Source organism: Podarcis vaucheri (assembly GCF_965113315.1).
Source record: "Podarcis vaucheri genome assembly, chromosome: Z".
Classification (NCBI taxonomy): domain Eukaryota; kingdom Metazoa; phylum Chordata; class Lepidosauria; order Squamata; family Lacertidae; genus Podarcis; species Podarcis vaucheri.
The window spans coordinates 52,391,767-52,462,353 of NC_138758.1; the positions used below are offsets into that span (position 1 = coordinate 52,391,767).

At 46.7% G+C, this 70,587-nt stretch overlaps 1 protein-coding gene and 1 long non-coding RNA gene across 6 annotated transcripts; one reads left to right on the plus strand and one right to left on the minus strand.

Moving 5' to 3' along the window:
• Positions 1-10,621: 10,621 nt before the first annotated feature.
• LOC309524277 (zinc finger protein 618-like) lies at positions 10,622-52,193 on the plus strand (the record flags this gene model as incomplete). The annotated part of the gene is made up of 12 exons (XM_082208734.1): positions 10,622-10,721; positions 16,418-16,653; positions 20,137-20,214; positions 21,511-21,549; positions 22,671-22,760; positions 23,325-23,402; positions 27,041-27,130; positions 31,135-31,308; positions 34,373-34,453; positions 36,810-36,887; positions 39,501-39,605; positions 50,182-52,193. The coding sequence occupies exons 2-12, from the start codon at positions 16,443-16,445 to the stop codon at positions 52,191-52,193; spliced, it is 3,036 nt and encodes a 1,011-aa protein (XP_082064860.1). The 5' UTR covers positions 10,622-10,721; positions 16,418-16,442.
• A 6,500-nt stretch (positions 52,194-58,693) lies between these two features.
• Positions 58,694-60,351, minus strand: LOC309523840. 5 transcript variants are annotated; one of them, XR_014215660.1, is made up of 6 exons: positions 60,104-60,351; positions 59,863-60,022; positions 59,643-59,678; positions 59,543-59,561; positions 59,132-59,370; positions 58,694-58,795 (listed from the first exon to the last, which is right to left on the minus strand). It is a non-coding gene; the product is annotated as an uncharacterized lncRNA (long non-coding RNA). The 5 variants fall into 5 exon arrangements; XR_014215656.1 differs by lacking the exon at positions 59,543-59,561 and having other exon boundaries at positions 59,132-59,395; positions 59,863-59,992; XR_014215657.1 differs by lacking the exon at positions 59,543-59,561 and having other exon boundaries at positions 59,132-59,395; positions 59,643-59,757; positions 59,968-60,022.
• Positions 60,352-70,587: the final 10,236 nt, after the last annotated feature.

Here is a 70,587-nt window from a genome sequence, read left to right on the forward strand (position 1 = left end):
GGCCCCCCTCTTTCCGCCAGACCCCTCCCTCATTTTGGGGGTGACCCCCAAGTCGTTCCAGCGACCCCCAAGTTCCCCACTGCCCCCCTTCCTCCAAGCAGCACCCCATAGATGCTTTCTGTGGGGCTGGTTGGGGGGCACAGGCTTCCCAGGGCTGGTTTTGGGGGGCCGGGCTTCCTGCCCCCCTTTGCAGACTCCGCCCTCTTTTGGGGGGTCATTGCAGCGACCCCCAAGTTTCCCACTGCCCCACACCTAAAGCAGCGCCCCGATTCTCCCCATAGATGCTTTCTATGGGGCTGGGTTGGGGGTTTCCCCTTCCTGGCCCCCCTCTTTCTGCCACCCCCCTCTCAGACCCCTAACCCCGGCGACCCCCAAGTTTCTCCCCCTCCCTTGAAGCAGCACCCCATAGATTCTCCCCACAGCTGCTTTCTATGGGGCAGGTTTTGGGGGATTCCCGCCCCCCAAATCCCCCTTGAAAAAGGGGGCAGGCCGCTTCTCCCCATAGCAGCCTCCCCCCGTCTCTCACCCCCTTTTGGGGGGCTGCCCCTCTTTTGAGACCCCCATATCTCCCTATGCGACCCCTAACTCCCTATAGCGCCTCAAATCTCCCTATGGGACCCCAATGTTCCCTATAGCACCCCATATCTCCCTATGCGACCCATATCTCCCTATAGCACCTCAAATCTCCCCATAGAACCCCATATTTCCCTATGGGACCCCTAACTTTCCCTATAGCACCCCAGATCTCCCTATGGGACCCCTAACTCTCCCTATGGAACCCCCAATCTCCCCATAGAACCCCAACTTTCCCTATAGCACCCCATATCTCCCTATGCGACCCCTAACTTTCCCTATAGCACCCCGTATCTCCCTATGCGACCCCTAATTTTCCCTATAGCACCCCAGATCTCCCTATGCGACCCCTAACTTTCCCTATAGCACCCTAAAATCTCCCCATAGAACCCCATATTTCCCTATGGGACCCCATATTTCCCTATGCGACCCCTAACTCTCCCTATGGGGCCGCCAGCCATTTTGGGGGTTCCCCCTATCTCCCGCTATGGGGATCCTGTTATTTTTAGGGGTCTTTTTCCTCCCCTCTCCCTTCTGGTTCTGCCCCACTTTTGACACCCCAAATCTCCCTATGCAACCCCTAATTCACCCCATAGCTCCCTATAGCACCCCAAATCTCCCCATAGCACCCCAAATCTCCCTATAGCACCTCAAATCTCCCTATGGGACCCCAACTTTCCCTATAGCACCCCAGATCTCCCTACGCGACCCCTAACTCTCCGTATGTGACCCCAAATCTCCCTTTGTGACCCCTAACTCTCCCCATGGGACCCCAAATTTCCCTATAGCACCCCATAGCTCCCTATAGCACCCCAAATCTCCCCATAGCACCTCAAATCTCCCTATAGCACCCCCTATCTCCCTATGGCACCCCACATCTCCCTCTGCGACCCCTAACTCTCCCTATAGGACCCAAATTTTCCCTAGGCGACCCCTAACTCTCCCTACTGCCCCCCAACCTTCCCTAGGCGACCCCTAACTCTCCCTACTGCCCCCCAACTTTCCCTAGGCGACCCCTAACTCTCCCTACTGCCCCCCAACTTTCCCTAGGCGACCCCTAACTCTCCCTACTGCCCCCCAACTTTCCCTAGGCGACCCCTAACTCTCCCTACTGCCCCCCAACTTTCCCAATGCGACCCCTAACTCTCTCTACGCGACCCCTAACTCTCCGTATGGCACCCACACCTCCCTCTGCGACCCCTAACTCGCCCGACGGAACCCCAGCCTCCCCTTTGCGACCCCTAATTCTCCCTATAGGACCCCAATTTTCCCTAGGCGACCCCTAACTCTCCCCCAACTTTCCCTAGACGACCCCCAACTCTCCGTATGGCACCGCACACCTCCCTCTGCGACCCCTAACTCTCCGTATGGCACCCCACACCTCCCTCTGCGACCCCTAACTCGCCCGACGGAACCCCAACCTCCCCTTTGCGACCCCTAACTCTCCCCATAGGACCCCCTAACTCTCCCTCTGCGACCCCTAACTCACCCGACGGAACCCCAACCTCCCCTTTGCGACCCCACATCTCCCCATGCGACCCCTAACTCTCCGTATGTGACCCCAAATCTCCCTCTGCGACCCCTAACTCACCCGATGGAACCCCAACCTCCCCTTTGCGACCCCTAACTCTCCTTATAGGACCCCGATTTTCCCTAGGCGACCCCTCACTCTCCCTATGGCACCCCACACCTCCCTCTGCGACCCCTAACTCGCCCGGCGGCACCCCAGCCTCCCCTCTGCGACCCCTAACTCTCCCCACGGGACCCCGATTTTCCCTCGGCGACCCCTAACTCGCCCTCGGCGACCCACAGCCGTTTTGGGGGGCTCCCCTCTCTCTTCTTTTAAAAGCCCCCCCCACTATAGGGCAGCTCCCCTCCCTGCCCCTCTTTTTCTGTGGGGCGCCCCACGGCTCGCTATGGGGCGCCCCACGGCTCGCTATGGGGCGCCCCACTTTTTCACCCCCCAAAAATGGGGGTTCCCGCCTTGTCTGCCCCCCAACTCCCCCCCCTTTCCTCCTTTCATTTAAATTTTAATTTAATTTTAATTTTAATTTCATTTTAATTGCCTTTATTTGCATTTGAATTCGCCATTGAAATTCCCATTGAAATTCCCGTTGCCATTGGATTGCATTGTATTTGGCGCCCCTAGCGGCCACTATTTTAATTTTTCTTCCATTTTCTTGCCTTTTCACCCCAAAAATTAGGAATTAAAACGCGGGGAACGGGGCAGGAAAATAAAGGGAATATTTATGAATATTTTTCCCCTCCTCTCCAACTTATCCCCCCGCTTTTTCCCCGTTTCCTACGATTTTTAATCAATTTATTTCTGCAAAAAAAACCTCCATTTTTGCAAACTGCCATCTCCGGATGGGGGAAAAAAGCTGATTTTTTTGGCTTCCGGAAAGGGAGGAAAAATCGCAGATGGAGGAAGACGAACCGGTGAATTTTCTGCCGCAATTTTGGGTTTGCTGGGAAAGATTTTAATTGCAAAAAAATGGGAGGTTTTGGGTTTTGGGGGGAGAAATGGAAATTGCAAGAAGGAGGTGGAATTTGCAGAAATTAGCATTGCAAAAAAGAGGTTTTTGCAGAAAATGCACAGGGCCAGAAATGGATTTTATTTTTATTTTTTGCAGAAAATAAAACTTAATAATATATTCAATTTTTGCAGAAAAGGCACAGGGCCTGAAATGGATTTTATTTTTATTTTTGGGCAGAAAGGGGTTAATAATATATTCAGTTTTTGCAGAAAATTCACATGGCCATAAATGCATTTTAATTTTATTTTTTGCAGAAAGGGGTTAATAATATATTCGGTTTCTGCAGAAAATTAACATGGCAATAAATGCATTTTATTTTTATTTTTTGCAGAAAATAAAAATAATATATTACATTTTTGCAGAAAAGGCACAGGGCCAGAAATGGATTTTATTTTTATTTTTTGCAGAAAATAAAAATAATATATTCGGTTTTTGCAGAAAATTCACAGGGCAATAAATGCATTTTAATTATTTTTTTTTTGCAGAAAGGGGTTAATAATATATTCGTTTTTTGCAGAAAATTCACAGGGCAAGAAATGCATTTTAATTATTTTTTTTTTTGCAGAAAGGGGTTAATAATATATTCGTTTTTTGCAGAAAATTCACAGGGCAAGAAATGCATTTTAATTTTTTTTTTATTTTGCAGAAAGGGGTTAATAATATATTCGGTTTTTGCAGAAAATTCACAGGGCAAGAAATGGGTTGTTTTTTTTGCAGAAATTAACATTTAAAAAGGAGGTGTTTGGGTTTTTTTGGGCAGAAATTAGCATTGCAAGAAATTTATTTTTTGGCAGAAATTAGCATTGCAAAAAAAAAGAGTTTTGCAGAAATGAAGATGGGAAGAAATGGATTTATTTTATTTTTTTTTTTGCAGAAATGAACATTGCTAGAGAGAGGCTATTTTTGGGCAGAAATTCACCTTTTTTGCAGAAATTAGCATTGCTAGAAAGAGTTAATTTTTTTTGCAGAAATTGACATTGCAAGAAATAGATATTTTTTGCAGAAATTCACATTGCAAGAAAGAGGTTTTTGCATTGCTAGGGAGGTTATTTTGGGCAGAAATTCACATTTTTTTGCAGAAATTCACATTGCAAGAAGGAGGCTTTGGCAGTAATTAAAATGGCCAGAAATATATCTATTTTTTGCAGAAATTCACATTGCTAGAGAGGTTATTTGGGGCAGAAATTCACATTTTTTGCAGAAATTAGCACTGCTAGAAAGAGTTAAATTTTTTGCAGAAATTAACATTGCATGAAGGAGTTTTTTTTGCAGAAATTCACATTGCAAGAAATAGATATTTTTGGCAGAAATTCACATTGCATGAAGTTTTTTTGCAGAAATTAGCATTGCAAGAAATAGATTTTTTTTTGCAAAAAATTACATTGCAAGAATGAGGTTTTTGCAGAAATAAACAGGTTTTTTTTGCAGAAATTAACATTGCAAGAAATATATATGTATTTTTTTGCAGAAATTAACATTGCAAGAAATATATATATATATATTGCAGAAATTAACATTGCAAGAAATATATATATATATATATATATTTGCAGAAATTAACATTGCAAGAAAGAGGTTTTTGCAGAGAATTACGTTGCATTTTTGCAGAAATAAACAGTTTTTTTGCAGATATTAACATTGCAAGAAGGTGGGTTTTTTGCAGAAATAAACAGGATTTTTGGGGTGTGGTTTTGGTTTTTTTTGCAGAAATTAACATTGCAAAAGAGGTTTTTTGGGGGCAGAAATTACCATTCTAAGAAGGAATGTAAGATTGCAAGAAAGAGGTTTTTGCAGAAATAAATATAGCAAAAAAATGAGGTTTTTGCAGAAATAAATATAGCAAAAAAAGAGGTTTTTGCAGAAATAAATATAGCAAAAAATGAGGTTTTTGCAGAAATTAACATTGCAAAAAATGAGGTTTTTGCAGAAATAAACAGAGCAAAAAAGAGGTTTTTGCAGAAATGAGCATTGCAAAAAAAGAGGTTTTTGCAGAAATAAATATAGCAAAAAAGAGGGTTTTCTGGCAGAAATGAACATTGCAAGAAATGGATTTTTTTTGCAGAATTAACATTGCAATAAAGAGCTTTTTTGCAGAATTAAAATTGCAAGGAGGGTTTTTTTTTTTGCAGAAATTACCTTGGCACGAAGGAGGGTTTTTTTTTTGCCGAAATTCACATTAAAATAAAGAGCTTTTTGCAGAATTAAAAGGGCTCATTTGCAGAAATTGCAGGTGCAAGAGAGAGGTTTTTTTTGCAGAAATAAACAGCTTTCTTTGCAGAAATAAACAGCTTTTTTGCAGAAATAAACATTGCAAAAAAGGAGGGTTTTTTGCAGAAATAATCAGCTTTTTTGCAGAAATAAATAGCTTTTTTTGCAGAAACAAACATTGCAAAAAAGGAGGGTTTTTTGCAGAAGTAAGCAGCTTTTTTGCAGAAACAAACAGCTTTTTTTGCAGAAATAAACCGCTTTTTTGCAGAAATAAACAGCTTTTTTTTTTTGCAGAAATGGCCTTTGCAGTAGAATTTGGTTTTTTTTTTTTTTGCAGGAATTCGAGGGTGGTTTGGCTGCTGCAGAAATCCAAATTAAAGCAATATATCTCTCGTTTTTTGGAGGGCAAAAATGCCTTTGGCACCAATCTAAAGAAATCTTGATTTGCAAGAAGGAATTAAAATAAAAATAAAAAATGCCATTTGCAAGAGGGAGGCTTTTTGCATAGAATTCAAATTAAAATGCCGTTTGCAAGAGGGAGGCTTTTTGCAAAATAAAATAAAAATCCAGTTTTTTGGGGGGGCAGGAATTAAATTTGCAAAATGAAAAAGGCCTTTTCTTCGGTTCTTTCCCCTTATTTCCCATTATTTTGACGGTTTTCGAGCCTCAAATCTGATTTTGCAGCCGGAAATCCTCCCATTTATTGGGATTATTCCTATTTTTTTCATTCCAATTCTTCCCTTGCAAACCTTCCCAATGCAGCCTTTTATTCCTATTTTTTCATTGCAATTCTTTCTGTTTTTTCATTGCAATTATATGCAGGCCAAAGCGATTTTATTCTGCTTTAATTCCGTTTTATTTTATGCAAAAAAGCCTTTCTCTTCCGTGCAAATGGGATTTTATTCGATTTTATTCTATTTTAATTCTGTTTTATTTTATGCAAAATCAAGCCTTTCTCTTCCATGCAAACAGGATTTTATTCTATTTTATTCCATTTTATTTTTGCAAAATCAAGGCCTTGCCAAACCTTCCATGCAAACAGGATTTTATTCTATTTTATTCCATTTTATTTTTGCAAAATCAAGGCCTTGCAAAACCTCCTTTCTCTTCAATGCAAACAGGATTTTATTCTGTTTTATTCCATTTTATTTTTGCAAAATCAAGGCCTTGCCAAACCTTCCATGCAAACAGGATTTTATTCGATTTTATTCCATTTTTTTTGCAAAAGAAAGCTCATTAAAAAAAAAAAACCCTTCTCCTTTTATCTTCAATGCAAACGAGATTTTATTCTATTTTATTCTAATTTTTTGCAAAAGAAAGCTCACGAAAAATCCCCTTCTCCTTGAATTTCAATGCAAACGAGGTTTTATTCTATTTTATTCCCTTTTTTGCAAAAGAAATCTCATTTTTTAAAAAAACCTCCTTTTATCTTCAATGCAAAATTCTATTTTATTCCATTTTTTTGCAAAAGAAAGCTCATTAAAAAATCCCCTTCTCCCTTAATTTCAATGCAAACGAGGTTTTATTCTATTTTATTCCATTTTTTGCAAAAGAAAGCTCAGGAAAAATCCCCTTTCTCCCTTAATTTCAATGCAAACGAGGTTTTATTCTATTTTATTCCATTTTATTTTTGCAAAAGAAATCTCCTTAAAAACCCCCCTTTCTCTTCCATGCAAACAGGATTTTATTCCATTTTATTCCATTTTTTTTGCAAAATAAATCTCATTAAAAACCCCCCTTTCTCTTCCATGCAAACAGGATTTTATTCCATTTTATTTCCCTTTTTTGCAAAATAAATCTCATTAAAAATCCTCCTTTCTCTTCCATGCAAAGGGGATTTAATTTTATTTTTTGCAAAAAAAAAAGCTCGTTAAAAAATCCCTTTCTCTTCAATGCAAACGAGATTTTATTTTATTTTATTTCCCTTTTTTTGCAAAATAAAGCTCATTAAAAAGCCCCTTTCTCCCTTCATTTCAATGCAAAATAGGCCATTTTGCATGCGAAAAAATTCCTTTTTTCCCTCCTCCTCCCTCCTCCCTTTTCCCTCCCCCTCCTTTCCCCCTTTTGCATTCCTTCCTTTCTTAATTGACGTAAAAAATTAAAAATAAAAAGAGAGAGATTGGAGAGAAGGGGGGAAATCAATGCAATGCAATGCGATTCAATGCAATAAATTGAATTTTTATTTTCATTTGATTTTATTTTTTTTGCAGGGAGGGGAGAAAAAATGAAATAAATAAAAAAAATTCTTGCATTTGAAACCGGATTTCCAAGATGGCCGACTGACGAACTTCGGCAGCCGGAACGAGCTTTGCCAAAAATCGGGGAAATTAGCCCGAAATTAGCTAAAAATAAAGTGAATTTTTTGGATTAGCAGGAAATGCAAGGATGAATAATCATCAGAATTAAATAAGGGGAAATTCCAGGAAATTCTCTGCCCTGGAATTTGGTTTAAATTAATTTCCTCTCCCCTAATTGGCTAATTTGAAATTTTCCTGATTTTTTTTCTCCTGGCTTCCGGAAATCGAATATTCATATTTTGATCTCGAATATTCAATATATTGAATATATAGATTTTCTAGCGCATCTTTTCTCTCCAAACCTCACAGGGGGAGAAAAAATTCGATATTATTATTATTCTTCTTTTGGAAATTGTAGGTGATTAAGACTTGTTATTAGCGATTAATAGCGATTATTAGTGTTAATAGGTTGACTTTTAGGTGATTGTTTTTGGATTTTCACTATGATCACTATTATTTTGGGAATTATTATTTATTATTATTATTATTGTTATTCTTATTTTGGAAATTGTAGGTGGTTAATACTTATTATTAGCGATTAATAGCGATTATTAGTGTTAATACGTTGACTTTTGGATGATTTTTTTTTGGATTATCACTATGATCACTATTATTTTGGGAATTATCCTTTTTATTTATTATTCTTATTCTTATTCTTATTCTTATTATTTTGGAAATTGTAGGTGATTGATACTTATTATTAGGGATTAATAGCGATTATTAGTGTTAATACGTTGAATTTTAGATGTTTTTTTGGATTATCACTATGATTTTGGGAATTCTTATTATTATTTTGGAAGTGGTATATTATTAATAGTTATCATAAATATTATTAATAGTTATCTTTAGTTATTAATAGCAATTATTAGTGTTAATACGTTGACTTTTAGATTATTATTTTTGGATTATCACTATGATCACTATTATTTTGGGAATTATCCTTTTTGTTTATTATTATTATTATTGTTATTATTGTTATTATTATTGTTATTATTTTGGAAATGGTAGGTGATAAATACGTATTATTAGCGATTAATAGCGATTATTCGTGTTAATAGGTTGACTTTTAGATGATTGTTTTTGGATTATCACTATGATCACTATTATTTTGGGAATTATTCTTTATTCTTATTATTCTTTTGGAAGTGGTATATTATTAATAGTTATCATAAATATTATTATTAATAGTTATCATTAGTTATTAATAGCGATTATTAGTGTTAATACGTTGACTTTTAGATTATTATTTTTGGATTATCACTATGATCACTATTATTTTGGGAATTATTCTTAATTATTATTATTATTATTTTGGAAATTGTAGGTGGTTAATACTTATTATTAGTTATTAATAGCGATTATTAGTGTTAATAGGTTGACTTTTAGATGATTATTTTTGGATTATCACTATGATCACTTATTTTGGGAATCATTCTTTATTATTATTATTATTCTTTATTATTGTTGTTGTTACTATTCTTATTTTGGAAATGGTACATTATTAATAGTTATCATTAGTTAGTAGTGATTATTAGTGTTAATATGTTGACTTTTAGATTATTGTTTTTGGATTATCACTATGATCACTATTATTTTGGGAATTATTCTTCTTATTATTCTTTTGGAAATTGTAGGTGATTGATACTTATTATTAGTTATTAATAGTGATTATTAGTGCTAATATGTTGACTTTTAGATTATTGTTTTTGGATTATCACTATGATCACTATTATTTTGGGAATTATTCTTCATTATTATTATTTTGGAAGTGGTATATTATTAATAGTTATCATTAGTTATTAATAGCGATTAATAATAAGAATAAGAATAATGGCAATATTTCTGAGTTTCTAACCCTGGTTTCAAATATTATTATTATTATTATTATTGGCAATAGATCTCAGTTTCTAACCCTGGTTTCAAATATTATTAGTATTATTATTATTAATGGCAAGAGATCTGAGTTTCTCACCCTGGTTTCAAATATTATTATTATTATTATTATTATTGGCAATAGATCTGAGCTACTAACCCTGGTTTCAATTATTATTATTATTATTATTATTATTAGCAATAGATCTGAGCTACTAACCCTGGTTTCAAATATTATTATTATTATTATTATTATTATTGGCAATAGATCTCAGTTTCTAACCCTGGTTTCAATTATTATTATTATTATTATTATTAGCAATAGATCTGAGCTACTAACCCTGGTTTCAAATATTATTATTATTATTATTATTATTATTATTATTGGCAATAGATCTGAGCTACTAACCCTGGTTTCAAATATTATTATTATTATTATTATTATTATTATTATTATTATTATTGGCAATAGATCTGAGCTACTAACCCTGGTTTCAAATATTATTATTATTATTATTATTGGCAATAGATCTCAGTTTCTAACCCTGGTTTCAATTATTATTATTATTATTATTATTAGCAATAGATCTGAGCTACTAACCCTGGTTTCAATTATTATTATTATTATTATTGGCAATAGATCTCAGTTTCTAACCCTGGTTTCAATTATTATTATTATTATTATTAGCAATAGATCTGAGCTACTAACCCTGGTTTCAATTATTATTATTATTATTATTATTGGCAATAGATCTCAGTTTCTAACCCTGGTTTCAATTATTATTATTATTATTATTATTATTGGCAATAGATCTCAGTTTCTAACCCTGGTTTCAATTATTATTATTATTCTTATTATTATTAGCAATAGATCTGAGCTACTAACCCTGGTTTCAAATATTATTATTATTATTATTATTATTATTATTGGCAATAGATCTCAGTTTCTAACCCTGGTTTCAATTATTATTATTATTATTATTATTATTATTAGCAATAGATCTGAGCTACTAACCCTGGTTTCAAATATTATTATTATTAATGGCAATAGATCTCAGTTTCTAACCCTGGTTTCAATTATTATTATTATTATTATTATTATTATTATTAACGGCAATAGATCTGAGTTTCTAACCCTGGTTTCAGATATTATTAGTATTATTAATATTTATTTTTATTATCCGCAGGCCGAGGGCAGCGTCAGCAGCGTTGGCAAAAGAGCTTCCTCCAGCAGGTATTAATAACGATAATAATAATAACGGTAATATTTTTAATAATGATGATGATAATTAATAATAGTAATAGTAATTACTAATAATAATAGCAATGGCAGGAACTACAAAGCAAAAACCAAAACCGTAGTCATGGCAACCAAAATATTATTATTATTATTATTATCATCATTATATATTATTATTATTTATTATTATTTATTATCATTATTATTATTATAGATTACATATTATTATTATTATTATTATTAAAGTCTCCCATTCCCAGTCTCCCATTAAGAGACTCCCAGTCCCTGTCTCCCAGTCCCAGTTTCCCATTAAGAGACACTTTGTCCCAGTCTCCCATTCCCAGTCTCCCAGTCCCAGTTTCCCAGTCCCAGTCTCCCATTCCCAGTCTCCCAGTAAGAGACTCCCAGTCCCTGTCTCCCAGTCCCAGTCTCCCATTAAGAGACTCCCAGTCCCAGTTTCCCATTAAGAGACTCCCAGTCCCAGTCTCCCATTAAGAGACTCCCAGTTTCCCAGTCTCCCAGTCCCAGTCTCCCAGTCCCAGTCTCCCATTAAGAGACTCCCAGTCCCAGTTTCCCAGTCCCAGTCTCCCAGTCCCAGTTTCCCAGTCCCAGTCTCCCATTAAGAGACTCCCAGTCCGTTTCCCAGTCCCAGTCTCCCAGTCCCAGTTTCCCAGTCCCAGTCTCCCATTAAGAGACTCCCAGTCCCAGTTTCCCATTAACAGACTCCCAGTCCCAGTCTCCCATTCCCAGTCTCCCATTAAGAGACTCCCAGTCCCAGTCTCCCAGTCCCAGTCTCCCATTAATAGACTCCCAGTCTCCCATTAAGAGACTCCCAGTCCCAGTTTCCCAGTCCCAGTCTCCCATTAATAGACTCCCAGTCTCCCATTAACAGGCTCCCAGTCCCAGTCTCCCAGTCCCAGTTTCCCATTAACAGACTCCCAGTCCCAGTCTCCCATTCCCAGTCTCCCATTAATAGACTCCCAGTCTCCCATTAAGAGACTCCCAGTCCCAATTTCCCTTTAAGAGACTCCCAGTCCCAGTCTCCCATTCCCAGTCTCCCATTAAGAGACTCCCAGTCCCTGTCTCCCAGTCCCAGTCTCCCATTAAGAGACTCCCAGTCCCAGTCTCCCATTAAGAGACTCCCAGTTTCCCAGTCTCCCAGTCCCAGTCTCCCAGTCCCAGTCTCCCATTAAGAGACTCCCAGTCCCAGTCTCCCAGTCCCAGTCTCCCATTAAGAGACTCCCAGTCCCAGTTTCCCAGTCCCAGTCTCCCATTAAGAGACTCCCAGTCCGTTTCCCAGTCCCAGTCTCCCAGTCCCAGTTTCCCAGTCCCAGTCTCCCATTAAGAGACTCCCAGTCCCAGTCTCCCATTCCCAGTCTCCCATTAACAGACTCCCAGTCCCAGTCTCCCATTCCCAGTCTCCCATTAAGAGACTCCCAGTCCGTTTCCCAGTCCCAGTCTCCCAGTCCCAGTCTCCCATTCCCAGTCTCCCATTAACAGACTCCCAGTCCCAGTCTCCCATTCCCAGTCTCCCATTAACAGGCTCCCAGTCCCAGTCTCCCAGTCCCAGTTTCCCATTAAGAGACTCCCAGTCCCAGTTTCCCAGTCCCAGTTTCCCATTAAGAGACTCCCATTCCCAGTCTCCCATTAAGAGACTCCCATTCCCAGTCTCCCAGTCCCAGTTTCCCATTAAGAGACTCCCAGTCCCAGTCTCCCATTCCCAGTCTCCCATTAAGAGACTCCCAGTCCCAGTTTCCCAGTCCCAGTTTCCCATTAACAGGCTCCCAGTCCCAGTCTCCCATTCCCAGTTTCCCATTAACAGACTCCCAGTCCCAGTCTCCCATTCCCAGTCTCCCATTAATAGACTCCCAGTCTCCCATTAAGAGACTCCCAGTCCCAGTTTCCCATTAAGAGACTCCCAGTCCCAGTCTCCCATTAAGAGACTCCCAGTTTCCCAGTCTCCCAGTCCCAGTCTCCCATTCCCAGTCTCCCATTAAGAGACTCCCAGTCCCAGTTTCCCACTTCCAGTCTCCCATTAAGAGACTCCCAGTTTCCCAGTCTCCCAGTCCCAGTCTCCCATTAAGAGACTCCCAGTCCCAGTCTCCCATTCCCAGTCTCCCATTAAGAGACTCCCATTCCCAGTCTCCCATTAAGAGACTCCCAGTCCCTGTCTCCCAGTCCCAGTCTCCCATTAAGAGACTCCCAGTCCCAGTTTCCCAGTCCCAGTCTCCCATTAAGAGACTCCCATTCCCAGTCTCCCATTAAGAGACTCCCAGTCCCTGTCTCCCAGTCCCAGTTTCCCATTAAGAGACTCCCAGTCCCAGTCTCCCAGTCCCAGTCTCCCATTAAGAGACTCCCAGTCCCAGTCTCCCAGTCCCAGTCTCCCAGTCCCAGTCTCCCATTAAGAGACTCCCAGTCCCAGTCTCCCAGTCCCAGTCTCCCATTAAGAGACTCCCAGTCCCAGTCTCCCATTCCCAGTCTCCCAGTCCCAGTCTCCCATTAAGAGACTCCCAGTCCCAGTCTCCCAGTCCCAGTCTCCCATTAAGAGACTCCCAGTCCCTGTCTCCCAGTCCCAGTTTCCCATTAAGAGACTCCCAGTCCCAGTCTCCCAGTCCCAGTCTCCCATTAAGAGACTCCCAGTCCCAGTCTCCCATTCCCAGTCTCCCAGTCCCAGTCTCCCATTAAGAGACTCCCAGTCCCAGTCTCCCATTAAGAGACTCCCAGTCCCTGTCTCCCAGTCCCAGTTTCCCATTAAGAGACTCCCAGTCCCAGTTTCCCAGTCCCAGTCTCCCAGTCCCAGTTTCCCAGTCCCAGTCTCCCAGTAAGAGACTCCCAGTCCCAGTCTCCCATTCCCAGTCTCCCATTAAGAGACTCCCATTCCCAGTCTCCCATTAAGAGACTCCCAGTCCCTGTCTCCCAGTCCCAGTCTCCCATTAAGAGACTCCCAGTCCCTGTCTCCCAGTCCCAGTCTCCCATTAAGAGACTCCCATTCCCAGTCTCCCATTAAGAGACTCCCAGTCCCTGTCTCCCAGTCCCAGTTTCCCATTAAGAGACTCCCAGTCCCAGTCTCCCAGTCCCAGTCTCCCATTAAGAGACTCCCAGTCCCAGTCTCCCAGTCCCAGTCTCCCAGTCCCAGTCTCCCATTAAGAGACTCCCAGTCCCAGTCTCCCAGTCTCCCATTAAGAGACTCCCAGTCCCAGTCTCCCATTCCCAGTCTCCCAGTCCCAGTCTCCCATTAAGAGACTCCCAGTCCCAGTCTCCCAGTCCCAGTCTCCCATTAAGAGACTCCCAGTCCCAGTCTCCCAGTCCCAGTCTCCCATTAAGAGACTCCCAGTCCCAGTTTCCCAGTCCCAGTCTCCCAGTCCCAGTTTCCCAGTCCCAGTCTCCCATTAAGAGACTCCCAGTCCCAGTCTCCCATTAAGAGACTCCCAGTCCCAGTCTCCCATTCCCAGTCTCCCATTAAGAGACTCCCAGTCCCTGTCTCCCAGTCCCAGTCTCCCATTAAGAGACTCCCAGTCCCAGTTTCCCATTAAGAGACTCCCAGTCCCAGTCTCCCAGTCCCAGTTTCCCATTAAGAGACTCCCAGTCCCAGTCTCCCATTAAGAGACTCCCAGTCCCAGTCTCCCAGTCCCAGTCTCCCATTAATAGACTCCCAGTCTCCCATTAAGAGACTCCCAGTCCCAGTCTCCCAGTCCCAGTCTCCCATTAACAGACTCCCAGTCCCAGTCTCCCATTAATAGACTCCCAGTCTCCCATTAAGAGACTCCCAGTCCCAGTCTCCCAGTCCCAGTCTCCCATTAATAGACTCCCAGTCTCCCATTAATAGACTCCCAGTCCCAGTTTCCCATTAAGAGACTCCCAGTCCCTGTCTCCCAGTCCCAGTCTCCCATTAAGAGACTCCCAGTCCCAGTCTCCCATTCCCAGTCTCCCATTAAGAGACTCCCAGTCCCAGTCTCCCATTCCCAGTTTCCCATTAATAGACTCCCAGTCCCAGTTTCCCACTTCCAGTCTCCCATTAAGAGACTCCCATTCCCAGTCTCCCAGCCCCCCATTCCCAGTCCCAGTTTCCCATTAAAAGACCCCCGTTCCCAGTCTGTCTGCCCCCCATTCCCAGTCTCCCATTAAAAGACCCCCATTCCCAGTCCCAGCCCCACATTCCCAGTAGCCCATTCCCAGTCTGCCCCCCATTCCCAGTCCTAGCCCCACATCCCAGCCCCCCATTCCCTGCCATTAAAGACCCACATTCCCAGTCCTAGCCCCACATTCCCAGTAGCCCATTCCCAGTCTGCTCTGCCCCCATTCCCCCTCCCAGTTTCCCATTAAAAGACCCCCACTCCCAGTCTGTCTGCCCCCATTCCCAGTCTCCCAGCCCCACACTCCCAGCCCCACACTCCCAGTTCCACTCTCCCAGTATCCCATTCCCAGTCTCCCAGTCCCCCATTCCCAGTCTCCTAGTCCCCCATTCCCAGTCCCAATTTCCCATTAAAAGACCCCCATTCCCAGTCCTAGCCCCACATTCCCAGTAGCCCATTCCCAGTCTGCTCTGCCCCCCATTCCCAGTCCTAGCCCCACATTCCCAGTCTCCCATTAAAAGACCCCCATTCCCAGTCCTAGCCCCACATTCCCAGTCTCCCAGTCCCCCATTAAAAGACCCCCATTCCCAGTCTCCCATTAAAAGACCCCCAGTCCCAGTCCCCCATTCCCAGTCTCCCAGCCCCACACTCCCAGTCCCCCATTAAAAGAACCCCATTCCCAGTCCGCTCTGCCCCCCATTCCCAGTCCAGCCCCACACTCCCAGTCTGCCTGCCCCCATTCCCAGTTTGCCTCCCATTAAAAAAGCCCCATTTCCAGTCCTAGCCCCACATTCCCAGTCTCCCTGCCCCCCATTCTCAGTCTGCTCTGCCCCACACTCCCAGTCTCCCATTAAAAGACTCCCAGTCCTAGCCCCACATTCCCAGTCTCCCGGTATCCCATTCCCAGTCTCCCAGCCCCCCATTCCCAGTCCCAGCCCCCCATTCCCAGTTCGGTCTGCCCCACACTCCCAGTCCCCCAGCCCCACACTCCCAGTTTCCCAGTCCCAGCCCCCCATTCCCAGTCCGGTCTGCCCCACACTCCCAGTCCCCCAGCCCCACACTCCCAGTTTCCCAGTCCCAGCCCCCCATTCCCAGTCCGGTCTGCCCCACACTCCCAGTCCCCCAGCCCCACACTCCCAGTTTCCCAGTCCCAGCCCCCCATTCCCAGTCTGGTCTGCCCCAAACTCCCAGTCCCCCAGCCCCACACTCCCAGTTTCCCAGTCCCAGCCCCCCATTCCCAGTCCGGTCTGCCCCACACTCCCAGTCCCCCAGCCCCACACTCCCAGTTTCCCAGTCCCAGCCCCCCATTCCCAGTCTGGTCTGCCCCAAACTCCCAGTCCCCCAGCCCCACACTCCCAGTTTCCCAGTCCCAGCCCCCCATTCCCAGTCCCCCAGCCCCACACTCCCAGTTTCCCAGTCCCAGCCCTCCATTCCCAGTCCGGTCTGCCCCACACTCCCAGTCCCCCAGCCCCACACTCCCCGTTTCCCAGTCTCCTTGCCCCCATTCCCAGTATCCCAGCCCCACACTCCCAGTCTCCCATTCAAGACCCCATTGTCTCCCAGTCCCCCATTCCCAGACTCTGCCCCCTTTCTCTGACCCCTTTCTCTGCCCCACAGAGACCCGCCCCCCTCGGCCGCCGCCATGCCGGCCTCCGATTCGCCGGCCTCCGACTCGGCCCCGCCCAGCGAGGAGGCCCCGCCCTCCGCCCCCCAAGTCACCGTCAAGACCGAGACCCCCGACGACTTTGCCTGGCCCCACGGCGGCCCCACGGAGCCCCGCAAAGGGGGCCGTGGGGCAGCCCCAGCCGAGATCTGCGTCGTCCTGGGCGGGGTCCGCAGCCAGCAGACCCTGGGTAAGCTAGGTGCGACCCCTATTTTCTGTGGGGCAGAGTGGGTTGGGGGTCGGTTAGGGGTCAGGGAGAGGTTGGGTTAGGGGTCAGGACCCCCGACTTGGGGGTCAGGGACCCTTTGGGTCAGTCGGGACGCTGGGTAAGCTAGGTGGGTGGTGCGACCCCTATTTTCTGTGGGGCAGAGTGGGTTGGGGGGCGGTTATGGGTCAGGGGCCCCTTTGGTTGGGGGTCAGGGACCCATTGGGTTGGGGGTCAGGGAAACTGCGGGGAACTTTGGGGTTGGGGGTCAAAGGAGCAGACCCTGGGTAAGCTAGGTGCGACCCCTATTTTCCGTGGGGCAGAGACGGTTGGGGGTCAGGGGAACAACCCCTATTTTCTGTGGGGCAGAGATGGTTGGGGGTCAGGGAAACGACCCCTATTTTCTGGGGGGTGGAACGGGTTGGGGGTCAGGGAAACGACCCCTATTTTCTGTGGGCCTTTGGTTGGGGGTCAGGGGCCATTTGGTTGGGGGTCAGGGAAACTGCGGGGAACTTTGGGGTTGGGGGTCAAAGGAGCCTTTGGGTGGGTGGGTGGCGCAACCCCTTTTTTCTGTGGGGCAGGGGCGGTTGGGGGTCAGGGAGAGGTTTGGTTAGGGGTCAGGACCATCGACTTGGGGGTCGGGGACCCTTTGGGTCAGTTGGGACGCTGGGTAAGCTAGGTGGGTGGTGTGACCCCTATTTTCTGTGGGGCGGAGGCAGTTGGGGGTCGGTTATGGGTCAGGGGGACCCTTGGGGGTCGGGACCCATTAGGTTGGGGGTCAGGGAAACTGCGGGGAACTTTTGGGTTGGGGGTCAGGGGGTCCTTTTGGTGGGTGGGTGGCGCAACCCCTTTTTTCTGTGGGGCAGAGTTGATTGGGGGTCGGGGAAACTGGGGGGCCCTTTGGGTTTGGGGTCGGGATTCTTTTGGTGAGTGGGTGGCGCGACCCCTATTTTCCGTGGGGCAGAGGCGGCTGGGGGTCAGGGAAACGACCCCTATTTTCTGGGGGGTGGGGGCAGTTGGGGGTCAGGGAAACGACCCCTATTTTCTGTGGGCCTTTGGTTGGGGGCCCTTTTGTTGGGGGTCAAGGGAGCCTTTTGGTGGTTGGTTGGCGCGACCCCTATTTTCTGTGGGGCAGGGGCGGTTGGGGGTCAGGGGAACGTTTGGTTAGGGGTCAGGAGCCCTTTGGTTGGGGGGCGGGGGCCCTTTGGGTTTGGGGTCCGGGAAACTGGGGGGACCCTTTGGGTTGGGGGTCAGGAGAGCCTTTTGGTGGGTGGGTGGCGCGACCCCTATTTTCTGTGGGGCAGAGGCGGTTGAGGGTCGGGAAAACGTTTGGTTGTGGGTCAGGGTTCCTTTTGGTTAGGGGTCAGGGGCCCCTTTTCTTGGGGGTCAGGGAAACTGGGGGGCCTTTGGGTTGGGGGTCAGGGGAGCCTTTTGGCGGGTGGGTGGCACGACCCCTATTTTCCGTGGGGCAGGGTTGGTTAGGGGTCAGGGAAACTGGGGGCCCCCTTTGGGTTATGGGTCAGGGGGCCCTTTTGTTATGGGTCAGGGGCCCTTTTGTTGGGGGTCAGGGAAACTGGGGGGCCCTTTGGGTTAGGGGTCAGGGAACCCTTTGGTTGGGGGTCAGGAGCCCTTTTGTTGGGGGGCGGGGGCCCTTTGGGTTTGGGGTCCATGAAACTGGGGGGACCCTTTGGGTTGGGGGTCAGGAGAGCCTTTGGGTGGGTGGGTGGCACGACCCCTATTGTCTGTGGGGCAGAGGCGGTTGGGGGTCGGCTAAACGTTTGGTTAGGGGTCAGGGGGCCCTTTGGGTTGGGGGTCGGGCGGAAAGTGGGGGGTGCGCAGCGCCTGGGTAAGCGAGGTGGGTGGCGTGACCCCTATTTTCCGTGGGGCGGGGTCAATTGGGGGTCAGGGAAACTAGGGGGACCCGTTAGGTTGGGGGTCAGGGGACCCTTTTGTTGGGGGTCAGGGGCCCTTTCAGTTAGGGGTCAGGGAACCCTTTTGTTGGGGGTCAGGTCAGGGAACCCCTTTGGGTTGGGGGTCAGGAGACCCTTGGTAAGCTAGGTGGGTGGCGCGACCCTTATTTTGTGTGGGGCAGAGCTGGTTGGGGGTCAGGGGCCCTTTTGGTTGGGGGTCAGAGGTCCTTTTGGTTGGGGGTCAGGGAGCCCTTTTGTTGGGGGTCAGGGGTCCTTTTGGTTAGGGGTCAGGGGACCCTTTTGTTGGGGGTCAGGGGTCCTTTTGGTTAGGGGTCAGGGAACCCTTTTGGTGGGGGTCAGGGCCCCTTTTGGTTAGGGGTCAGGGAACCCTTTTGTTGGGGGTCAAGGGACCCTTTTGGTTAGGGGTCAGGGAACCCTTTTGGTGGGGGTCAAGGGACCCTTTTGGTTAGGGGTCAGGGAACCCTTTTGTTGGGGGTCAAGGGACCCTTTTGGTTAGGGGTCAGGGGACCCTTTTGTTGGGGGTCAGGGGTCCTTTTGGTTAGGGGTCAGGGAACCCTTTTGGTGGGGGTCAGGGGCCCTTTTGGTTAGGGGTCAGGGGACCCTTTTGGTTATGGGTCAGGGGACCCTTTTGTTGGGGGTCAAGGGACCCTTTTGGTTAGGGGTCAGGGAACCCTTTTGGTGGGGGTCAAGGGACCCTTTTGGTTAGGGGTCAGGGAACCCTTTTGGTGGGGGTCAAGGGACCCTTTTGGTTAGGGGTCAGGGAACCCTTTTGTTGGGGGTCAAGGGACCCTTTTGGTTAGGGGTCAGGGAACCCTTTTGTTGGGGGTCAAGGGACCCTTTTGGTTAGGGGTCAGGGAACCCTTTTGTTGGGGGTCAAGGGACCCTTTTGGTTAGGGGTCAGGGGACCCTTTTGTTGGGGGTCAGGGACCCTTTTGGTTAGGGGTCAGGGAACCCTTTTGGTGGGGGTCAGGGGCCCTTTTGGTTAGGGGTCAGGGGACCCTTTTGGTTATGGGTCAGGGGACCCTTTTGGAGGTCAGGGGACCCTTTGGTTATGGGTCAGGGAACCCTTTTGTTGGGGGTCAGGGGTCCTTTTGGTTAGGGGTCAGGGGACCCTTTTGTTGGGGGTCAGGGGTCCTTTTGGTTAGGGGTCAGGGAACCCTTTTGGTGGGGGTCAGGGGCCCTTTTGGTTAGGGGTCAGGGAACCCTTTTGTTGGGGGTTTGGCTTCCGGTTTGAATCCAGTTTGAATCCGGTCCGAATCCGGTTCGAATCCATTCCGAATCTGGTCTGAATCTGGTTCGAATCCGGTTTGAATCCAGTTTGAATCCGATCCGAATCCGGTTTGAATCCGGTACGAATCCGGTCTGAATCTGGTCTGAATCCGGTCCGAATCCGATCCGAATTTGGTTTGAATCCGGTCCGAATCCAGTTTGAATCCGGTCCAAATCCGGTTTGAATCCGGTTCGAATCCGGTTCGAATCTGGTTTGAATCCGGTTTGAATCTGGTCCGAATCCGGTTTGACTCCGCTTCTCTTCCAGGCTCCTACGAGTGCGGGATCTGCGGCAAGAAGTACAAGTACTACAACTGCTTCCAGACCCACGTCCGGGCGCACCGAGGTAACGGGTTCGAGTCCCGGCTTCAAACCGGTTTACCGTTTGGCGCGTCGTTTTTTCTCTCTGGCCCTCGTTAATCGTGAATCTGATTATTTTCTATTATTATTATTAGTATTATTATTTATGCAATTATTATTATTATTTGTGGATGTTTTGATTTTACGGTATTATTATTATTGTCAGGATGATTATTATCATGATTGTTATTATTATTGTCATGATTATTATTATCATGATTATTATCATGATTATTATCATGATTATTATCATGTTATTATCATGATTGTTATTATTATTATCGTGATTATTATCATTATTATCATGATTATTATTATCATGATGATGATTATTAGTATTATGATTATTATTATGATTATCGTTATGAATATTATTATTATCACAATTATTATCATGATTATTATAATTATCATGATGATGATGATTATCATGATTATTATTATCATCATCATTATTATTATCATGATTATTATTATTATTATGATTATTATTATCATGATTATTATTATCATCATCATTATTATTAGTATCAGGATAATTATTATCATGATTGTTATTATTATTATCATGATTATTATCATGATTATTATCATGTTATTATCATGATTGTTATTATCATGATTATCATTATTATCATGATTATGATTATCATCATGATTATTATCATTAGTATTATCATGATTATTATCATTAGTATTATCATGATTATTATTATGATTATTGTTATGAATATTATTATTATCACAATTATTATTATCATGATTATTATCATTATGATGAGGAATATTATCATGATTATTATTATCATGATTATTATCATTATCATGATTATTATTATTATCATTATGATGATGATGATTTTTATTATCATGATTATTATTATTATCATGAATATTATTATCATTATTATTATGATCATTATCATTATTATCATTATTATTATCATTATCATTATTATTATTATCATGATTATCATGATTGTTATCATGATTATTATTATTACGATTATTATTATTATGATGATTATTATCATGATTATGATTATCATGATTATGATTATTATCATGATTATTATTATTATCATCATCATTATTATTCTTATCATTATTATTATTATTATCATTATTATTCTTATCGTTATTATTATTGTGATTATGATTAATGGTTTCCGTTCCTTCCTGACTGTTACCGATTGTTTTAATTTGTTTTTGAAAATTATTATTATTAATCATATTAACATTATCGTTACTAATTATTAATTACTATTATTATTATTCCTAGACACGGAAGTGGCGTCGGGCGAAGGCGCTTCCCAAGGCAGTAAGTAACCCCTGGCTATTATTATTATTAATCATTTATTATTATTGCTATTAGTCGTCATATCTTATAATTAATAGTAATATGATTAATATTCAGTATTAATAATATTGTATCTTATAATCAATAGAATTATTATTGTTATTTGTTGCTCACCATTTTTTATATGACATATAATACAATTAGTAATAGTAATATGACTAGTTGTTAATATTGTTGATTAATAATTACAGCTAATATTAATCATAATTAAAAGTTATTATTAGTAGTAGTAGTGATTAATTAGTTATTAATTATTAGCTATTATTATTATTACTATAACCGGATCTCTTTTTGGGGGGGATCTCCTGGGAATCCGCCGAATCTCTCTCTCTCCCCCCTGATCCCGCCATACAGTAATATTAAATATTAATATTCATTATTATTATTATTATTATTATTATTATTATTACCACCGGATCTCTTTTGGGGGGATTTGCTGGGAATCCGCCAAATCTCTCTTTCCTCTGATCCCGCCAGACAGTAATATTAAATATTAATATTAATAATAATAATTATTATTATTATTATTATTATTATTATTACCGGATCTCTTTTGGGGGGGATCTGCTGGGAATCCGCCGAATCTCTCTCTCTCCCCTGATCCCGCCCGACATTAATATTAAATATTATTAACAACAACAACAATTATTACTATTATTATTATTATTATTATTATTATTATTATTATTACTACTACTACTACTACTATTACCGGATCTCTTTTTTGGGGGGATCTCCTGGGAATCCGCCGAATCTCTCTCTCCCCTGATCCCGCCAGACATTAATATTAAATATTATTATTAACAACAACTATTATTATTATTATTATTATTATTATTATTATTATTACTACTACTACTACTGGATATCTGGGAGGGGGGATCTCCTGGGAATCCGCCGAATCTCTCTCTCCCCTGATCCCGCCAGACATTAATATTAAATATTATTATTAACAACTATTATTATTATTATTATTATTATTATTATTATTATTATTATTATTATTATTACTGGATCTCTTTTGGGGGTGGGATCTCCTGGGAATCCACCGAATCTCTCTCTCTCTCCCCTGATCCCGCCAGACAACTTCCGCTACACCTGCGACATTTGCGGGAAGAAGTACAAATACTACAGTTGCTTCCAGGAGCACCGCGATCTCCACGCGGTCGACGGTGAGTAGATCGCCAGGGATCCACCGGATCCCCCGGTCCCCCGCCTCCCGGTTCCCTCCGGCCTTTTCCCGGAACACCAGGAAATGATTTCTTAGTACAGATTCGGATCCTCCCAGGGACTGGATCCTGAGTCCGATCCCCCCGTGATCCCTTTTCTCGGGATCGGGCTGTTTTTTGTCTTGGGGGAGGTTCCCAGCGACGGGGAAAACGGGGATCTGGAGGATCCCGTGGACGGTCTGGAACGCCAGGAGGATCCGGGCGGGTGTTCCAGGATCCGGAGTGCCGGGAGGATCTGTTCAGACGGGCCAGGATCCGGAAAGCTGGGAGGATCCGGTTGGGCAGGCTGGGATCCAGAACGCCAGGAGGGTCTGGGCTGACGGGTCGGGATCCGGAGCGCCGGGAGGATCCAGGCGGATGGGTGAGGATCCGTTGTAACAGGTCAGGATCCGGAACGCCGGGAGGATCTATGTGGACAGGCCGGGATCCGGGGAAAGCTGGGAAGGGCGGCCGGAGATCCGGGGATCCCAGAGATCCGGAACGACCCTCCCTGCTCTTCTCTTCCAGATCCCTATGACCAGGCCATGGTCGCCAAAGACGAGGTCAAGGAAGAGGATCCGGAACCCTTCCAGAAGATCGGTCCAAGTACGAGATCCCGGGGATCCGGCTGGAGGGATCCGCCGGCTTTCCGAAGCGGCCGGATCCCTCCGGGAATCGGTTCAATTCTAGGGGGGGCGCAGGTTTGAGAGGCGGGATCTGGGAGATCGGGAGGGCGGGACTCGATCCCGGGATCTGGCGGGGTTGTGGGAAAGGAGATCCTTTTGTGTTGGATTTGTATTTGACTAACAAAATGTTCTGGGAAAAGAGAAATAATAATAATAATAATAATAATAATAATAATAATAATAATAATAATAATAATAATAATAATAGATATTAAATATATAATGGAGATTAAAAATAATAAGTATTAATAATAATAGTAATAATAATAGATATTAAAAGTAATAATGGATATAAAATAATAGATCATAATAAAATATATTAATAACACTATAAAAATAATAATAATATAATAGCAATATAATAATAATGATGATAATAATAATAGTAATAGATATTAAATATAATCAAGATTAAAAATAATAAATATTAAAAATAATAGTAATAATAGATATTAAAAGCAATAATGGATATAAAATAATAGATCATAATAAGATACATTAATAATGCTGTAAGAAATAGTAGTAATAATAATAATAATAATAATAATAATATATATATATATATATAATAGAGATTTAAAATAATAAATATAAAAAGTAATAGTAATAATAGATATTAAAAGTAATAATGGATATAAAAGAATAGACCGTAATAAGATATATTAATAATACTGTAAGAAATAATAATAATAATAATAATGGATAGCAATAATAAAAGAGAATGATTAATAGATGTTAATAGTTGAATATAATCAATCATAGATATTAATTAAAACATCTCTTTGAATAGATATTAAAAATAATAGGTATTAATAAAAATAATGGATAGGAATAATTGATATTGAGATTAATAATTGATATTATTATTAACTGATGTATTGATAATTGATGGTAATGATTGACGATGATGATGATGATGATGATAATAATAATAATAATAATAATAATAATAATAATAATAGTCAATGTTACGACCCTATTATTCGAATCCAGAGTGAGACCCCAGGAATCCGGGTTCGAATCCAGAGTGAGACCCCATTAATCCGGGTTCGAATCCGGAGTGAGACCAGAGGAATCCGGGTTCGAATCTGGAGTGAGACCCCGGGAATCCGGGTTCGAATCCGGAGTGAGACCAGAGGAATCCGGGTTTGAATCCAGAGTGAGACCACAGGAATCCGGGTTCGAATCCAGAGTGAGACCAGAGGAATCCGGGTTCGAATCTGGAGTGAGACCCCGGGAATCCGGGTTCGAATCCGGAGTGAGACCAGAGGAATCCGGGTTCGAATCCAGAGTGAGACCACAGGAATCCGGGTTCGAATCCAGAGTGAGACCACAGGAATCCGGGTTCAAATCCGGAGTGAGACCACAGGAATCCGGGTTCAAATCCAGAGTGAGACCACAGGAATCCGGGTTCAAATCCGGAGTGAGACCCTAGGAATCCGGGTTCGAATCCAGAGTGAGACCCCGGGAATCCGGGTTCGAATCCAGAGTGAGACCAGAGGAATCCGGGTTCGAATCCGGAGTGAGACCACAGGAATCCGGGTTCGAATCCAGACTGAGACCAGAGGAATCCGGGTTCGAATCCAGAGTGAGACCCCAGGAATCTGGGTTCGAATCCGGTGCAACACCCCACGAAACCGGTTTCGAATCCGAATCCGGGTTCGAATCTGGGAAAAGGGACCCAGTTCATCCCAGTTTGGGAAGGGACTCGGGTTCGAATCCAGAGTGAGACCCCAGGAATCCGGGTTCAAATGTGAAGCAGGACCCCAGGAATCCGGGTTTGACTCTGGAAAGAGACCCTAGGAATCCGGTTTCAAACCATAAATCTGGGTTCGAATCCATGACATTCCTTCATGAATCCGGATTCGAATTGGGTTCGAAACCCCAAGAATCCGGGTTCGAATCTGGGAAATCCAGTTTGAAGAATCCAGAAAAATACCCCAAGAATCCGGGTTCAAATCCAGTTTGAAGAATCCAGAAAAATACCCCAAGAATCCGGGTTCGAATGTGGGAAATCCAGTTCGAAGAATCCGGTTTGAAGCCAGTTTGGGGATTCCTGGGGGTCCGGATTGAATCTGGAATGAGACCCCAAGAATCCGGTTTCAAACACAGTACAAGACCCCCATCAATTTGGACAGGATCCCCGGAATCTGGTTTGAAACCAGTGCGGGACCCCAAGAATCTGGGTTCGAATCCGGTGCAAGAGACCCCAGGAATCTGGTTTCAAATCCGGAGCGAAGCCCTGATTGAATCTGGAAAGAGACCCCAAGAATCCGGTTTCAAACCCAATCTGGGTTCGAATCCATGACATTCCTTCACGAATCCGGATTCGAATTGGGTTCGAAACCCCAAGAATCCGGGTTCGAATCTGAGAAATCCAGTTCAAAGAATCTGGTTTGAAGCCAGTTCGGGGATTCCTGGGGGTCCGGATTGAATCCGGAAAGAGACCCCAAGAATCCGGTTTCAAACCCAGTGCAAGACCCCCATCAATCTGGGTTCGAATCCATGACATTCCTTCACGAATCCGGATTCGAATTGGGTTCGAAACCCCGAGAATCCGGGTTCGAATCTGAGAAATCTAGTTCAAAGAATCCGGTTTGAAGCCAGTGTGGGGATTCCTGGGGGTCCGGATTGAATCTGGAATGAGACCCCCAGAATCCGGTTTCAACCCCAGTACAAGACCCCCATCAATCTGGGTTCGAATTCGGTGCAAAACCCCAGGAATCTGGGTTCGAATCCAGAATGAGACCCCAAGGATCCGGGTTCAAATGTGAAGCAGGACCCCAGGAATCCGGGTTTGAATCTGGAAAGAGACCCCAGGAATCCGGTTTCAAACCATAAATCTGGGTTCGAATCCATGACATTCCTTCACGAATCCGGATTCGAAATGGGTTCGAAACCCCAAGAACCCGGGTTCGAATCTGGGAAATCCAGTTTGAAGAATCCAGAAAAATACCCCAAGAATCCGGGTTCAAATCCAGTTTGAAGAATCCAGAACAATACCCCAAGAATCCGGGTTCGAATGTGGGAAATCCAGTTTGAAGAATCCAGAAAAATACCCTAAGAATCCGGGTTCAAATGTGGGCAATCCAGTTCGAAGAATCCGGTTTGAAGCCAGTTTGGGGATTCCTGGGGGTCCGGATTGAATCTGGAAAGAGACCCCCAGAATCCGGTTTCAAACCCAGTGCAAGACCCCCATCAATCTGGCTTCGAATCCGGTGCAAAACCCCAGGAATCTGGGTTCGAATCCAGAATGGGACCCCAAGAATCCGGGTTCAAATGGGAAGCAGGATCCCAGGAATCCGGGTTTGACTCTGGAAAGAGACCCCAGGAATCCGGTTTCAAACCCAGTGCAAGACCCCCATCAATCCCGGTTCAAATCCAGTCCCAAACCCCCAGAATCCGGGTTCGAATCCCCGAGAATCCGGGTACAAATGTGCGAAAAGAGACCCACTTTGATCCGGTTTGGGAAGGGACTCGCATTCGGGGGATCCCTGGGGATCCGGCTGGATCTCCTTGGGGGATCCCCCAGATCTCACTCCTCTTTTCTCCCCCCAGAAACCGGCAGCTACACGTGCGAATTCTGCGGCAAGCAATACAAATACTACACTCCGTATCAGGAGCACGTCGCTCTTCACGCGCCAATCAGTGAGTAATCCGGATTCGCACCCGGGGCCGGCGGGCGGGATTTCCCCCTGGATCCTCACTCCTCTTTCCTCGAAACCCGGGGCCAGATCCCAAGGGTGCGGGTTCGAATCCAGCTTTGAATCCAGGGCAAAAGCTTGGGGATCCGGGTTCGAATCGGGAGTGAAACCCTGGGGTTCCGGGTTCGAATTTGGGGGGTGACACTGGGAATCCGTGTTTGAATCTGGTGCAAGATCCCAGGAATCCGGGTTCGAATCTGGAGCAGGACTCCAGGAATCTGGGTTCGAATCCAGTTTGAGACCGAATGAATCCTGGTTCAAATCCAGAATGAGACCCGGTTCGAATCTGGTTTCGAATCTGGGAAGAGACCCCAGGAATCCAGATTGAATCCAGATTGAGACCCAATGAATCAATCAGTGAGTAAACCGGATTCGTACCCGGGGCCGGCGGGTGGGATTTCCCCCCGGGGATCTGGGGGGCGGGATCCCAATAATCCGGTTTTGAATCTGGGGAGAGATACCAGGAATCTGGGTTTGAATCCAGGGTGAAACCCAGGGATTCTGGGTTCGAATCCAGTTTGAATCTAGTGAATCCGGGTTCGAATCTGGGAAGAGACCCCAGGAATCCAGATTGAATCCAGATTGAGACCCAATGAATCAGTGAGTAAACCGGATTCGCACCCAGGGCTGGCGGGTGGGATTTCCCCCCGGGGATCTGGGGGGCGGGATCCCAAGAACCCGGGTTCGAATCCAGATTGAGACCCAGTGAATCTGGTTTCGAATCTGGGAAGAGACCCCAGGAATCCAGATTGAGGACCCAAGGAATCAATCAGTGAGTAAACCAGATTCGCACCCGGGGCCGGCGGGCGGGATTTCCCCCCGGGGATCTGGGGGGCGGGATCCCAAGAATCCAGGTTCGAATCCAGATTGAGACCCAGCGAATCCGGGTTCGAATCTGGCAAGAGACCCCAGGAATCCAGATTGAATCCAGATTGAGACCCAAGGAATCAATCAGTGAGTAAACCGGATTCGCACCCGGGGCCGGGGGCGGGATTTCCCCCCGGGGATCTGGGGGGAAAGGGATCCCAAGAACCCGGGTTCAAATCCAGATTGAGACCCAGTGAATCCGGGTTCGAATCTGGGAAGAGACCCCAGGAATCCAGATTGAATCCCGATTGAGACCCAAGGAATCAATCAGTGAGTAAACTGGATTCGCACCCGGGGCCGGCGGGCGGGATTTCCCCCGGGGATCTGGGGGCGGGATCCCAAGAATCCGGGTTCAAATCCAGATTGAATCCAGATTGAGACCTAGTGAATCTGGGTTCGAATCTGGGGAGAGATAGCAGGAATCTGGGTTTGAACCCGGGGTGAAACCCAGGGATTCTGGGTTCGAATCCAGATTGAGACCCAATGAATCCGGATTCAAATCTGGGATGAGATAGCAGGAATCTGGGTTTGAATCTGGGGCAGGACTCCAGGAATCTGGGTTCGAATGCAGAATGAGACCTGAAGAAACTGGATTCGAATCCAGTGCAGGACCTCAAGAATCTGGGTTTGAATCTGGAGTGAAACCCTGGGGTCCGGGTTCGAATTTGGGGAGGGAGACCAGGAATCCGGGTTCAAATCTGGTGCAAGATCCCAGGAATGTGGGTTCAAATCTGGAACAGGACTCCAGGAATCTGGGTTCGAATCCAGTTTGAGACCAAATGAATCCGGCTTTGAATCCAGTTTGAGACCGAATGAATCTGGGTTCAAATCCAGTGCAAAACTCAAAGAATCTGGGTTCAAATCCAGACCAAAACCCCAAGAATCCGGGTTCAAATCTTGTGCAAGACCCCAAGAATGCTATGCAAGACCCCAAGAATCCGGGTTCGAATCCAGGGAATCCGGGTTCAAATCTGGAGCAAAACCCCAGAAACCCAGCTTCCAATCTGGTGCCAGACCCCATGAATCCGGGTTCAAATCTGGTGCCAGACCCCATGAATCCGGGTTCAAATCTGGTGCAAAACCCCAGGAATCCGGGTTCATACCAAGACCAAACCCCCATGAATCCGGGTTCAAATCTGGTGCCAGACCCCATGAATCCGGGTTCAAATCTGGTGCAAAACCCCAGGAATCCGGGTTCATACCAAGACCAAACCCCCATGAATCCGGGTTCAAATCTGGTGCAAAACCCCAGGAATCCGGGTTCATACCAAGACCAAACCCCCATGAATCCGGGTTCAAATCTGGTGCCAGACCCCATGAATCCGGGTTCAAATCTGGTGCAAAACCCCAGGAATCCGGGTTCATACCAAGACCAAACCCCCATGAATCCGGGTTCAAATCTGGAGCAAAACCCCAAGAATCCGGGTTCAAACCCAGAACGAAACCCCATGAATCCAGGTTCGAATTTGGAGCAAAACCCCAGGAATCCAGGTTCAAACCCAGAACGAAACCCCAGGAATCCGGGTTCAAACCCAGAACGAAACCCCAGGAATCCGGGTTCAAACCCAGACCAAACCCCCAAGAATCCGGGGTCGAATCTGGTGCAAAACCCCAGGAATCCAGGTTTGAACCCAGAACGAAACCCCAAGAATCCGGGTTCAAAACCCCCATGAATCCGGGTTCAAATCTGGAGCAAAACCCCATGAATCTGGGTTCAAATCTGGAGCAAAACCCTAATCAGGTTCATACCGAGACCAAACCCCCATGAATCCGGGTTCAAATCTGGAGCAAAACCCCAGGAATCCGGGTTCAAACCCAGAACGAAACCCCATGAATCCAGGTTCGAATTTGGAGCAAAACCCCAGGAATCCAGGTTCAAACCCAGAACGAAACCCCAGGAATCCGGGTTCAAACCCAGAACGAAACCCCAGGAATCCGGGTTCAAACCCAGACCAAACCCCCAAGAATCCGGGGTCGAATCTGGTGCAAAACCCCAGGAATCCAGGTTTGAACCCAGAACGAAACACCAGGAATCCGGGTTCAAACCCAGACCAAACCCCCAAGAATCCGGGGTCGAATCTGGTGCAAAACCCCAGGAATCCGGGTTCAAACCCAGACCAAACCCCCAAGAATCCGGGTTCAAAACCCCCATGAATCCGGGTTCAAATCTGGAGCAAAACCCCATGAATCTGGGTTCAAATCTGGAGCAAAACCCTAATCAGGTTCATACCGAGACCAAACCCCCATGAATCCGGGTTCAAATCTGGAGCAAAACCCCAGGAATCTGGGTTCAAACCCAGAACGAAACCCCAGGAATCCGGGTTGAAACCCAGACCAAACCCCCATGAATCCTGGGGTCATATCTGGAGCAAAACCCCAAGAATCCGGGTTCGAATCTGGTGCAAAACCCCAGGAATCCAGGTTTGAACCCAGAACGAAACCCCATGAATCCGGGTTCAAATCTGGTTCAAAACCCCAAGAATCCGGGTTCAAACCCAGAATGAGACCCCCAAGAATCTGGGTTCGACTCTACAGCAAGACCCCAAGAATCCGGGTTCAAATCCGGTGTAAAACGCCAAGCATCCGGTTTTGAATGTGGGGCAAAACTCCTGGAATTTGTGTTCAAATCCAGAATGACACCCCAAGAATCCGGGTTTGAATCCGGTGTAAAACGCCAAGAATCCGGTTTTGAATCTGGGGCAAAACCCCTGGAATCCGGTTTCAAATCTGCGGCCAAAATCTGGATTCGAATCGGGGGCAAAACCCCTGGAATCCGGGTTCGAATCTGGTGCAAGACCCCAAGGAATCCCAATTCACACCCACGGGATCCGCGTTCCCACCCAGGGCAAAAGCCCAGGAATCCAGGTTCGAATCCGGTGCAAGACCCCGAGAATCCGGTTTCGAATCCGGGACAAAACCCCAAGAATCCGGGTTCAAATCTGGGCCAAAAATCTGGATTCGAATCTGGGGCAAAACCCCTGAAATCCGGTTTCAAACCCGGGACAAAACCCCAGGGGTTTGGGTTCGAATTTGGGGCTGAGGATCCAGATTCGAACCCGGATCCGGCGTTGTGTTTTCCAGAATATTCCCGCGCGCCGCTCCTGGTGGCCGTCAAATCGCACGCCGGGAGGAAGGCGCCGTCGCCGTCCATCATCCGTTGCTCCGCCCTCTTGCACCGGGCGCCGTCCGGCGCCTCCCAACTCCAGATGTTCCGGGCGCCGAATTCGGGATCTCCGGGGAGCAAGGCCACCACAGGTAGGGGGCGAGGGGGATCCTGGGGAGTGAGGGAGAGGGATTTCGGGAAGAGGGATCCCAAAGTCCTCTTCCCCAGGATTCCTCTTCTCAGATTGGTAGGATCCCTCTTCCCCTGGATTCCTCTTCCCCGGATTCCTCTTCACTGGATTCCTCTTCTCCAGATCCCTCTTCCCTAAATTCCTATTCCCAAATCGCCAGGATCCCTCTTCCCTGGATTCCTCTTCCCTTGATTCCTCTTCCCCAGGATCCCTCTTCTCCAGATCCCTCTTCCCTAAATTCCTCTTCCTAGATCCTCAGGATTCCTCTTCCCTGGATTCCTCTTCCCCAGGATCCCTCTTCCCAAATCCCAAAAGATGTTCTGGGCGCCGAATTCGGGATCTCCGGGGAGCAAGGCCACCACAGGTAGGGGGCCAGCGGGATCCCCGGAGGATCCTTCTTCCCCAGGATCCCTCTTCCCCTGGATTCCTGTTCCCAAATCGCCAGGATTCCTCTTTCCAGGATTCCTCTTCCCTAAATTCCTCTTCCTAGATCCTCAGGATTCCTCTTCCCTAATCCCCAGGATTTTGGGAAGAGGGATCCCAAAGCCCTCTCCCCCAGGATTCCTCTTCTCAGATCGGTAGGATCCCTCTTCCCCGGATTCCTCTCCCCAAATCCCCAGGATCCCTCTCCCCCATGATTCCTCTTAGATCGGTAGGATTCCTCTTCCCCAGATCCCTCTTCCCTAAATGGCTCTCCCCAGAATTTCTATTTCCCAGATTCCTCTTCCCAAATCCCTAGGATTCCTCTTCCACAGGATCCCTCTTCCCCAGATTCCTCTTCCCAAATCCCCAGATTACTCCTTCCCAGGATCTCTCTTCCCAAATCCCAAAAGATGTTCCGGGCGCCGAATTCGGGATCTCCAGGGAGCAAGGCCACCACAGGTAGAGGGCCAGCGGGATCCCGGGGGATCCTGGGGGGTGGGGGAGAGGGATTTAGGGAAGAGGATCCAGATTCACCGGATTCCTCTGCCCAAATCCCTAGGATCCCTCTTCCCTCAATTCCCTCTTCCCAGAGGATCCCTCTTCCCCAAGTCATCTTCACCGGATTCCTCTGGCCACACCCCCAGAACTCCTCTTCCCGAATCCCTCTTCCTTAAGTTCTTCCCAAATCCCCAGGATCCCTCTTCCCCAGATTCCTCTTCTCCAGATTCCTCTTCCCAAATTCCCAGGATCCCTCTTCCCAAATCCCAAAAGATGTTCCGGGCGCCGAATTAGGGATCTCTGGGGAGCAAGGCCACCACAGGTAGGGGGCGAGCGGGATCCCCGGGGGATCCTTCTTCCCCAGGATCCCTCTTCCCCTGGCTTCTTCTTCCCTAAATTCCTTTTCCCAAATCCCCAGGATTCCTCTTCCCTGGATTCCTCTTCTCCAGATTCCTCTTCCCTAAATTCCTCTTCCTAGATCCTCAGGATTCCTCTTCCCTAATCCCCAGGATCCCTCTTCCCCTGGATTCCTCTTCCCAAATCGCCAGGATTCCTCTTCTCCAGATCCCTCTTCCCTAAATTTCTCTTCCTAGATCCTCAGGATTCCTCTTCCCTAATCCCCAGGATTCCTCTTCCCCGGATTCCTCTTCTCCAGATCCCTCTTCCCTAAATCCCTCTTCCTAGATCCTCAGGATTCCTCTTCCCAAATCCCCAGGATTCCTCTTACCCAGATCCCTCTTCCCAAATCCCAAAAGATGTTCCGGGCGCCGAACTCGGGATCTCCGGGGAGCAAGGCCACCACAGGTAGGGGGCCAGCGGGATCCCGGGGGATCCTGGGGAGTTGGGGAAGAGGATTTCCGAGAAGAGGGATCCTGGAGATGGAGGGTGCTGGATTCCCTGGAATTCTTCTTCCTAAATCCCCAGGATTCCTCTTCCCCAGATTCCTGTTGTACAGGATCCCTCTTCCCTCAATTCCTCTTCCCAAATCCCCAGGATCCCTCTTCCCCAAGATCCCTCTTTTCCAGGAACCCTCTTCTCTTAATTCCTCTTCCTTAGATTCTTCTTCCCAAATCTCTAGGATTCCTCTTCCCAAATCACCAGATCCCTCCTCTCAAATCCCCAGGATCCTTCTTCCCCAGGATCCCTCTTCCCCAGGATCCCTCTTCTCTTCCCAAGGATTCCTCTTCGCAAATCCCCAGGATCCCTCTTCCCAGGAACTCTCTCCCCCAGGATCCCTGTTCCCAAATCCCCAGGATCTCTCTTCTCCAGATCTATCTTCCTCAGATCCCTCTTCCCAAATCCCCAGGATCCCTCTTCCCCAGGATCCCTGTTCCCAAATCCCCAGGATCCCTCTTCCCCAGGATCCCTCTTCCCAAATCCCCAGGATCTCTTCTCCAGATCTCTCTTCCTCAGATCCCTCTTCCCAAATCCCCAGGATCCCTCTTCCCCAGGATCCCTGTTCCCAAATCCCCAGGAACTCTCTTCTCCAGATCTCTCTTCCCCAGATTCCTCTTCGCAAATCCCCAGGATCCCTCTTCCCCAGGATCCCTCTTCCCAAATCCCCAGGATCTCTCTTCTCCAGATCTCTCTTCCTCAGATCCCTCTTCCCAAATCCCCAGGATCCCTGTTCCCAAATCCCCAGGATCCCTCTTCCCCAGGATCCCTGTTCCCAAATCCCCAGGAACTCTCTTCTCCAGATCTCTCTTCCCCAGATTCCTCTTCGCAAATCCCCAGGATCCCTCTTCCCCAGGATCCCTCTTCCCAAATCCCCAGGATCTCTCTTCTCCAGATCTCTCTTCCTCAGATCCCTCTTCCCAAATCCCCAGGATCCCTCCTCCCCAGGATTCCTGTTCCCAAATCCCCAGGAACTCTCTTCTCCAGATCTCTCTTCCCCAGATTCCTCTTCGCAAATCCCCAGGATCCCTCTTCCCCAGATCTCTCTTCCCCAGATTCTCCTTTTGGCCAGTTGGTCCCCTGACAGTCATCTAGACTGACCCCAAATGCCAGAATCCCATGGGAGGAGGAGGAGGATTCGGGGCGAGTGGGATCCAGTCTGACCCCAGGGATCCAGCCTGACCCCCCAAACTCGATCCCTCTCCCCACAGAAAGCGTCTTCAGCCGGAGGGTGGAGAGCAAGTTGCAGAACAACTACGACGAAACCAACTCCAGCTCCCAGAACTCCAGCGGTAAGCGGATCCGGGATCTCGAACCCGCAACCCGGGATCCCGCAACCCGGGATCTCGAACCTGCAACCCGGGATCCCGCAACCCGGGATCTCGAACCCGCAACCCGCCTCAGCGGTTTGAGGGGTCGCCGTTGCCCCGCCAAGCCCTCTGGGAGATCCCTGGGGTGGGAGACTCGGGATCTCGAACCCGGGATCTCGAACCAAGGACCTCAAGTCCAATGGGAGAGGGAGCCTAGGCAGGGATCTCCCCTCTCGAACCCGCAATCTGGGACCTTGAACCCGCAGCCTGGGATCTCGAACCCCCAACCCGGGATCTCAAACCCACAACCCGGGATCTCAAACCCACAACCCGGGATCTCAAACCCCCAACCTGGAATCTCAGACCCACAACCCGGGATCTAGAACCCCCAACCCGGGATCTAGAACCCACAACCCAGATCCGCAACCCGGGATCTTGAACCTGCAACCCGGGATCTCGAACCCACAACCCGGGATCTCGAACCCACAACCCGGGATCTCAAACCCACAACCTGGGATCTCAAACCCACAACCCGGGATCTCAAACCCACAACCCGGGATCTCAAACCCCCAATCCGGGATCCCAGACCCACAACTTGGGATCTCAAACCCACAACTTGGGATCTCGAACCCCCAACCCGGGATCTCACACCCACAACCCAGATCCGCAACCCAGGACCTTGAACCCGCAAGCCGGGCTTTCAAACCTGGGATCTCGAACCTGCAACCGGGATCTTGAACCCGCCACCCTGAGCCCCCTAACTGGGGAGATTGTGTTTCAATGGGTCGCGATTCCTGCCCCCCAGGTTGTCTGGGAACAGCCTTGAACCCGCAACCCAGGATCCCAAACCCGGGATCTTGAACCCGCAACCTGGGACCTTGAACCCACATCCCAGACCCACAACCTGGGATCTCAAACCCACAACCCGGGATCTTGAACCCAGAACCCGGGATCTTGAACCCCAAACCCAGACCCACAACCCGGGATCTCAGACCCAGAACCCGGGATCTCGAACCCCCAACATAGGATCTCGAACCCCCAACCCAGGATCTCGAACCCACAACCTGGGATCTCACACTCACAACTTGGGATCTCAGACCCACAACCTGGGATCTCACACTCACAACCCGGGATCTCAAACCCACAACCCGGGATCTTGAACCCACAACCCGGGATCTCGAACCCACAACCTGGGATTTCGAACCCACAACCCGGGATCTCGAACCCACAACCCGGGATTTCGAACCCACAACCCGGGATCTCGAACCCACAATCTGGGATTTCGAACCCACAACCCGGGATCTCGAACCCCCAACCTGGGATCTTGAACCCGCAGCCTGGGATCTCAAACCCACAACCCGGGATCTCAAACCCACAACCCGGGATCTCAAACCCACAACTTGGGATCTCGAACCCACAACCCGGGATCTCAAACCCACAACCCGGGATCTCGAACCCACAACCCGGGATCTCGAACCCACAACCCGGGATCTTGACTCCACAACCGGGGATCTCAGACCCACAACTTGGGATCTCAAACCCACAACCTGGGATCTCGAACCCACAACCCGGGATCTCAGACCCACAACTTGGGATCTCAAACCCACAACCCGGGATCTCGAACCCACAACCCGGGATCTCAAACCCACAACCTGGAATCTCAATCCCACAACCCGGGATCTAAAACCCGCAACCCAAATCCGCAACCCGGGACCTTGAACCCACAATTGGGATCTCAAACCTGCAACCCGGGATCTCACACCCACAACCCAGATCCGCAACCCGGGATCTTGAACCCGCAAGCCAGGCTTTCAAACCTGGGATCTTGAACCCACAACCCGGGATCTCGAACCCACAACCCGGGATCTCAAACCCACAACCCGGGATCTCGAACCCACAACCCGGGATCTTGAACCCACAACCCGGGATCTCAGACCCACAACCCGGGATCTCAAACCCAGGACCTTGAACCCACAACTTGGGATCTCTCACCCACAACCTGGGATCTCAGACCCACAACTTGGGATCTTGAACCCAGGACCTTGAACCCTCAACCCGGGATCTCGAACCACACACGGGATCTCAGACCCGCAACCCGGGATCTCAAACCCAGGACCTTGAACCCACAACTTGGGATCTCTCACCCACAACCTGGGATCTCAGACCCCCAACCCGGGATCTCAAACCCACAACCTGGGATCTCAAACCCGCAACCTGGGACCTCGAACCCACAACCCAGGATCTTGAACCCGCAACCCGGGATCTCGAGCCCCCAATCAGGGATCCCAGACCCACAACTTGGGATCTCGAACCCACAACCTCTCCCCTTTCCCCCCAGAGCCCTACACTTGCGGCGCCTGCGGGATCCAGTTCCAGTTCTACAACAACCTGCTGGAGCACATGCAGTCGCACGCAGGTGAGCGCCCCTCCGTTGCCCCTTTCTCGTTCCTTCCTTCCCTCCTTCCTTCCTTCCTTTCCTTCCTTCCTTCCTCCTTCCTTCCTTTCCTTTCCTTCCTTCCTTCCTTCCTTCCTTCCTTCCTTCCTTCCTTCCTTCCTTTCCTTCCTTCCTTCCTTCCTTCCTTTCCTTCCTTCCTTCCTCCTTCCTTCCTTCCTTCCTTCCTTCCTTCATTTCCTTCCTTCCTTCCTTCCTTCCTTCCTTCCTTCCTTCCTTCCTTCCTTTCTGTCTTTCCCTTTCTTTTTCTCTCTCTCGCTCCTTTTTCATTCCCTCGCTCCCTTTCTCCCTCTCTCTCTCTCTTTCCCTCCTTTCTTTCTCTCTTTCTCTTTTTCCCTCTTTCTCCCTTTCCTTTCTTTGTCTTTCTCTTCCTCTCCCTCCCTCTTTTTCCTCCCTTTTCCCTTCCTCCTTCCTTCTCTCTCTTTCCTTCTCTCTCTCTCTCTCTCTCTTTTTCTTCCTCTTCCTCTCTTTGTCTTCCTCCTTCCTCCTTTTCCTTCTGTCTCTTTCTTTCTTTCTTTCTCTCTCTCTCTCTCTCTCTCTCTCTCTCTCTCTCTCTCATTCTCTCTCTCTCTCTTTTTCTTTTTCTTCCTCTGTCTTCCTCCTTCCACCTTTTCCTTCTCTCTCTCTCTTCCTTCTCTCTCTTTTTCTTTCTCTCTTTGAATTTCTCCTTTTCTTTTGTCCTTCTCTCTCTCTTTCTTCCTCTCTTTCTCTTCCTCCTTTCGTCTTTTCCTTTTCTCTCTCTCTCTTTCTCTTTGTAATTCTTTCTCTCTCTCTCTCTTTTTCCCTCTTTCTCCCTTTCCTTTCTTTGTCTTTCTCTTCCTCTCCCTCCCTATTTTTCCTCCCTTTCCCCTTCCTCCTTCCTTTTCTCTTTCCTTCTCTCTCTCTCTCTCTCTCTTTCTTTCTCTTCCTCTCTTTGTCTTCCTCCTTCCTCCTTTTCCTTCTCTCTCCTCTCTCCCTTTCTCTCTTTCTTTCTCTTCTCTCTCCTTCCTTCTTTCTCTCTCCCTCCTTTCTCTCTCTCTCTTTCTCCTCTCTCTCTCTCTTTTTCTTTGTCTTCCTCGTTCCTCCTTTTCCCTCTCTCTCTCTCTCGGTATCTTTCTCTCTCATTCTTTCTTCCTCTCTCTCTTCTCTCTCTCTTTTTCTTTCTCTTCCTCCTTCCTCCTTTTCCTTCTCTCCCTCCATTCTCTCTTTCTCTCTCTCTTATTCTTCCTCTACCTCTCTTTGTCTTCCTCCTTTTCCCTCTCTCTCTCTCGGTCTCTTTCTCATTCTTTCTTCCTCTTTCATTCTCTCTCTCTCTCTCTCTCTCTTTCCTTCTCTCTCTCTTTTTCTTTGTCTTCCTCCTTCCTCCTTTTCCTTCTCTCGCTCCTTTCTTTCTTTCTCTCTCTCTTATTCTTTCTCTTCCTCTCTTTGCCTTCCTCCTTCCTCCTTTTCCCTCTCTCTCTCGGTATCTTTCTCTCTCATTCTTTCTTCCTCTCTCTTTCCTTCTCTCTCTTTCTTTCTTTGTCTTCTTTCTCTCTCCTTTCTTTCTCTCTCTCTCTCTTTTTCTCCTTTCATTCTCTCTCTCTCTTTCTTTATCTTCCTCCTTCCTCCTTTTCCTTCTCTCCCTCCTTTCTTTCTTTCTCTCTCTTATTCTTTCTCTTCCTCTCTTTGTCTTCCTCCTTCCTCCTTTTCCCTCTCTCTCTCTCCCTTTCTCTCTCTTTCCTCCTCTCTCTCTCTTTCTTTCTCTTCCTCCTTTTCCTTCTCTCCCTCCCTTCTTTCTTTCTCTCTCATTCTTTCTCTTCCTCTCTTTGTCTTCCTCCTTCCTCCTTTTCCCTCTCTCTCTCTCTCTCTCTCTCGGTCTCTTTCTCTCTCATTCTTTCTTCCTCTCTCTTTCATTCTCTCTCCCTTTCTTTCTCTCTCTTTGTCTTCCTCCTTTTCCTCCTTTTCCTTCTCTCTCCTTCTCTCTCTTTTTCTCCTTTCTCTCTCTCTCTCTCTCTTTGCCTTCCTCCTTCCTCCTTTTCCCTCTCTCTCTCTGTCTCTTTCTCTCTCATTCTTTCTTTCTCTCTCTCCCTTTCTCTCTTTCCTTCTTTCTCTCTTTCTTTGCCTTCCTCCTTCCTCCTTTTCCCTCTCTCTCCTCCTCTCTCTCATTTTCTCCTTTCTTCTCTCTCTCTCTCTCTCTCCCTTTCTCTCTCTTTTCTTCTCTCTTTTTCTTTGTCTTCCTCCTTCCTCCTTTTCCTTCTCTCATTTTCTGCTTTCCTCCTCCCCTCTCTCTCCCTTTCTCTCTCTTTCCTTCTCTCTCTCTCTTTCTTTGTCTTCCTCCTTCCTCCTTTTCCTTCTCTCATTTTCTCCTTTCTTCCTCCCTTCTCTCTCTCTCTCTCTTTCCCTCTCTCTTTCCCTCTTTCTTTCTCTCTTTCCCTCTCTTCTTTTTCTCTCCCTCTTTCCCTCTTTCTTTCCCTTCTCTCTCTCTCTCTCTCTCTTTCCCCCTTTTTTCTCCTTCTCTCTCTTCTTTCCCTCTCTTTCCCTCCTTCCTTTTTTTCTCTCTCTTTCCCTCTTTCCCTTCTCTCTCTCTCCTTCTCTCACTTCTTCGCTCCCTCCTTCCAGCCGACAACGAAAACAGCCTGGCCTCCCCTCCGCCCCGCTCTCCTCCGCCCGCCGCCCCGGAAGAGAAATGGAAGCCGCCGCCCACCCAGGACGCCCCGGACAACGGTGAGTCCCGGGTTCGAATCCCGATTCCCATGATCCAGTGGGGTTTGGGGACTACAATTCCCATGATCCTGTGGGTTTGGGGACTACAATTCCCATGAGCTGGTGGGGTTTGGGGACTACAATTCCCATGATCCTTAGCTAATAGGGCCAGTGGGTTAGGGGACTACAGTTCCCATGAGCCAGTGGGGTTTGGGGACTACAACTCCCATGAGCCAGTGGGTTTTGAGGCTACAATTCCCATGAGCCAGTGGTTTTGGGGACTACAACTCCCATGATCCAGTGGGGTTTGGGGACTACAATTCCCATGAGCCAGTGGGGTTTGGGGACTACAGTTCCCATGACTACAATTCCCATGATGCAGTTGGGTTTGGGGACTACAGTTTCCATGATCCAGTGGGGTTTGAGGACTACAATTCCCATGAGCCAGTGGGGTTTAGGGACTACAATTCCCATGATCCAGTGTGGTTTGGGGACTACAATTCCCATGAGGCAGTGGGGTTTTGGGACTACAGTTCCCATGATCCAGTTGGGTTTGGGACTACAATTCCCATGATCAAGTGGGTTTGGGGACTACAGTTCCCATGAGACAGTGGGGTTTGGGGACTACAGTTCCCATGATCCAGTTGGGTTTGGGACTACAGTTCCCATGAGCCAGTGGGTTTTGAGGCTACAATTCCCATGAGCCAGTGGGGTTTGGGGACTACAATTCCCATGAGCCAGTGGGTTTTGGGACTACAGTTCCCATGAGCCAGTGGTTTTGGGGACTACAACTCCCATGATCCAGTGGGGTTTGGGGACTACAATTCCCATGAGCCAGTTGGGTTTGGGACTACAATTCCCATGATCAAGTGGGTTTGGGGACTACAGTTTCCATGATCCAGTGGGGTTTGAGGACTACAATTCCCATGATCCAGTGGGTTTTGAGGCTATAATTCCCATGAGCCAGTGGGTTTGGGGACTATAATTCCCATGATCTAGTGGGTTTAGGGACTACAATTCCCATGATCCAGTGGGTTTAGGGACTACAATTCCCATGAGCCAGTGGGTTTAGGGACTACAATTCCCATGAGCCAGTGGGGTTTGGGGACTACAATTCCCATGAGCCAGTGGGGTTTGGGGACTACAATTCCCATGATCCTTAGCTAAGACGGCCAGTGGGTTTGGGGACTACAGTTCCCATGAGCCAGTGGGGTTTGGGGACTACAATTCCCATGAGCCAGTGGGTTTGGGGACTACAATTCCCATGACTACAATTCCCATGAGCCACTGGGGTTTGGGGACTACGGTTCCCATGAGCCAGTGGGTTCTAAGGCTACAATTCCCATGACTACAATTCCCATGATCCTGTGGGTTTCGGGACTACAGTTCCCATGATCCAGTAGGTCTGGGGACTACGGTTCCCATGATCCACTGGGTTTCCGGACTACAATTCCCATGATCCAGTGGGGTTTGGGGACCACAATTCCCATGAGCCAGTGGGGTTTAGGGACTACAATTCCCATGATCCAGTGGGGTTTGGGGACTACAACTCCCATGAGCCAGTGAGTATCCGGACTACAATTCCCATGAGCCAATTGTAGGGTTTTGAGGCTACAGTTCCCATGATCCAGTGGGGTTTGGGGACCACAATTCCCATGACTACAACTCCCATGATCCAGTGGGGTTTGGGGACTACAGTTCCCATGATCCAGTGGGGTTTGGGGACCACAATTCCCATGAGCCAGTGGGGTTTAGGGACTACAATTCCCATGAGCCAGTGGGGTTTGGGACTACAATTCCCATGATCCAGTGGGGTTTGGGGACTACAATTCCCATGATCCAGTGGGGTTTGGGGACCACAATTCCCATGATCCAGTGGGTTTGGGGACTACAATTCCCATGATCAAGTGGGTTTGGGGACTACAACTCCCATGAGCCAGTGGGGTTTGGGGACTACAGTTCCCATGACTACAATTCCCATGATGCAGTTGGGTTTGGGGACTACAGTTTCCATGATCCAGTGGGGTTTGAGGACTACAATTCCCATGACCCAGTGGGGTTTCAGGCTACAATTCCCATGATCCAGTGGGGCTTGGGACTACGATTCCCATGAGCCAGTGGGTTTTGAGGCTATAATTCCCATGAGCCAGTGGGGTTTGGGGACTACAATTCCCATGAGCCAGTAGCTTTGGGAACTACAATTCCCATGACTACAATTCCCATGAGCCAGTGGGTTTGGGGACTAATTCCCATGAGCCAGTGGGGTTTGGGGACTACAATTCCCATGATCCCGTGGGGTTTGGGGACTACAACTCCCATGAGCCAGTGAGTATCCGGACTACAATTCCCATGAGCCAATTGTAGGGTTTTGAGGCTACAGTTCCCATGATCCAGTGGGGTTTGGGGACCACAATTCCCATGACTACAACTCCCATGATCCAGTGGGGTTTGGGGACTACAGTTCCCATGATCCAGTGGGGTTTGGGGACCACAATTCCCATGATCCAGTGGGGTTTGGGGACCACAATTCCCATGATCCAGTGGGTTTGGGGACTACAATTCCCATGATCAAGTGGGTTTGGGGACTACAACTCCCATGATCCAGTGGGGTTTGGGGACTACAGTTCCCATGAGCCAGTGGGGTTTGGGGACTACAGTTCCCATGACTACAATTCCCATGATGCAGTTGGGTTTGGGGACTACAGTTTCCATGATCCAGTGGGGTTTGAGGACTACAATTCCCATGATCCAGTGGGGCTTGGGACTACGATTCCCATGAGCCAGTGGGTTTTGAGGCTATAATTCCCATGAGCCAGTGGGGTTTGGGGGGTTTGGGGACTACAATTCCCATGATCCCGTGGGGTTTGGGGACCACAATTCCCATGATCCAGTGGGGTTTGGGGACCACAATTCCCATGAGCCAGTGGGGTTTGGGACTACAATTCCCATGACTACAATTCCCATGATGCAGTTGGGTTTGGGGACTACAGTTTCCATGATCCAGTGGGGTTTGAGGACTACAATTCCCATGAGCCAGTGGGGTTTAGGGACTACAATTCCCATGAGCCAGTGGGGTTTGGGACTACAATTCCCATGATCCAGTGGGGTTTGGGACTACAATTCCCATGATCCAGTGTGGTTTGGGGACTACAATTCCCATGAGGCAGTGGGGTTTTGGGGCTACAGTTCCCATGATCCAGTGGGGTTTGGGACTACAATTCCCATGATCAAGTGGGTTTGGAGACTACAGTTCCCATGAGACAGTGGGGTTTGGGGACTACAACTCCCATGAGCCAGTGGGTTTTGGGACTACAATTCCCATGATCCAGTGTGGTTTGGGGACAATTCCCATGAGGCAGTGGGGTTTGGGGACTACAGTTTCCATGATCCAGTGGGGTTTCAGGCTACAATTCCCATGATCCAGTGGGGCTTGGGACTACGATTCCCATGAGCCAGTGGGTTTTGAGGCTATAATTCCCATGAGCCAGTGGGGTTTGGGGACTACAATTCCCATGAGCCAGTAGCTTTGGGAACTACAATTCCCATGACTACAATTCCCATGAGCCAGTGGGTTTGGGGACTAATTCCCATGAGCCAGTGGGGTTTGGGGACTACAATTCCCATGATCCCGTGGGGTTTGGGGACTACAACTCCCATGAGCCAGTGAGTATCCGGACTACAATTCCCATGAGCCAATTGTAGGGTTTTGAGGCTACAGTTCCCATGATCCAGTGGGGTTTGGGGACCACAATTCCCATGACTACAACTCCCATGATCCAGTGGGGTTTGGGGACTACAGTTCCCATGATCCAGTGGGGTTTGGGGACCACAATTCCCATGATCCAGTGGGTTTGGGGACTACAATTCCCATGATCAAGTGGGTTTGGGGACTACAATTCCCATGATGCAGTTGGGTTTGGGGACTACAGTTTCCATGATCCAGTGGGGTTTGAGGACTACAATTCCCATGATCCAGTGGGGCTTGGGACTACGATTCCCATGAGCCAGTGGGTTTTGAGGCTATAATTCCCATGAGCCAGTGGGGTTTGGGGACTACAATTCCCATGAGCCAGTGGGGTTTGGGGACTACAGTTCCCATGATCCAGTGGGGTTTGGGACTACAATTCCCATGAGCCAGTGGTTTTGGGGACTACAACTCCCATGATCCAGTTGGGTTTGGGACTACAGTTCCCATGATCCATTTGGGTTTGAGACTACAATTCCCATGACTACAACTCCCATGATCCAGTGGGGTTTGGGGACTACAATTCCCATGATCCAGTGGGGTTTGGGGACTACAATTCCCATGAGCCAGTGGGGTTTGGGGACTACAATTCCCATGAGCCAGTGGGTTTTGGGACTACAATTCCCATGAGCCAGTGGGGTTTGGGGACTACAACTCCCATGAGCCAGTGGGTTTTGGGACTACAATTCCCATGAGCCAGTGGGGTTTGGGGACTACAATTCCCATGAGCCAGTGGGGTTTGGGGACTACAATTCCCATGATCCAGTGGGGTTTGGGACTACAATTCCCATGAGCCAGTGGGGTTTGGGGACTACAATTCCCATGAGCCAGTGGGGTTTGGGGACTACAATTCCCATGAGCCAGTAGCTTTGGGGACTACAATTCCCATGACTACAATTCCCATGAGCCAGTGGGTTTGGGGACTATAATTCCCATGATCTAGTGGGTTTGGGGACTACAATTCCCATGATCCAGTGGGTTTAGGGACTACAATTCCCATGAGCCAGTGGGGTTTGGGGACTACAATTCCCATGAGCCAGTGGGGTTTGGGGACTACAATTCCCATGAGCCAGTGGGTTTAGGGACTACAATTCCCATGAGCCAGTGGGGTTTGGGGACTACAATTCCCATGAGCCAGTGGGGTTTGGGGACTACAATTCCCATGAGCCAGTAGCTTTGGGGACTACAATTCCCATGACTACAATTCCCATGAGCCAGTGGGTTTGGGGACTACAATTCCCATGAGCCAGTGGGGTTTGGGGACTACAATTCCCATGAGCCAGTAGCTTTGGGGACTACAATTCCCATGACTACAATTCCCATGAGCCAGTGGGTTTGGGGACTACAATTCCCATGAGCCAGTGGGGTTTGGGGACTACAATTCCCATGAGCCAGTAGCTTTGGGGACTACAATTCCCATGACTACAATTCCCATGAGCCAGTGGGTTTGGGGACTACAATTCCCATGACTACAATTCCCATGAGCCAGTGGGTTTGGGGACTATAATTCCCATGATCCAGTGGGGTTTGGGGACTACAATTCCCATGATCCAGTGGGGTTTGGGGACTACAATTCCCATGATCCAGTGGGGTTTGGGACTACAATTCCCATGATCCAGTGTGGTTTGGGGACTACAACTCCCATGAGCCAGTGGGGTTTGGGGACTACAGTTCCCATGACTACAATTCCCATGATGCAGTTGGGTTTGGGGACTAGTTTCCATGATCCAGTGGGGTTTGAGGACTACAATTCCCATGATCCAGTGTGGTTTGGGGACTACAATTCCCATGAGCCAGTGGGGTTTCAGGCTACAATTCCCATGATCCAGTTGGGTTTGGGACTACAATTCCCATGATCAAGTGGGTTTGGAGACTACAGTTCCCATGAGACAGTGGGGTTTGGGGACTACAACTCCCATGAGCCAGTGGGTTTTGGGACTACAATTCCCATGATCCAGTGTGGTTTGGGGACTACAATTCCCATGAGCCAGTGGGGTTTGGGGACTACAGTTCCCATGACTACAATTCCCATGATGCAGTTGGGTTTGGGGACTACAGTTTCCATGATCCAGTGGGGTTTGAGGACTACAATTCCCATGAGCCAGTGGGGTTTGGGACTACAATTCCCATGACTACAATTCCCATGATGCAGTTGGGTTTGGGGACTACAGTTTCCATGATCCAGTGGGGTTTGAGGACTACAATTCCCATGATCCAGTGTGGTTTGGGGACTACAATTCCCATGAGGCAGTGGGGTTTTGGGACTACAGTTCCCATGATCCAGTTGGGTTTGGGACTACAATTCCCATGATCAAGTGGGTTTGGAGACTACAGTTCCCATGAGACAGTGGGGTTTGGGGACTACAACTCCCATGAGCCAGTGGGTTTTGGGACTACAATTCCCATGATCCAGTGTGGTTTGGGACTACAATTCCCATGAGCCAGTGGGGTTTGGGGACTACAGTTCCCATGACTACAATTCCCATGATGCAGTTGGGTTTGGGGACTACAGTTCCCATGATCCAGTTGGGTTTGGAACTACAATTCCCATGAGCCAGTGGTTTTGGGGACTACAACTCCCAAGATCCAGTGGGGTTTGGGGACTACAATTCCCATGATCCAGTTGGTTTGAGGACTACAATTCCCATGATCCAGTGGGTATGGGGACTCCAACTCCCATGAGCCAGTGGATTTGGGGACTACAATTCCCATAACTCCACCGTCTCCTGGGAGTTATAGTTCCCTAACCAATCAGCCTCTTAGCTAAGGCTCATGGGAGTTGTAGTTCCCGAACCCACTGTCTCCTGGGAATTGTAGTCCCCAAATCCACTCCCCCTCTTCGCTAAGGATCATGGGAGTTGTAGTCCCAAAACCCAGGATCTCCTGGGAATTGTAGTCCCCAAATCCACTCCCCCTCTTTGCTAAGGATCATGGGAGTTGTAGTCCCCAAACCCAGTAGCTCATGGGAATTGTAGTATCCAAACCAAGCAGCTCTGTAGTCAAAGGCTCATGGGAGTTATAGTTCCCGAACCCACTGGGAATTGTAGTCCCAAAACCCACTGGCTCATGGGAGTTACAGTTTCCCAACCCACTCCTCCTCTTAGCTAAGGATCATGGGAATTGTAGTTCCAAAACCCTAGATGAGGCTCATGGGAGTTATAGTTCCCTCACCCACTGCCTCCTGGGAATTGTAGTCCCAAAACCCTAGATGAGGCTCATGGGAGTTGTAGTTCCCTCTGGGAGTTCTAGTTCCCGAACCCACCAGCTCATGGGAATCGTAGTCCCCAAACACCCTCTTCGCTAAGGCTCATGGGAGTTGTAGTTCCCTCTGGGAGTTATAGTTCCCGAACCCCTGTAGCTCATGGGAGTTGTAGTCCCCAAACCCTCTCCCCCTCTTCGCTAAGGCTCATGGGAATTGTAGTCCCGAAACCCCAGTCTCCTGGGAGTTATAGTTCCCTTACCGCTGTAGCTCATGGGAATTGTAGTCCCCAAACCCCCAGGTCTCCTGGGAATTGTAGTCCCGAAACCCCTGCCTCCCGGGAGTTATAGTTCCCTTACCCCGGCTGCTCATGGGAGTTGTAGTCCCAAAACCCCACTGTCTCCTGGGAGTTATAGTTTCCTAACCCACTCCCCCTCTCAGCTAAGGATCATGGGAGTTGTAGTCCCCAAACCCACCAGCTCATGGGAATTGTAGTCCCAAAACCAATCGCCTCCCTAATCAAAGTCTCATGGGAGTTATAGTTCCCTCACCCACTGCCTCCTGGGAGTTGTAGTCCCGAAACTCTTGCTAAGGCTCATGGGAGTTGTAGTTCCCTCTGGGAGTTCTAGTTCCCTCACCCACTCCCCCTCTGAGCTAAGGCTCATGGGAGTTGTAGTCCCGAAACCCACTGCCTCATGGGAATTGTAGTCCCAAAACCCTCTCCCCCTCTTAGCTAAGGCTCATGGGAGTGATAGTTCCCTCTGGGAGTTATACTTCCCTCTGGGAGTTCTAGTTCCCGAACCCACTGCCTCCTGGGAATTGTAGTCCCAAAACCAATCACCTCCCTAATCAAAGTCTCATGGGAGTTATAGTTCCCTCACCCACTGCCTCCTGGGAGTTGTAGTCCCGAAACTCTTGCTAAGGCTCATGGGAGTTGTAGTCCCCAAACCCACTACCTCATGGGAATTGTAGTACATGGGAGTTCTAGTTCCCTCTGGGAGTTCTAGTTCCCAACCCACTCCCCCTCTTAGCTAAGGATCATGGGAGTTGTAGTCCCCAAAACCCACTACCTCATGGGAATCGTAGTACATGGGAGTTCTAGTTCCCTCTGGGAGTTCTAGTTCCCAACCCACTCCCCCTCTTAGCTAAGGATCATGGGAGTTGTAGTCCCCAAAACCCACTACCTCATGGGAACCGTAGTACATGGGAGTTATAGTTCCCTCACCCACTGCCTCCTGGGAGTTGTAGTCCCGAAACCCACTGCCTCATGGGAACCGTAGTACATGGGAGTTATAGTTCCCAAACCCACTGTCTCCTGGGAGTTGTAGTCCCGAAACCCACTGCCTCATGGGAATTGTAGTCCCGAAACCCTCTCCACCTCTTAGCTAAGGCTCATGGGAGTTATACTTCCCTCTGGGAGTTATAGTTCCCGAACCCACTGTCTCCTGGGAATTGTAGTCCCCAAACCCACTAGCTCATGGGAACTGTAGTACATGGGAGTTCTAGTTCCCTCACCCACTGCCTCCTGGGAATTGTAGTCCCAAAACCAATCAGCTCTCCAATCACTCTCATGGGAGTTCTAGTTCCCTCGCCCACTGCCTCCTGGGAGTTGTAGTCCCGAAACTCTTGCTAAGGCTCATGGGAGTTGTAGTTCCCTCTGGGAGTTCTAGCTCCCTCACCCACTCCCCCTCTTAGCTAAGGATCATGGGAGTTGTAGTCCCCAAACCCACTACCTCATGGGAATTGTAGTACATGGGAGTTCTAGTTCCCTCTGGGAGTTCTAGTTCCCAACCCACTCCCCCTCTTAGCTAAGGATCATGGGAGTTGTAGTCCCCAAAACCCACTACCTCATGGGAATCGTAGTACATGGGAGTTATAGTTCCCGAACCCACTGTCTCCTGGGAGTTGTAGTCCCGAAACCCACTGCCTCATGGGAATTGTAGTCCCAAAACCCTCTCCACCTCTTAGCTAAGGCTCATGGGAGTTATAGTTCCCTCTGGGAGTTATAGTTCCCGAACCCACTGTCTCCTGGGAATTGTAGTCCCCAAACCCACTAGCTCATGGGAACTGTAGGACATGGGAGTTCTAGTTCCTGAACCCACTGGCTCCTGGGAATTGTAGTCCCCAAACCAATCAGCTCTCCAATCACTCTCATGGGAGTTGTAGTTCCCTCGCCCACTGCCTCCTGGGAGTTGTAGTCCCGAAACCCACTCCCCCTCTTAGCTAAGGCTAATGGGAGTTGTAGTCCCCAAACCCACTACCTCATGGGAATTGTAGTACATGGGAGTTGTAGTTCCCTCTGGGAGTTCTAGTTCCCTAACCCACTCCCCCTCTTAGCTAAGGATCATGGGAGTTGTAGTCCCCAAAACCCACTACCTCATGGGAATCGTAGTACATGGGAGTTATAGTTCCCTCACCCACTGCCTCCTGGGAGTTGTAGTCCCGAAACCCACTCCCCCTCTTAGCTAAGGCTCATGGGAGTTGTAGTTCCCTCTGGGAGTTATAGTTCCCTAATCCCTGTAGCTCATGGGAATTGTAGTCCCCAAACCCACTCCCTTTCTCAGCTAAGGCTCATGGGAATTGTAGTTCCCTCTGGGAGTTCTAGTTCCTTCTGGGAGTTCTAGTTCCCTCACCCCTGTAGCTCATGGGAATTGTAGTCCCAAAACCTTCTCCACCTCTTAGCTAAGGCTCATGGGAATTATAGTTCCCTCTGGGAGTTATAGTTCCCGAACCCACTGTCTCCTGGGAATTGTAGTCCTGAAACCCTAAGGCTCATGGGATTTGTAGTACATGGGAGTTATAGTTCCCGAACCCACTGTCTCCGGGGAACTATAGTTCCCAAACCCCTTCCCCCTCTTCGCTAAGGCTCATGGGAGTTGTAGTTCCCTCTGGGAGTTATAGTTCCCAAACCCACTGTCTCATGGGAATTGTAGTCCCCAAACCCACTAGCTCATGGGAATTGTAGTCCCCAAACCCCACCGTCTCATGGGGATTGTAGTCCCCAAACCCCACCGTCTCATGGGAATTGTAGTCCCCAAACCCACTAGCTCATGGGAATTGTAGTCCCCAAACCCCACCGTCTCATGGGAACTGTAGTCCCCAAACCCACTAGCTCATGGGAATTGTAGTCCCCAAACCCCACCGTCTCATGGGGATTGTAGTCCCCAAACCCCACCGTCTCATGGGAACTGTAGTCCCCAAACCCACTAGCTCATGGGAATTGTAGTCCCCAAACCCCACCGTCTCATGGGGATTGTAGTCCCCAAACCCACTAGCTCATGGGAATCGTAGTCCCCAAACCCCACCGTCTCATGGGAATTGTAGTCCCCAAACCCACTAGCTCATGGGAATTGTAGTCTATGACCCCAGTCTCCTGGGAGTTATAGTTCCCTAACCCCTGTAGCTCATGGGAATTGTAGTCCCCAAACCCCACAGTCTGATGGGAATTGTAGTCCCCAAACCCACCAGCTCATGGGAATTGTAGTCCCCAAACCCCACTGTCTCATGGGAATTGTAGTCCCCAAACCCACTAGCTCATGGGAATTGTAGTCCCCACACCCCACCGTCTCATGGGAATCGTAGTCCCCAAACCCCACTGCCTCCTGGGAATTATAGTTCCCTAACCCTCTCCCTTCTTCTCCCCCCCCCCACAGCGCCACAACTCCCGGACAAGGAGCGCCAGGCGCTGGCCGAGCGCCTCCTCCGATTGGCCTGCGCCGAGCCCGCCCTCCTCCCCGCCCTCTCCGGCCCCGAGTTCGAGAAGCTGGCCCAGGGCCTCGTCGACAGCGGCGCCCGGCGCGGCGCCTTCCCCCTCGCCGACCTTGGCAACCTGGCCGCCCTGGCGCTCCGCCACCTCCCGCGCATGTACAACCAGGCGAAGGTCAAGGTCACCTGCGCCCTGGGCGCCGCGCGGGGGATCGGCGTCACCTGCCACGCCCACCCGGCCGGCGGCCATCTTTTGGCGGCGCACCGCGTCGAGGCCGGGCGCCTGCGCTCCTACGTCCTGGCGGTCCGCGACGTCGGCGCCCTGGAACCCGTCCACCTGTGGGCGCAGAACGTCCTTTCCGAATTTGTGGCGCCCGAGACGCGCGCCGCGTACGTGACGGATGACATGGCGCCCGGTTTCGGGAGGGGGGGCATCCGTTTGCGCTGCGCCGGCTGCGCCCTCAACGCCGCCGTGGCCGGCGTGCTCAGCCGGCGGGCGCTGCAGGCGCGCGGCATGCCGGAGGTGGCGGAGTTATTGGCGACCTGCGTGGATCTGGTGGGGAGTCGTAGCGCCGGCGCGGCGCCGCCGTGTTGGGACTCGCCGGCCGACGCGCTGCTGGCGGCGCACGAAAGGCAGGAAGGTGGCAACCTGGGGAGTCGTGGCGCCGGAGCGGCGGAAGGTGGCGCCAAGCTCGGGGGTCGTAGCGCCGCCAATCCGGCTGGGAGTTACGGCGGAGGAGCGGCGGCGCACGAATGGGAGGACGGTGGCAACCTCGGGAGTCGTGGCGCCGGAGCAGCGGAAGGTGGCGCCAAGCTCGGGAGTCGTAGCGCCAACGCCACGGGGAGTTACGGCGGAGGAGCGGCGGAAGGCGGCCATCTTGGGAGCCGTGGCGCCAACGCCACGGGGAGTTGTAGCGCAGGAGCAATGGCACACGACGCTGGCGGCCATCTTGGGAGTCCAGCCGGGAGTTATAGCGCCGGAGCGGCGGCGGCGGACGTTGGCAAGCTCGGGAGCCGCAGCGCCGCCAACGCCGCCGGGAGTTACGGCGCCGGAGCGCCGGAAGTTGGCGCCAAGCTCCGGAGCCGTAGCGCAGGAGCGGCGGCGCCGTGTTGGGACTCGCCGGCCGACGCGCTCTTAGCGGCGCACGAGTGGCAGGAAGGTGGCAACCTGGGGAGTCGCGGCGCCGCCAACGCCGCCGGGAGTTGCAGCGCAACGGCCCGCGACGCCGGCGGCCATCTTGGGAGTCGTAGCGCCGCCAACGCCACCGAAGTTGGCGCCAAGCTCGGGAGTTCGAGCGCGGCGGAAGTTGGCCACCTCAACCGGGCGCTACTGGGCAACCTGGCGGCGCTACTGGCGCCCATCAAGCAGGCGGCGTCCGAACTGGGTGCCGAGGGGCGCCCGACGCTCCACCTGGTGTTGCCAACTTACCTGCGGCTGGAGAAGCTCTTCACCGCCAAGGCGGGCGACGCCGGCGCCGTCAGCAAGCTGTGCCACCTCTTCCTGGAGGCCCTGAAGGAGAACTTCAAGCTGCACCCGGCCCACCGGGCGGCCATGTTGCTGGACCCGCGCCAGAAGCTGCGCCCGGCGCCAACTTACCAGCACGAGGAGATCGTCGCCAACGTCTGCCAGTTGCTGGAGTTGGCGGAGGAGCCGGAACTCGAACCCGGCGCCGCCAAGAAAGCGCGCCTGGCGGGAGACGTAGCGCCGCCGGGCGCCGAGGAAGTCTATGCCTACCTGCGGGAGGCGCAGGCGCCGGCGCCAACTGACCTGGTCCAGTACTGGCAGGGCGCCGCCTCGCACCCGCGCCTGGCGCGCCTGGCGCTGTGGCTGCTGGCGGTGCCGGCGGCGGGCGGCGGGGGCGCCGGGTTGGGGGAGGAGGCGGCGGGGCTGCGGCGGCGGAGGGGGCTGGGGGCGGAGGAGGCCAACAAGCTGCTGTTTCTGAGGGCGAACCTGGCGTGAATTGGGTGGCGGGTTCGAATGGGGAGGGTGGGAAAGGTAGCGCCGGGGGGCGGGTTCGAGGGGGGCTGGAAAGGGGGGCGGGTTCGAATGGGGAGAGGGCGGGAAAGGTAGCGCGGCGCCAGCTTTGGGGTGTATATAGGTGTACAGGGGGGTGGGGGGAGGGTGTTTGGGTCCGAATTGTCGTTCGGCCCCGAGTTCAGCTCCGAGTTCGGGTCTGAATTGTCGTTCGGCTCCGAGTTCAGCTCCGAGTTCGGGTCTGAATTGTTCGGCTCTGAGTTCAGCTCCGAATCGAAGTTCAGCCCCAAGTTCAGCTCCGAGTTCGGGTCTGAATTGTAGTTCGGCTCTGGGTTCAGCTCCGAATCAAAGTTCAGCCCCAAGTTCAGCTCCGAGTTCGGGTCTGAATTGTAGTTCAGCCCCGAGTTCAGCACTGAGTTCAGCTCCGAATCGAAGTTCAGCCCCAAGTTCAGCTCCGAGTTCGGGTCTGAATTGTAGTTCGGCTCTGAGTTCAACTCTGAGTTCAGGTCTGAATTGTAGTTCAGCCCCGAGTTCAGCACTGAGTTCAGCTCCGAATCGAAGTTCAGCCCCAAGTTCAGCTCCGAGTTTGGGTCTGAATTGTAGTTCAGCCCCAAGTTCAGCTCCGAGTTCAGCTCCGAATTGTAGTTCGGCTCCGAGTTCAACTCTGAGTTCGGGTATGAATTGTAGTTCGGCCCCAAGTTGAGCTCTGAGTTCAGCTCCGAATCGAACTTCAGCTCCGAGTTTGGGTCTGAGTTCAGCTCCGAATTGTAGTTCGGCCCCGAGTTCAGCTCCGAATCGAAGTTTAGCCCCAAGTTCAGCTCCGAGTTCAGGTCTGAATTGTAGTTCGGCTCCGAGTTCAGCTCCGAATTGTAGTTCAGCTCCGAGTTCAGCTCCGAATCGAAGTTTAGCCCCAAGTTCAGCTCCGAGTTCGGGTCTGAATTGTAGTTTGGCCCCGAGTTCAGCTCCGAGTTCGGGTCTGAATTGTAGTTTGGCCCCGAGTTCAGCTCCGAGTTTGGGTCTGAATTGTCGTTCGGCCCCGAGTTCAGCTCCGAGTTCGGGTCTGAATTGTTCGGCTCTGAGTTCAGCTCCGAATCGAAGTTCAGCCCCAAGTTCAGCTCCGAGTTCGGGTCTGAATTGTAGTTCAGCCCCAAGTTCAGCTCCGAGTTCAGCTCCGAATTGTAGTTCGGCTCTGGGTTCAGCTCCGAATCAAAGTTCAGCCCCAAGTTCAGCTCCGAGTTCGGGTCTGAATTGTAGTTCGGCTCCGAGTTCAGCTCCGAATTGTAGTTCAGCTCCGAGTTCAGCTCCGAATCGAAGTTCAGCCCCAAGTTCAGCTCCGAGTTCGGGTCTGAATTGTAGTTCGGCCCCGAGTTCAGCTCCGAGTTCGGGTCTGAATTGTAGTTCGGCTCCGAGTTCAGCTCCGAATTGTAGTTCAGCTCCGAGTTCAGCTCCGAATCGAAGTTCAGCCCCAAGTTCAGCTCCGAGTTCGGGTCTGAATTGTAGTTCGGCTCCGAGTTCAACTCTGAGTTTGGGTCTGAATTGTAGTTCGGCTCCGAGTTCAGCTCTGAGTTCAGCTCCGAATCGAACTTCAGCTCCGAGTTCGGGTCTGAATTGTAGTTCAGCCCCGAGTTCAGCTCTGAGTTCAGCTCCGAATCGAACTTCAGCCCCGAGTTCAGCACTGAGTTCAGCTCCGAATTGAAGTTCAGCCCCAAGTTCAGCTCCGAGTTCGGGTCTGAATTGTAGTTCAGCCCCAAGTTCAGCTCCGAGTTCAGCTCCGAATTGTAGTTCGGCTCCGAGTTCAACTCTGAGTTCGGGTATGAATTGTAGTTCGGCCCCAAGTTGAGCTCTGAGTTCAGCTCCGAATCGAACTTCAGCTCTGAGTTCGGGTCTGAATTGTGAGGCGGGTGGCGGGTTCGAATTGGGAGGACGGGAAACGTAGCGCCGGGTGGCGGGTTCGAGTGGGGCTGGAAAGGGTGGCGGGTTCGAATGGGGAGTGAGAGGGTGGGAAATGTAGCGCGGCGCCGGGTTGTGGGTTCGAATGGGGCTGGAAAGGGTTGCGGGTTCGAATGGGGTGTGAGGTTGGGAAACGTAGCGCCAGGTTGTGGGTTCGAATGGGGGTGGAAAGGGTTGTGGGTGCAAATGGGGAGAGGGCGGGAAACGTAGCGCAGTTGCAGGTTTGAATGGGAAACGTAGCGTGGCGCCGGGTTGTGGGTTCGAATGGGGAGTGAGAGGTTGGAAAATGCAGTGCGGCGCCTGGTTGTGGGTTCGAATGGAATGTGAGAGGGCGGGAAACGTAGCGCGGCGCCGGGTTGTGGGTTCGAATGGGGCTGGAAAGGGTTGCGGGTTCGAATGGGGTGTGAGGTTGGGAAACGTAGCGCCAGGTTGTGGGTTTGAATGGGGGTGGAAAGGGTTGTGGGTGCAAATGGGGAGAGGGCGGGAAACGTAGCGCAGTTGCAGGTTTGAATGGGAAACGTAGCGTGGCGCCGGGTTGTGGGTTCGAATGGGGAGTGAGAGGTTGGAAAATGCAGTGCGGCGCCTGGCTGTGGGTTCGAATGGAATGTGAGAGGGCGGGAAATGTAGCGCGGCGCCGGGTTGTGGGTTCGAATAATGTGAGAAGGTGGGAAATGTAGCGCGGCGCCGGGTTGTGGGTTCGAATGGGGCTGGAAAGGGTTGTGGGTTCGAATGGGGAGTGAGAGGTTGGGAAACGTAGCGCGGCGCCGGGTTGTGGGTTCGAATGGGGCTGGAAAGGGTTGCGGGTTCGAATGTGGTGTGAGAGGGTGGGAAACGTAGCGCCAGGTTGTGGGTTTGAATGGGGGTGGAAAGGGTTGTGGGTGCAAATGGGGAGAGGCTGGGAAACGTAGCGCAGCTGCAGGTTTGAATGGGAAACGTAGCGTGGCGCCGGGTTGTGGGTTCGAATGGGGAGTGAGAGGTTGGAAAATGCAGTGCGGCGCCTGGTTGTGGGTTCGAATGGGGCTGGAAAGGGTTGCGGGTTCGAATGGGGAGAGGGCGGGAAACGTAGCGCGGCGCCGGGTTGTGGGTTCGAATGGGGCTGGAAAGGGTTGCGGGTTCGAATGGGGAGAGGGCGGGAAACGTAGCGCAGCTGCAGGTTTGAATGGGAAACGTAGCATGGCGCCGGGTTGTGGGTTCGAATGGGGCTGGAAAGGGTTGCGGGTTCGAATGGGGAGAGGGCGGGAAACGTAGCGTGGCGCCGGGTTGTGGGTTCGAATGGGGAGTGAGAGGTTGGAAAATGCAGTGCGGCGCCTGGTTGTGGGTTCGAATGGAATGTGAGAGGGCGGGAAACGTAGCGCGGCGCCGGGTTGTGGGTTCGAATGGGGCTGGAAAGGGTTGCGGGTTCGAATGGGGAGAGGGCGGGAAACGTAGCGCAGCTGCAGGTTTGAATGGGAAACGTAGCATGGCGCCGGGTTGTGGGTTCGAATGGGGAGTCAGAAGGTGGGAAACATAGTGTGGCGCCAGGTTGGAATTGGGCTGCAAAGGGTTGCAGGTTCGAATCCGATGTGAGAGGGTGGGAAACGTAGCGCGGCGCCGGGTTGCGGGTTCGAATGGGGAGAGGTTGGGATACGTAGCGCGGTGCTGGGTTCGAATGGGGCTGGAAAGGGTTGCGGGTTCGAGTGGGGAGTGAGAAGGTGGGAAACGTAGCGCCGGGTTGTGGGTTCGAATGGGGCTGGAAAGGGTTGCGGGTTCGAATGTGGTGTGAGAGGGTGGGAAACGTAGCGCCAGGTTGTGGGTTTGAGTGGGGATGGAAAGGGTTGTGGGTTCGAATGGGGAGTGAGAGGGTGGGAAACGTAGCGCCGGTTGCAGGTTTAAATGGGGAGGTTGCAGGTTAGAACGGGTTGCGGGTTCGAATGGGGAGAGGTTGGGAAATGTAGCACGGTGCCAGGTTTGAGTGGGAAACGCAGCGCGGCGCCGGGTTGTGGGTTCGAATGTGAGGTTGGGAAACGTAGCACAGCGCCTGGTTGCGGGTTCGAATGGGAGTGGAAAGGGTTGCGGGTTTGAATGTGATGGGAGAAGGTGGGAAACATAGCGCCAGGTTGTGGGTTCGAATGAGGAGTGAGAAGGTGGGAAACGTAGCGCCGGGTTGTGGGTTCGAATGGGGCTGGAAAGGGTTGCGGGTTCGAATGTGGTGTGAGAGGGTGGGAAACGTAGCGCCAGGTTGTGGGTTCGAATGGGGCTGGAAAGGGTTGCGGGTTCGAATGAGGAGTGAGAGGTTGGGAAACGTAGCGTGGCGTTGGGTTCGAATGGGGCTGGAAAGGGTTGCGGGTTCGAATGGGGAAATGTAGCATGGCGCCGGGTTGTGGGTTCGAATGAGGAGAGGGTGGGAAATGGAGCACCAGGTTGTGGGTTCGAATGAGGAGTGAGAGGGTGGGAAATGTAGCGCAGCTGCAGGTTTGAATGGGAAATGTAGCGCGGCGCCAGGTTGTGGGTTCGAATGGGGCTGGAAAGGGTGCAGGTTCGAACGGGGAGAGGTTGGAAAACGTAGTGCGGCGCCGGGTGGCGGGTTCGAGTGGGATATGAGAAGGTGAATGGGGTGTGAGAGGTTGGGAAACGTAGCGCCAGGTTGTGGGTTCGAATGGGGTGAGTTGGGAAACGTAGCGCAGCGCCAGGTTGCGGGTTCGAATGAGAGGGTGGGAAATGTAGTACGGTGCCAGGTTGCGGGTTCGAATGGGGAGTGAGAGGGTGGGAAACGTAGCGCAGCTGCAGGTTCGAACGGGGCTGGAAAGGGTTGTGGGTTCGAATGGGGAGAGGTTGGGAAATGTAGCGCGGCGCCGGGTTGTGGGTTTGAATGTAATGTGAGGGTGGGAATTGTAGCGCCGGGTGGCGGGTTCGAATGTAATGTGAGAGGGTGGGAAACGTAGCGCCTGGTTGTGGGTTCGAACGGGGCTGGAAAGGGTTGTGGGTTCGAATGGGGAGAGGTTGGGAAATGTAGCGCGGCGCCGGGTTCGAATGGGGCTGGAAAGGGTTGCGGGTTCGAATGGGGAGTGAGAGGTTGGGAAACGTAGCACAGTGGCAGGTTGCGGGTTCGAATGTGGGAGATGGGAAACATAGCGCGGCTGCAGATTCGAATGGGGCTGGAAAGGGTTGCGGGTTCGAATGGGAAGTGAGAGGTTGGGAAACATAGCGCAGCGTCGGGTTGCGGGTTCAAATGGGGCTGGAAAGGGTTGCGGGTTCGAATGAGCAGAGGATGGGAAAACGTAGCATGGCGCTGGGTTGCGGGTTCGAATGAGAGGGTGGGAAATGTAGCGCAGCACCTGGTCTGGGTTGTATATAAGTGTATAGGGGGAATGGGGAGGGAGGGAGGGAGGGGATGAGGAGATGAATTGGGGTGGAACTCGAATTCAGGGTTGAACCCGAACTTGGGGATCCGAACTTGAACTCCCATCCGAATTGGGACTGGAACTCGAACTTGGGTCTTGAACCAGAATTGAGTTCGCACTCGAACTTGGAACTTGGACTTGGGAGCTGAACTTGAGTTCGAACTCGGGGCTGAACTCAAACTCAGACTGACTTTGGGGCTGAATTTGAACTCGAACTCAGGACCGAAAGGGAGCCGGGATTTGGGGTTCAATACAGTTCTGTTTTGGCCCCGCGTTGGAGTTCAGGTCCCAGTTCAGACCTGAACTCGAACCCGAACTCGGGGTTGAATCCGGATTGAGTTACGAAACAGAACTCTGATCTGAACTCAGACTTGGGGTTGAAACTGAATTTGAGACCGAATTGGATCTCAACTCAAGTTCGGGGTTGGGGCCAGGCTTGAACCCAGGGCCGGAGCAGAACTTGGAACTGAATTGGGACTAAACTCGAACTTGGATCTGAACTGAAACTTGGGGTTGAAACTGAATTTGAGACCGAATTGGATCTGAACTCAAGTTCGGGGTTGGGGCCAGGCTTGAACCCGGGGCCAGATTAGAACTGAATTGGGACTGAACTCAAACTCAGATCTGAACTCAATCTGAAACTGAATTTGAGACCGAACTTGGATCTGAACTCAAATCCGGGGTTGGGGCCAGACTTGAACCCGGAGCAGAACTTGGAACTGAATTCGGGCTGAACTTGAACTCAGATCTGAACTCAATCTTGGGGTTGAAACTGAATTGAGGACCGAACTTGGATCTGAACTCAAGTTCGGGGTCAGGGCCAGACTTGAACCCGGGGCCGGAGCAGAACTCGGAACTGAATTGGGACTGAACTTGAACTCAGATCTGAACTCAATCTGAACCTGAATTTGAGACCGAACTTGGTTCTGAACTCAAGTTCGGGGTTGGGGCAGACTTGAACCCAGGGCCGGAGCAGAACTTGGGACTGAATTGGGACTGAACTCAAACTCAGATCTGAATTCAAACTTAATTTGAGACCGAACTTGGATCTGAACTCCAGTTCAGGGGGGCCAGCTTGATCCCGGGACCGAAGCTGAACTGAGACTTGAACTTGGGGTTGAACCTGAATTTGGATCCGAACTCAGGTCTGAACTGGAACTTGAACCAGAACTGAACTCAGTTCAACCTGGGGTTGAACCCAAATTCGGGACCTGATTCGAACTCAAACTCTGATCTGAACTTTGGGCTGAACTCGAACTCGGCTCTGAACTGAATTCAGGGGATGAGGGGAGAAGGGGCGGCACCGTTGGGGGCGGAGTTGAACCCGGGGCCGGAGAACTGAATTGGGAGATGAATTGGGTCCGAATTGGATGAATTGGGTCCGAATTGGGACTCGAATTCGGACCTGAACTCTAACTTGGGGCCAAAAACGAACTCGCACCTGAACTTAACCTCGCATCCAGACTTGAACCCGGAGCTGAGCGAAACTCGAATCCAAACTCAAGTCTGAACTGGAACTTGAACCAGAACTGAACTCAGTTCAACCTGGGGTTGAACCCAAATTCGGGACCTGATTCGAACTCTGATCTGAACACCGAACTCAAACTGAAAGCCCAAATTGGGCTTGAACCCGAACTCCAACTCAGGGCCCAAACTTGAACTTGGGGCCGAACTAGAATTCAGACCTGAACTCGGGGCCAAATTGAAACCCAAACCCAAACTGGCAGCTGAACTCGAACTCTGAACTTGAACTCAGGGTCTGAACTCGAACTCGGGGCTGGAATTGGGGCCGGATACGACCTCGAACCTGAACTTTGAACTCGAACTCTGAACTTGGGGCCGAATTTGAACTCAGACCTGAACTGGGATCTGAACTCTGAGCCAAATTGAAACCCAAACCCAAACTGGCAGCTGAACTCTGAACTTGAACTCAGGGCCTGAACTCGAACTCGGGGCTGGAATTGGGGCCGGATACGACCTCGAACTTGAACTCGAATTCTGAACTCGGGGGCCGAACTGGGACCTGAACTCTGCTCCGAATTCGAACCCGGAACTCGGGGCCGAACTAGAATTCAGACTTTGAATTCAGAATTGGAACCCAGACCTGAACTCGGGGCCAAATTCAAACCCAAACTGGTAGCTGAACCCAAACTTGAACTCTGAACTTGAACTCAGGGCCTGAACTCGAACTTCGGGCTGGAATTGGGGCCGGGTACAACCTCAAACTTGAACTTTGAACTCTGAACTTGGGGCCGAACTGGGACCTGAAATTGGGTCCGGATTCGAACTTGGGGCCGCACTAGAATTCAAACCGAAACCCAAACTGGCAGCTGAACTCGAACTCTGAACTTGAACTCAGGGCCTGAACTCGAACCCGGGGCAGAAATTGGGGTCGGAAACGACCTCGAACTTTAACTCCAAACTCAAACTCTGAACTCGGGGCCGAACTGGGACCTGAACTCAGGGCTGAACTAGAATTCTGACCTGAACCCTGGTCCGAATTTGGGGCCTGAACCCAAACTCGAACCCTGAACTTGAACTTTGAACTCTGGGCCGAGTTGGGACCTGAACTCGTGGCCGAACTAGAATGCAGACCTGAACTCGGGGCCAAATTTGAACCCAAACCCAAACTGGCAGCTGAACCCAAACTCGAACTCTGAACTTGAACTGGAACTTTGAACTCTGAACTCGGGTCCCTCCGGGCAGCTTGGCCCCGCCCCACTTCCTGTCCTGGGGAGCAGGAAGGGGCGGAGCTTCCTTGGCCCCGCTTCCTGTCAAGGTGGAAGTCATGCATGGACTACAAATCCCATCATGACTCGTCCCAAAGCCCCAGTGGCTCATGGGAATTGTAGTACCAACATCCAGTGGCTCATGGGAATTGTAGTACCAACATGCACTGGATCATGGGAGTTGGAGTCACCAAACCAATCACCCCTGTTAGCTAAGGATCATGGGAGTCGGAGTCCCAAAGCCCCACTGGCTCATGGGAATTGTAGTACCAACACCCACTGCATCATGGAAGTTGGAGTCCCAAAGCCCAGTGGCTCATGGGAATTGTAGTACAAACACCCACTGGGTCATGGGAATTGTAGTACCAACACCCACTGCATCATGGAAGTTGGAGTCCCAAAGCCCAGTGGCTCATGGGAATTGTAGTACCAACACCCACTGCATCATGGAAGTTGGAGTCCCAAAGCCCAGTGGCTCATGGGAATTGTAGTACAAACACCCACTGGGTCATGGGAGTCGGAGTCCCAAAGCCCCACTGGCTCATGGGAATTGTAGTACCAACTTCCACTGGATCATGGGATTTGTAGTCTCAAAACCAACAAGCCCTGTTAGCAAAGGATCATGGGAGTTGGAGTCCCAAAGCCCCACTGGCTCATGGGAATTGTAGTACCAACATCCAGTCCCAAAGCCCAGTGGCTCATGGGAATTGTAGCACCAACGTCCACTGCATCATGGGAGTCGGAGTCCCAAAACCAACAAGCCCTGTTAGCAAAGGATCATGGGAGTTGGGGTCCGAAAACTAACTGCTCCCGTTTGCTAAGGCTCATGGGAGTTGGAGTCGCAAAGCCCCACTGCCTCATGGGAATTGTAGTCCAAAAATCCACTGGGCATGTTAGCTAAGGCTCATGGGATTTGTAGTCCCAAAACCAATCAGCCCTGTTAGCAAAGGATCATGGGAGCCGGAGTCCCGAAACCCCACTGGCTCATGGGATTTGTAGTCCCAAAACCAATCAGCCCTGTTAGCTAAGGCTCATGGGAGTCGGAGTCCCGAAACCCCACTGGCTCATGGGATTTGTAGTCCCAAAACCAATCAGCCCTGTTAGCTAAGGCTCATGGGAGTCGGAGTCCCGAAACCCCATTGGCTCATGGGATTTGTAGTCCCAAAACATCCGGATAATTAAGATAATAATTTTGGGAAAAATGAGAATAAACCAAATTCCAGGGCGTATTATTATTATTATTATTATTATTATTATTATTATTACTACACCCTTTTATTCCATTTATTCGGCTTTTCCGGGACTCCGATCTCTTGCTTCGAAAGGGAGAAAATAAGGAATGAGAAAATAGTAATTGAAATAAAAATAGAAATAATATAATTGCCGCCCCGAGTGCGAATTTTCTGTTCCGACCCTGTCAAAGAATAAAAGAATTAAATGATTAAAATAAAATTGCCGCCCCAAGTGCAAATTTTGGGTTCTTCCCCCGAAAAATAATGAAAACAAGAAAACCATAAAAATAAGAAAATGATTAAAAGAATAAAATCGCTGCCCCGAGTTCGAATTTTGGGTTCTTCCCCCCAAAAATAATTAAAATAAGAAAAGAATTAAAAATAAGAAAAGGATTAAAAGAATAAAATTGCTGCCCCGAGTTCGAATTTTGGGTTCTTCCCCCCCAAAATAATTAAAATAAGAAAACAATAAAAATAAGAAAATGATTAAAAGAATAAAATCGCTGCCCCGAGTTTGAATTTTGGGTTCTTCCCCCAAAAAATAATTAAAATAAGAAAAGAATTAAAAATAAGAAAAGGATTAAAAGAATAAAATCGCTGCCCCGAGTTCGAATTTTGGGTTCTTCCCCCAAAAAATAATTAAAAGAAGAAAAGAATTAAAAATAAGAAAAGGATTAAAAGAATAAAATCGCTGCCCCGAGTTCGAATTTTGGGTTCTTCCCCCCAAAAATAATTAAAATAAGAAAAGAATTAAAAATAAGAAAAGGATTAAAAGAATAAAATCGCTGCCCCGAGTTCGAATTTTGGGTTCTTCCCCCCAAAAATAATTAAAACAAGAAAAGAATTAAGAATAAGAAAATGATTAAAAGAATAAAATCGCTGCCCCAAGTGCGAATTTTCTGTTCCGACCCTGAAAAAGGAAATAATAAAATGATTGAAATGGTAAAATGATTAAAATAAAATTGCCGCCCCGAGTGCGAATTTTCGGTTCTTCCCCCCGAAATTTAATTAAAATAATTAATAATAAAATCGGTGCCCTGAGTGCCAATTTTCTGTTCTTCCCCTGAAAAATAATTAAAATAATAAAACGATGAAAATAGTATAATGATTAAAATAAAACCGCCGCCCCGAGTTCGAATTTTGGGTTCTTCCCCCGAAAAATAATTAAAATAAGAAAACAATTAAAATAAGAAAATGATTAAAATAAAATTGCCGCCCCAAGTTCAAATTTCCGGTTCTTCCCCCGAAAAATAATTAAAATAAGAAAAGAATAAAAAGAAGAAAATCGCCGCCCCGAGTGCGAATTTTTGGTTCTTCCTCCGAAAAAATAATTAAAATAATAAATAATAAAATCGGTGCCCTGGGTCCGAATTTTTGGTTCTTCCCCCGGGAAATAATTAAAATAATTAAAATAATTAAAAGAAGAAAATCACCGCCCCGAGTGCGAATTTCCGGTTCTTCCCCCAGAAAATAATTAAAATAATAAAACAAGAAAAATAATAATAAAACCAGTGCCCCGATTTTCTTAAGGATAAGATAATAAAACGATGAAAAGAATAAACTGATTAGAATAAAAGCGCCGCCCCGAATGCGAATCTTCTCTTTTGACCCCGAAAAAGAAGAAAACTGTAAATAGAATAAAAATAAAAATAAGGAATAAAACGGGGCGAATTTTGCGGGGGTTTCGGGGAAAGAAATTGCCGCGAAAATCGGATTTAATTCAGAATATTTACTGGGCGGGTGGGAGGGGAAAATCCATATTTTTGAGGCCAGAGCTGTTTTTTTCTACTGCCTGAGGGATATTTTTCTGGAAATCCTCCTGAGTTTGGGTCTTAATTTATACTTTTGTAGCAACACACTATTTTTATAAGAAGATTAATGCCACGTCGTCGCGAAGGGAGGGAGGGGGGGGGGAAAGGCAGAAAAAAAGCAGAATATTGTACTGTATTTAAACCATGAAACAATGGGGAAATGTTATCTACTGTCACGCTTGCTGTGTGTGAATAAACCGAGACTCGAACCCGTCTCCTGTGTGTCATTTCGTCTCCTTTATTGCTGTTATTATTATTAATAATAATATATATATATAATCATATTATATATATATATATATATATATATATATATATATATAATATATATATATTCTATATATATTCTATATATATATTATATATATTCTATATATATATAATATATATTCTTGTTGTTATATTATATATATATATATATAATATAATATAATATATATATATAATCATATAATCATTCTTATATTATATATAATTATGTATATATGTATATGTATATATATAATTATATGTATGTGTATATATATATATATAATATTAATATATATACAATTATTTATTATTATTAATATATGTATATAATTATATATGTACATATATATAATTATATATATATTAATAATAATATGATTATATATATATATAATTATATGTATGTGTATACATACTCTGACAATATATAATATTAATATATATATAATTATATATTATTAATATATATATATATATAATTATATATTATTAATATATATATATATATATAATTATATATATACATATATATATATAATTATATATTATTAATATATATATATAATTATATATATACATATATATATAATTATATATAAATAATATAATTTTATATATATATAATTATATGTATGTGTATATATATATATATATAATATTAATATATATATAATTATAATATATATATATATATATATACACACACACACACACACATATGTGTGTGTGTGTGTGTAATATATCATTAATATATATATATTAATAATATTCCCTTGGAGGGCATATTATTATTATTATTATTATTATTATTATTATTATTCCCTCGGAGGGCCTTCAAATACAAACACCCGAGGACAAAATGGATGTTTTCTCGCCCTTTAATTGGGATTTTTCAACATGATTTTTAACGTTTGGTTCGAAATAAAAATAATTCAAAATAATATTTTTTATTTAAATAAATCAAATTTATCTGGCGTTATACATACCAGAGAGATAGATAGCTCTATAGATAGATAGAGACATAAGAAACCTACCTATATATTAAATAGATAGATACGTCGATAGATGATAGAGATAGATAATCAATAGATACATAAGAAATTTATAGATACCTACCTATCAACATATATACCAGATAGATATATACATAGATAGATAGATAATAAATATATACATACATATATACGACATAGATAGATATGAAATATATACATACATATATACGACATAGATATGTCGATAGATAGATATGAAATATATACATACATATATACGACATAGATATGTCGATAGATAGATATTAAATATATACATACATATATACTATATAGATAGATATGTCGATAGATATGAAATATATACATACATATATACGACATAGATATGTCGATAGATAGATATTAAATATATACATACATATATACTATATAGATAGATATGTCGATAGATATGAAATATATACATACATATATACGACATAGATATGTCGATAGATAGATATTAAATATATACATACATATATACTATATAGATAGATATGTCGATAGATATTAAATATATACATACATATATACGACATAGATATGTCGATAGATAGATATTAAATATATACATACATATATACTATATAGATAGATATGTCGATAGATATGAAATATATACATACATATATACAACATAGATATGTCGATAGATAGATATGAAATATATACATACATATATACGACATAGATATGTCGATAGATATGAAATATATACATACATATATACGACATAGATATGTCGATAGATAGATATTAAATATATACATACATATATACTATATAGATAGATATGTCGATAGATATGAAATATATACATACATATATACGACATAGATATGTCGATAGATAGATATTAAATATATACATACATATATACTATATAGATAGATATGTCGATAGATATTAAATATATACATACATATATACGACATAGATATGTCGATAGATAGATATTAAATATATACATACATATATACTATATAGATAGATATGTCGATAGATATTAAATATATACATACATATATACGACATAGATATGTCGATAGATAGATATTAAATATATACATACATATATACTATATAGATAGATATGTCGATAGATATTAAATATATACATACATATATACGACATAGATATGTCGATAGATATTAAATATATACATACATATATACGACATAGATATGTCGATAGATATTAAATATATACATACATATATACGACATAGATATGTCGATAGATAGATATTAAATATATACATACATATATACGACATAGATAGATGGATAGATAGACAAGAAATATATACATATATACCACGTAGATAGATATATAGATACATAAGAAATACATAGATACATAAGTACATACATATATACCAGATAGATACGTTGATAGATAGATAGATAGATAGATAGATAAGAAATATATACATATATACTACATAGATATGTTGATAGATACATAAGAAATGTATAGATACATACCTACCTACATAAGAAATGTATAGATACATACCTACCTACATAAGAAATGTATAGATACATACCTACCTACATACATAAGAAATGTATAGATACATACCTACCTACATAAGAAATGTATAGATACATACCTACCTACATACATAAGAAATGTATAGATACATACCTACCTACATAAGAAATGTATAGATACATACCTACCTACATACATATACACCAGATGGATACGTAGATAGATAGATAGATAGATAGATAGATAAGAAATCTATAGATACCTACCTGCCTGCCTACATATATACCAGATAGATACGATGATAGATAGATAGATAAGAAATATATACATATATACTAGATAGATAGATAGATAGATGATAGATAGATAGATAGATAGATAGATAGATAGATAGATAGATGATAGATAAGAAATATATACATATATACTACATAGATAGATGATAGATGATAGATAGATAGATAGATAGATGATAGATAAGAAATATATACATATATACTACATAGATAGATAGATAGATAGATGATAGATAGATAGATAGATAGATAGATAGATAGATAGATAGATAGATAGATAGATAGATGATAGATAAGAAATATATACATATATACTAGATAGATAGATAGATAGATAGATAGATAGATAGATAGATAGATAGATAGATAGATGATAGATAAGAAACATATACATATATACTACATAGATAGATAGATAGATAGATAGATGATAGATAGATAGATAGATGATAGATAGATAGATAGATAGATAGATAGATAGATAGATAGATAGATATAGATGATAGATAGATAGATAGATAGATAGATAGATAGATAGATAGATAAGAAATATATACATATATACTACATAGAAAGATAGATAGATAGAAAGATAGATGATAGAGAGATATAGATAGATGATAGATCGATAGAGATAGATAGAGATAGATAGATAAGGAATAGATAGATAGATAGATAGATGATAGATAGATAGATAGATAGATAGATAGATAGATAGATAGATAGATATAGATGATAGATAGATAGATAGATAGATAGATAGATAGATAAGAAATATATACATATATACTACATAGAAAGATAGATAGATAGAAAGATAGATGATAGAGAGATATAGATAGATGATAGATCGATAGAGATAGATAGAGATAGATAGATAAGGAATAGATAGATAGATAGATGATAGATAGATAGATAGATAGATAGATAGATAGATAGATATAGATGATAGATAGATAGATAGATAGATAGATAGATAAGAAATATATACATATATACTACATAGAAAGATAGATAGATAGAAAGATAGATGATAGAGAGATATAGATAGATGATAGATCGATAGAGATAGATAGAGATAGATAGATAAGGAATAGATAGATAGATAGATAGATAGATAAGGAATATATAGATAGCTACAGACATATATACATACATACATACATGCCAGAGAGATAGATAGCTCTATACCTACATAGGAACTCAAACACCAGACTCTGCTCTGTTCCAGTAACAAGAAGCCGAAAGCACCAGCCTGAAGATGACGAGTGAGACCTCGTCGAAACGTCGCCCAGACACCCCGACTCTTACACGGGAAGACACCCAAAGACACCAAAACCTGCATTCCTGTACCCGTGAAAATCTACGAAAGCATATATATATATATATACACACACATATATATATATACATATATATACCAGATAGATAATGTCGATAGATAGATTGATACATGATAGATAGATAGATAGATAGATAGATAATATATACATATATACTACATAGATAGATGTCTATAGATTGATTGATTTATTGATCGATAGATTGATAGATACATAAGAAATACATAGATACATACCTACATACATATATACCGGATAGATAGATACGTCGATTGATTGATAGATAGATAGATAGATAGATAGGAAATATATACATATATACTACATAGATAGATATGTCTATAGATAGATTGATTGATTGATTGATTGATAGATACATAAGAAATACATAGATACATACCTACATACATATACACCAGATATATAGATACGTCGATTGATAGATAGATACATAGATAGATAGATAGATAGATAGATAGATAGATAGATAAGAAATATATACATATATACTACATAGATGGATATGTCTATAGATCGATAGATAGATTGATAGATACATAAGAAATGTATAGATACATACCTACCTACCTACATATACACCAGATAGATACATCTATAGATAGATAGATAGATAGATAGATAGATAGATAGATAGATAGATAGATAGATAAAATACATACATAACTACATACATATATACCAGATAGATAGATACGTTGATGATAGATAGATAGATAGATAGATAGATAGATAGATAGATAGATAGATGATAGATAGATAGATAGATAAGAAATATATACATATATGCTACAAAGATAGATACGTCGATAGATCGATAGATTGATCGATACATAAGAAATGTATAGATACCTACCTGCCTACCTACATATATAATAGATAGATAGATAGATAGATAGATAGATAGATAGATAGATAGGTGATCATAGATCGATTAGATAGAGATAGGTACATCTATAGATTGATAGATACATAAGAAATATATAGATACATACATACATACTAGACAGATATGTCCATAAATCGATTGATACATAATAAATGTATAGATACATACATACATATATACGAGATAGATAGAGATAGATGTCTATTGATAGATTGATAGATACATAAGAAATACATAGATACATACCTACATACATATATATATATATATATATATATATATATATATACCAGATAGATACATCAATAGATAGATTGATACATGATAGATTAGATAAGAAATATATACATATATACTACATAGATAGATATGTCTATAGATAGATAGATAGATAGATAGATAGATAGATAGATAAAATACATAGATAGATACATACCTACATACATATATACCAGATAGATAGATAGATACGTCTATACGATAGATAGATAGATAAGAAATATATACATATATACTACATAGATATGTCTATAGGTTGATTGATCAAAAGATTGATAGATACATAAGAAATACATAGATACATACCTACATACATATATACCAGATAGATAGATACGTCGATTGATTGATTGATAGATAGATAGATAGATAGATAATATATACATATATACTACATAGATAGATGTCTATAGATTGATTGATTGATTGATAGATACATAAGAAATACATAGATACATACCTACATACATATATACCAGATATATAGATACGTCGATAGATAGATAGATAGATAGATAGATAGATAGATAGATAGATAATATATACATATATACTACATAGATAGATGTCTATAGATTGATTGATTGATTGATTGATCGATAGATTGATAGATACATAAGAAATACATAGATACATACCTACATACATATATACCAGATAGATAGATAGATAGATAGATAGATAGATAGATAGATAGATAGATAGATAGATAATATATACATATATACTACATAGATAGATGTCTATAGATTGATTGATTGATTGATTGATCAATAGATTGATAGATACATAAGAAATACATAGATACATACCTACATACATATATGCCAGATAGATAGATAGATAGATAGATAGATAGATAGATAGATAGATAATAATATACATATATACTACATAGATAGATGTCTAGATTGATTGATTGATTGATTGATCGATCGATCGATAGATTGATAGATACATAAGAAATACATAGATACATACCTACATACATATATACCAGATAGATAGATACGTCGATTGATTGATTGATAGATAGATAGATAGATAGATAGATAGATAAGAAATATATACATATATACTACATAGATAGATGTCTATAGATTGATTGATTGATTGATTGATAGATAGATACATAAGAAATACATAGATACATACCTACATACATATATACCAGATCGATAGATACGTCGATTGATTGATTGATAGATAGATAGATAGATAATATATACATATATACTACATAGATAGATGTCTATAGGTTGATTGATCAATAGATTGATCGATACATAAGAAATACATAGATACATACCTACATACATATATACCAGATCGATAGATACGTCGATTGATAGATGATAGAGATAGATAGATAGATAGATAGATAGATAGATAGATAGATAGATAATATATACATATATACTACATAGATAGATGTCTATAGATTGATTGATTGATTGATTGATTGATTGATAGATACATAAGAAATACATAGATACATACCTACATACATATATTCCAGATAGATAGATACGTTGGTAGATAGATAGATAGATAGATAGATAGATAGATAGATAGATAGAAGGTAGAAGGTCAACCGGGAGAAGGTCCTATGGGACTCCTGGCCTCAGGCCATCCATAATCTGCTCTTATCTGGAGATGAAC